At 41.2% G+C, this 61,149-nt stretch overlaps 1 protein-coding gene across 1 annotated transcript; it reads right to left on the minus strand.

The window, feature by feature from the left end:
- Positions 1-31,849: 31,849 nt before the first annotated feature.
- On the minus strand, positions 31,850-54,945 carry RNF125 (ring finger protein 125). Its single transcript, XM_063451438.1, has 6 exons — positions 54,283-54,945; positions 42,281-42,434; positions 40,372-40,466; positions 38,720-38,819; positions 37,409-37,513; positions 31,850-34,722 (listed from the first exon to the last, which is right to left on the minus strand). Exons 1-6 carry the CDS (start codon positions 54,429-54,431, stop codon positions 34,636-34,638), a joined length of 690 nt encoding a protein of 229 aa, XP_063307508.1. The 5' UTR covers positions 54,432-54,945; the 3' UTR covers positions 31,850-34,635.
- Positions 54,946-61,149: the final 6,204 nt, after the last annotated feature.

Genomic DNA, 61,149 nt, shown 5'->3' on the forward strand with positions numbered 1-61,149 from the left:
AAATGACACAGAGCACTGTGATTGGATGGGTTGCCATCCAATCACAGTGCTCTGTGTCATTTTACAAGCGTGGGAAAATTCCAAAGAACTTTCCCACGCTTGTAAAATGACACAGAGCACTGTGATTGGATGGCTTGAAATCCATCCAATCACAGTGCTCTGTGTCATTTTACAAGCGTGGGAAAGTTCTTTGGAATTTTCCCACGCTTGTAAAATGACACAGAGCACTGTGATTGGATGGATTTCAAGCCATCCAATCACAGTGCTCTTTGTCATTTTACAAGCGTGGGAAAGTTCTTTGGAATTTTCCCTTGCTTGTAAAATGACACAGAGCACTGTGATTGGATGGATTTCAAGCCATCCAATCACAGTGCTCTGTGTCATTTTACAAGCGTGGGAAAGTTCTTTGGAATTTTCCCACGCTTGTAAAATGACACAGAGCACTGTGATTGGATGGGTTGCCATCCAATCACAGTGCTCTGTGTCATTTTACAAGCGTGGGAAAATTCCAAAGAACTTTCCCACGCTTGTAAAATGACACAGAGCACTGTGATTGGATGGCTTGAAATCCATCCAATCACAGTGCTCTGTGTCATTTTACAAGCGTGGGAAAATTCCAAAGAACTTTCCCACGCTTGTAAAATGACAAAGAGCACTCTGATTGGTTTAAACCCACCAATCAGAGTGTTCTTAGCCTAATTGCAGGGCGGGGCAAGGCTTTATAAGCCTTCCCCACCCTGCGGAGCTCAGTCTGCGCGGAGCCCTCCATGGGTGAAGATGGATTATTTTTTTTGCGCTCGTTTTTTTTTTTTTTTATTGCGTCGGTTATTATGGATTTTTATTTGGCCTTTTTTGGGCTGAAGAAAGAAGATTTTAGAAGAAAGAAAACATCGAATGGTAAGTTTTTTTTATCTCTTTTTTTTTTTTTTTTTACAGGTTTTTAGTTAATGTTCCCCCCCTCATTATTTTTAGGGTGAGGGGGGTAGGTAGAGATATAATTTTTTTTGGGGGGGGGGGGAGGGTTAACTAGGGTCCCCCCCCCTTTGTATTTAGGGCCCCCACCCACCGCTCAGGGGTGGGGGCCGGGGGGGACAGTAGGTCCCCCCTTATTGATCATTTTAGGGCCCCCACCCACCGCTCAGGGGTGGGGGCCAGGGGGGGACAATAGGTCCCCCCCTTATTGATCATTTTATTCCCCCACCCGCCGCTCAGGGGTGGGGGCCAGGGGGGGACAATAGGTCCCCCCTTATTGATCATTTTAGGGCCCCCACCCGCCGCACAGGGGTGGGGGCCGGGGGGGGGGGACAGTAGGTCCCCCCCCTTATTGATCATTTTAGGGCCCCCACCCACCGCTCAGGGGTGGGGGCCAGGGGGGGACAATAGGTCCCCCCCTTATTGATCATTTTATTCCCCCACCCGCCGCTCAGGGGTGGGGGCCAGGGGGGGACAATAGGTCCCCCCTCATTGATAATTTTAGGGCCCCCACCCGCCGCACAGGGGTGGGGGCCGGGGGGGGGGACAGTAGGTCCCCCCCCTTATTGATCATTTTAGGGCCCCCACCCGCCGCACAGGGGTGGGGGCCGGGGGGGGGGGACAGTAGGTCCCCCCCCTTATTGATAATTTTAGGGCCCCCACCCGCCGCACAGGGGTGGGGGCCGGGGGGGGACAGTAGGTCCCCCCCCTTATTGATAATTTTAGGGCCCCCACCCGCCGCACAGGGGTGGGGGCCGGGGGGGGACAGTAGGTCCCCCCCCCTTATCGATAATTTTAGGGCCCCCACCCACCGCTCAGGGGTGGGGGCCGGGGGGGACAATAGGTCCCCCCCTTATTGATAATTTTAGGGCCCCCACCCGCCGCACAGCGGTGGGGGCCGGGGGGGGGGGAAGGAGAGTAGGTCTCCCCCCCCCCCCCTTCAACCACTATTGTGGACAGTAAGCTCCCTGTGGGTTCGGGCTTCAGCTGTCAGCTGAAGCTGAAGCTGTCAGCTGAAGCCACGCCCACAGCAGTGTTGACAGGCTATCAGCACACAAAGCGCGTTCACAGTGCTTTGTGTGCTGATAGCCCGTCTGATGCATTCACCCAGAATGCATCGGACGAGAGGCCTTTTTAGGGCCTCTGAACTCGGAAGTCCCTCTGGTGGCCGTCTGATTGACTGCAACAAGAGGTGTTCCAAGCTTCCAATGTAAACACTGCATTTTCTCAGAAAATACAGTGCTTACAAGAAAAAGGCTCCTGGTAGCTGTAGCACTCACCTGAACAACCTCATTAAGCTGAAGTTGTTCAGGTGACTATAGTGTCCCTTTAAAATCTCTGACCCCGACCTTGTCGCTTGTAGGCCCAGCGGTCCCTGTCCCTCAAGCGCCCCCTCTGTTCTCGAGGGAGATCCTGTCCTAAAAAAGTCTTAGAGACAGTAGAATTTATGATGTCAGAGGAAATGGAGGCATCTAAAAATGCAACTGATTTGTCAGAGCTCTTAAGAATGCCCCTAGTAGGTGAGTGACTTGGGGCTGGGTCGTTGTTATGCACACTCTTACTGTATTGCCTTTGTCTAGACCTGGAGGAACTTACATCAGAGTCTGACCAGTCTGTGTCTGCGGATGTAGAGCCTCTCTGGCTACTGGTATATCTCCGTGTTTTACGTTTTTTGCGAAAGATTTCACCCTGTTTAAAGTCGTTATAGTCCCTTTGGAATTTAGTATGTTTTTTTATTCGTAATTCTGTCTAAAGTGTTTGATATTTTTTTGTAATTTTGTTTCCATCGGTGAAAAGAGGTTATCCGTTTTGAACCTTTTTATTTGTACAATCTCATTTTGCAAATTAGTCTTAGTTTCCTCTAGATGTATAGTTTCTAGTTTGACCAAAAAGGTCATTAATCTGGCAGAACAATCCAACAGAATGGCGTTCCATTCATTTTGTTGTTCCTCAGTTTGAATTTTGTCTGGAAGAAGTATGTCTGGTCGAAGACCTCTAGGGACCAACTTCTGTTGGATATATTGATTTAAACTTGTTAGTTCCCAGAAGCTCCTGATGTGTTGTTGGTATAGTTTCTGTATTTCGAAAAAAGCATCATTAATGTCAGTATTGTTAGCACAATTCGTCAAAGGATTTATTGAAAAGACATTCTGAATTTCATCTAGATTTATGGCAGGATCTGACAGTTTATCCAGGAGGTCAGTCATTTAAAAATTGGCACTTCAGTGGTGGCTATTAGTGAGGGTAGGTATTAAAACCTGTATTTGAAAGTTTTACAAAGTGAAAGCCTGGTATGAAAGTATCAGGGCAGTGAAGGGGTTAACCCTAAGCGGAAATTGGTTGTAAATAAGAGAAGGCGGAACACTGCCTAAAAAATATACATATATATACAGAAAAATAATAAATATTTATTGGTGAACGAGATACAATGTGATTATTTCGCACATCAACTCTTAAACCATCTGTATAGATACATACAGGGGCATAAAGAGATACTATGCAGAAATAAAAGGTTTAAAAAGAGACAGACGGCACTTGAATCACAGCTGTTATAAAGTTAACCGTTGTTGCAATGTCTATACTGTTACGATTAATAGTATTTTGTTATAGTTCGTCAGGCTGCAAACATAGATAATGTCTGTAACTGTAGTTCAACGCTGAGTACTTTATAATAATTTGTCAGGCTGCAAACATAGATAATGTCTGTAACTGTAGTTCAACGCTGAGTTGAGTACTTTATAATAAGTGGTGATAGATACGAGTTTGATATTCAGATCGTATACTAACACCAAAAAAGAATGCTGTCTGAATGCTGTCTAGAGTTATGATAGACTGCAAGCTATAGTAAAGGTATATCCTATTCCTGAGAAGTCATCTACTCAGGTCGGTAAGTTGCATATAACCCCAATGTCAGTGTAGAAAGAAAAACAGATGAAAAAGGTATATACCTGTGCCTTCAAGGGCACCTACCAGGTAGGAAAACTAACTGCAGGTAATAGAAAGGTAGAAGGAGGAGAGAGGGAATATATATCCTCAAGAAATAACTGTGCCTTCAAGGGCACCTCCCTTTGAAAACAACTAGCTAGCTAGCGTCTAAATAACTTAAATATGAACAGAGTAATGTGTTGTCTAATACACATTAACTGGTGTCCGTGCGCTAAAAGCGCTGAAAAAGTTATAGCCACAATCAATATATGTAGCTACACCTCGGTATCCCTCCCGACGTACCCACAACCTATACGGTTATTGATAGTAATAAATATGTCCCAAGCTGTTTGCTGCAAGTGCAGAGGGTATAGTGCTGGGAAGGACCAGAAAAAACCCCGACGCGCGTTTCGCCGGTAAGGCGGCTTTTCAAGGGGAACGTGATCGTTACAAAGTGGGCTTTTAAATAGGGCGCCCAAACCTTTAGTGAAGTCACGAGAACGTCGACGTCATCAATTGTTTCTGACGAAAGACGGCGGTCCGAGAGGGCCATATTAATCCGTTCATATTATGTTGCCAAATTCACATGACTGGGCAGTTAACTTAAATGGGTACACGTTATTTAGGAAGGATAGGAAAAACATGACATGACATCCCTAACCCAATAATACGCTGACACTAGGCTAGGGTATATGGGTAAAATTGTCCACAGCTTTTATTAACCATTATAACCATTCATTTAATAAGTTATCATCAATAATAACATTCATAACAATATAATAATAATTTAACATATAAATATGGGTCATTGCCCCCATACTCCGCCCTCGCAACCGCATCCTTCTTTTAATATAACGGGCAATGACCCCCAACATACCAACACATAAATATATCTTTAACAATTTTCAACCTTATTCCAACATAACAATTTAAGTGCCAACCATAAATAACCACGGTAGGGGTATACCCGGATACCCCTACCCCACCAGGTTCTGAGCCACCTCCAGGACTCGAAACCTACCAACCACCAGTGACCACAATTTCCATGTCCATGACGTTCCTCATGGGAGCCTATTTCCTCCTCCTCGGCTCCCTAACCCGCCGCTGTGACAAAACGGGAAACCATTAGTGATCTGAAAAAACCCAAGGGAGGGTGGGTGGGACAAACTCGGCTAGGTAAGAAATTAAATGTGCTCTGACTAAAATGGCTGCCTATTTAAGTAGATCAGCCCTTATTACCCATAACCCCCCAGTCCTGGCCGGCTCCTCCTAAGCCCGCCTCCTAACCCCTGTCAAGGCCCTCCTCCGCTAAGCTGCGCTTTGGCTCCTTGGGGCTACAAGAAGGGTGGTGGGGTATGTTTGTATATCAACCATGAGTTAAAGTCAAATCTTAGGCATGTGGAGTGTGACGAGGAAAATGTGGAAGCTTTATGGGTAGATATCTGCTTGGGGCAAACAAAGGGAAATCAATTATTGGTTGGGATATGTTATAAACCACCTAATGTAAATATTAATGAGGAAGAACAGCTGTTAGAGCAAATTGGGAAAGCTGCAAATCGGGGTAACACGTTAATTATTGGAGATTTTAATTACCCGGACATAAATTGGGATAGAGGGACTAGTACTTCAGCAAGGGGAATCAGGTTTTTGAATGTGTTAAATGACACTTTTATGTCACAACTGGTACAAGCACCAACTAGAAAGGATGCTTGTCTGGATCTCGTTTTAACAAACAATGTTGATCTTTTAACCAACATTCAAGTAGGGGAGCATTTGGGAAATAGTGATCACAATATGGTACATTTTGAAATAAACTAAAAAAAACAAAAGCACGTGGGGTATACTAAAACGCATAATTTAAAAAAAGCCAATTTCAATAAGATTAGGGTAGCTTTACAACATATCTACTGGCATAAACTCCTTAGTGATAAAAACACTGAGGATAAATGGAAACTATTCAAACAAATATTAGAAATGTACATTTCTCAGTATGTACCATTGGGTAATAAATATAAAAGAAACAAATTAAAACCAATGTAGCTTAGTAGAGAAGTAAAACAAGAGATAAAAAATAAGAAAAGGGCATTTAAAGCATTTAAATCGGACAAATCAGAGGCATCCTATATAAGATATAAGGAAGCCAATAATGCTTGCAAAAAGGCAATTAAAGTGGCTAAACTAGAAAATGAAAAATTGATAACCAAAGAATGCAAAACCAACCCCCACATTTTTTTCAAGTACATTAATTCTAAAAAAAAAATAAAAAATGAAAGTGTACGTACACTGGAAACAGAGCTGGGTTTGTTAGCTAATGAAGACCGTGAAAAAGCAGAAATTTTAAATAACTATTTTTCTTCAGTATATATTAATGAGGATCCTAAGGCAAGTGATTTGCAAATGATTGCTGCAAAAAACCTGCAGATAACTTGTGATTGGATAACTCGAGACAAGGCGCTACAGCTATTAAAGAGAATTAATGTAAATAAACCTCCGGGGCCTGACGGTATTCACCCACGAGTACTTAAGGAGCCAATAATATATATAATATAAGGAAGCCAATAATGCTTGCAAAAAGGCAATTAAAGTGGCTAAACTAGAAAATGAAAAATTGATAACCAAAGAATGCAAAACCAACCCCCACATTTTTTTAAAGTACATTAATTCTAAAAAAAAAAAAAAAAAATGAAAGTGTAGGTACACTGGAAACAGAGCTGGGTTTGTTAGCTAATGAAGACCGGGAAAAAGCAGAAATTTTAAATAACTATTTTTCTTCAGTATATATTAATGAGGATCCTAAGGCACGTGATTTGCAAATGATTGCTGCAAAAAACTTGCAGATAACTTGTGATTGGATAACTCGAGACAAGGCGCTACAGCTATTAAAGAGAATTATTGTAAATAAACCTCCGGGGCCTGACGGTATTCACCCACGAGTACTTAAGGAGCTAAGTGGGGAAATAAGTGAAGCTCTGTATTTAATTTTTCCAGATTCTTTTGTTTCAGGTATTGTACCAGAGGATTGGAGGAAGGCAGATGTTGTTCCTATATTTAAAAAGGGTTCAAAATCCTTGCCTGGAAATTATAGACCTGTGAGCTCAAATTCTGTAACTGGGAAAATATTTGAAAGGCTATTAAGGGATAATATTCAGGAATTCATTGGGAATAACTTTGTTATTATCAATAATCAGCATGGTTTTATGAAACATAGGTCATGTCAAACTAACCTAATTGCATTCTACGAAGAAGTTAGTAGAAGTATAGATCAGGGTGTTGCAGTGGATGTGATATACTTGGATTTTGCCATGGCATTTGGTACGGTTCCTCACAATAGGTTAGTCTTCAAACTAAAAGAAATTGGTCTAGATGAATATTCTTGTTCTTGGGTAGAACATTGACATAAGGATAGAGTACAATGAGTTGTCATTAATGGTAAATTTTCAGGCTGGACAAAAGTAGTAAGTGGTGTTCCTCAGGGTTCTGTTTTGGGACCGCTTCTATTTAACATATTTATAAATTATCTTGAAATAGGCTTTGAAAACCATGTATCAGTGTTTGCAGATGACACAAAACTTTGTAAAGTAATAAAATGTGAGCAGGATATTGTTTTGCTGCAGAGGGATTTGGATAGATTGGGGGACTGGGCACTAAAATGGCAGATGAATGTTAACGTAGAGAAATGCAAAATTATGCACTTCGAGGTTAAGAATGCACAAGCAATTTACACCCTAAATGGTAGTGAACTAGGGATAACCACACACGAGAAGGATTTGGGAGATGTTATAGACAACTAATTTGGCAGCAATATGCAATGTCAATCTGCAGTTGCTAAGGCCAGTAAGGTTTTGGGATGAAAATATAATTTTACTTCTTTATAAATCGCTGGTAAGACCACACCTTGAATATGCTATGCAATTTTGGGCACCTGTTCTAAAGAAATATATCATGGCACTAGAAAAAGTGCAGAGACAAGCTACAAAATTGATTAAAGGAATGGAGCATTTTAGTTATGAAGAAAGGTTAAAGAAATGTAATCTGTTTAGTTTGGAAAAACGGCGCCTGAGAGGGGATATGATAACATTATACAAATATATTCGGGGCCAGTAAAAACCTTTATCTGGAAATCTATTCATAAACAGGGCTATACATAGGACACAAGGTCACACATTTAGGCTGGAAGAAAGGAGATTTCATCTGAGGCAAAGAAAATGTTTTTTTTACAGTAAGAGCAATAAGGATATGGAATTCTCTGCCTGAAGAGGTGGTTTTGTCAGAGTCATTACAGATTTTTAAACTGCAATTGGATAAATACTTGCAAAAACATAACATACAGGGATATAATTTCTAATTAGTGGGGTAATAGATGCTTGATCCAAGGAGACATCTGACTGCTATTTTGGGGTCAAGAAGGAACTTTTTACTAGTTGTTGCAAAATTGGAAGCGCTTCAGACTAGGTTTTTTGCCTTCTTTTGGATCAACAGCAAAAACATATGTGAGGAAGGCTGAACTTGATGGACGCAAGTCTCTTTTCAGCTATGTAACTATGTAACTATGTAATTAATCAAACGGTTCGTTAGTTGTACCAGTGGTGCTTGAGCTGGAACACTTGAAATACCTGAACTGGCTAGGTGTTCGTTGAGTATCACATTTGACTTAATGTTAGAAATAAGTCGAAAGAATGGTCCACGGCGTTAAGAGAAGAGATCACCACCAAAAGAGGAACAGGATACCAAAAAATAGTCAAGACACTGAATGTACCTAGAGACACAGTTGAAAGCATAGTTTGCAAGTTCAAAGTTGAAGGAACAGTGGTTACACTATCTGGACAGGACAGAAAAAGGAAGACACCAATGGCCGCAACCAGATTTATGAAAAGGTGTCACGATTCGGGGAACCCAACACGCTAACACACACACAGACACACACACAGAAAGTGTGCAGTACCGGTCCTTAGAGTGGCCGGGCTAAGCACACACAGAATAGTCAGGAGACAAGCCGAGTAAGGGGAACCAGAAAACAGAATAACGAGAAACAAGCCGAGGTCAAAGGGTAGGAGAAAGTCACAAAGTCAGTATAACAAGCCAGAGAGTACGTAACCAGAAATCGCACGTTCAGAATCAATACTATAAAGCAAAGACCACAACAGGGCAGGGAGGAACAGGAAAGGTAAGTATTAACCAGAAGGTTAATTCTGATTGGCTAATTCCAATCAGAATTAACAATCACACGTGGGAGATATCTAAACCTCCCACTGTGATTGAGGCACTGTGCCTTTAACGCCGGGTCAGGTGACTGACCCCGGCGTGTAACAAATTGGCCGGTCTCCCAGCGTGCAGCGTCATGCATGCTGCCGCCGGGGGACCCGGAAGAAGACGCGGGCGGCACCCGTGGCTGGGAGGATGCCGCCCGCCGAACACATGGCAGGAAGGGGACCGCGGGGGGCTGGAGGGTGAGTGCCACGAGCGGATTGCAGCCTCCCCTCGCAGCCGCCCGCGGGATCCTGACATTACCCCCCCCTCGAAGACCGCCCGGAGGGCGGGAAGCAGAAGGCTTCAAAGGAAACCGGGCATGAAAGGAGCGGACCAAAGAGGGAGCGTGCAAATCAGAGACCGAAACCCAAGACCGCTCCTCAGGGCCGTAACCCTTCCAATCCAGCAGATACTGTAACCGACCCCTAGAAACACGAGAGTCGAGAAGGGCAGCCACTTCGTACATGTCACTGGAGACCGCGCGAGGGGACGAGAGAACCAGTTACACAGCAAGGGTTTCAAAAGCGAGACGTGAAACGTGTTCGGAATACGCATGGAAGGAGGCAGGTCAAGGGAGTAGGAAACGGGGTTAACCCTACGCAACACCTTGTAGGGACCCATAAATCTGGGAGCAAATTTCATCGAGGGAACCTTGAGACGGAGGTTCCTGGAGGACAACCATACCCTATCACCCGGAATATAAGAAGGGGCCGCAACCCTACGGCGATCAGCAAACCTCTTCTGAGCAGCAGCTGAACGAGACAGCGCAACATGGACCTGATCCCACATCTTCCGCAAAGAGGCGAGGTGCTGGTCCAAGGTGGGCATTCCCTTGTCGGAGAACGCACCGGGAAGGACAGAAGGCCGAAACCCATAAGCAACCTCAAAAGGACTTAAGCCAGTAGACGAGTGAGACACCGTATTCCTGGCAAACACAGCCCACGAAAGGAGGTGAGACCAGTCGTCCTGGTGCGCATTAGTGAAGCAGCGCAAATACAATTCCACAGACTGGTTAGCACGTTCGGCTGCACCATTAGATTGCGGGTGATAGGAGGAAGTGAACGACAAGGAGACCCCCATCTCAGCACAAAAGCCCCTCCAAAACCGAGAGACATATTGAGGACCCCTGTCAGACACGATATCCTGAGGAACCCCATGCAAGCGGAACACTTCTTTGGCAAACACCTGAGCCAACTGAATCGCAGAAGGAAGCTTTCTAAGCGGAATGAAGTGCGCCATTTTAGAGAACCTATCCGTCACAGTCAAAATCACCGTCTGACCATCAGAAAGAGGAAGGTCTACAATGAAATCCATGGATAAGTGGGTCCATGGTTTCTTTGGTATAGACAGAGGCAAGAGTAGACCCTGGGGTCTCACATTAGGGGACTTACACTGCGTACAGACCCGACAAGCCTGTACAAAATCTACTACGTCCTGCTTAAGCGAAGGCCACCAGAACTGTTGAAGGAGGCCCTTATAGGTTTTGGCTACCCCCGGATGACCAGCAGTTTTGGCGGTGTGAAATAAAGTTAACAGCTTTTTTCTGTCCTTTGTTTTAACATATAGTTTACCAGCCGGCGTCTCAGGGGGTGCTTGGGTTTGGTATGTCTTAATACTATCAAGAAAAGGAGATGAAACAACCAAACGGGTAGCAGCTATTATCTGAGACGCAGGAACAATAGGTACAGGAGTCAGGTTAACAAATTCTAAAGGTTCATGCTGTCGGGAGATAGCGTCAGCTTTGGCATTACGGCAACCAGGTCTATAGGTAATAACGTATTGAAAACGTGAAAGAAATAGAGACCATCTAGCCTGCCGGGCAGATAACCTTCTAGCGTCAGCTATATAGGAGAGGTTTTTATGATCAGTAATAACCATGATTTTGTGTCTAGAACCCTCTAATAAGTACCTCCATTCCTTAAAAGCTAACACAATAGCTAATAGTTCCCTGTTCCCAACATCGTAATTCTTTTCTGAATCGGACAACCTTTTTGAAAAGAAACAACAGGGATGGAGGGGTTCGTCATGCGATAACCTCTGTGACAGTACTGCTCCCACACCTGATTCAGAAGCGTCTACTTCCATAACAAAGGGAAGAGAAGGATTAGGGTGGTGCAGTACTGGAGCAGAGGCAAATGCCTTCTTGAGAGTTTCGAAGGCCTTAAGGGCTTCGGGAGTCCAAACCCTAGGGTGTAGACCTTATTTAGTCAGCTTCGTTATAGGAGAGATAAGGGGTGAAAAGTTCTTTATAAATTTCCTATAATAGTTGGCAAATCCTATAAAACGCTGGATAGCCTTAAGTCCTTGGGGAAGTGGCCAGGACAGTATGGCTTCCAATTTAGCAGGATCCATACTGAAACCCTGTTCAGTAATTATATAACCAAGGAATTGCACCGAGGTTTGATCGAACAAACATTTTTCTAACTTACAGTAGAGTCCGTTCTGTAATAATTTCTTGAGCACCATCCTAACATGATTATGGTGTGACTTCAAATCAGGGGAATACACAAGTATGTCGTCAAGGTACACCACGGCACAGACATGCAAAAGATCCCTAAGGACATCGTTTATGAGGTCCTGAAACACAGCAGGGGCATTACACAGTCCAAAAGGCATGACCAGATATTCGTAATGCCCACTGCGCATATTAAACGCTGTTTTCCACTCGTCAATCTCCTTTATCCGGACGAGGTTATAAGCCCCCCTGAGGTCTAATTTGGTGAAGTACTTGGAACCTTTCACACGATCAAACAACTCAGTGATGAGGGGGATAGGGTAGGTGTTTTTAATCGTTATGTTGTTCAGACCCCTGTAGTCTATACATGGCCTCAAGTCGCCCTCCTTCTTTGCCACAAAAAAGAAACCAGCACCAGCAGGAGAAGAGGACCTTCTAATAAAACCTTTACTTAAGGATTCCCGTATGTACTCCTCCATGATCTGGTTTTCTTTCTCAGAAAGAGGGTAGACCTTACCCCTAGGAGGCATAGTACCCGGTAACAGGTTTATGGCACAGTCATACTCCCGATGTGGGGGTAGTTTATCTGCTTCCCTTTTTTCAAAAACCAATGCAAGGTCTGCATACACAGAAGGGACAGAAACAGAAAGTGGTTTAGCCGTGGGCACATTGAGTGAACAAACAGGACGTACATGAGCCATACAGTCTCGTTGACAAGATTCCCCCCAGGAGAGTATATCTAAACAACCCCAGTCAAGTACCGGGTTGTGCTTAACTAACCAGGGAAAACCCAGAACGATGGAAGCAGTAGGGGAGTCAATTATTTGAAAGGTTAACCTTTCCTTGTGCAAAGCACCCACAGACATAATGATTTCTTGGGTTTCATGGGTTACCAGAGGTTTCTCAAGCGGTCTACCATCTATGGCCTCAACGGCCAAGGGTGTGGCCTTTTGGATCAAAGTCAAGGCTGCGGTTTTGGCAAAGTTCTCATCCATAAGGTTGTCTGCTGCACCTGAATCAATCAAGGCTTTAGTTGTTATGGTGGTTTTATTGACCAAAAGAGAAACCGTAATAAATGGTCTGGAGATGGACACATGAGGGGACAAAGTCATAACACCCGAGGCCGACCCCTCTCTAGGCCTTAGGTGCTGTAGTTTCCCTGTACCTTAGGGCATGTATTACAGTGGTGCCCCCTCTTACCACAATAAAGGCATAACCCCTCCCTTCTACGGTACGCTCTTTCAGCCTCAGTTAACCCCGTAGCGCCTAATTGCATGGGTTCAGGGGATGGTGGCCTAGGAGCGGGTAGTGCTAGTAATGCAATACTGGGTAGAGCAGGTAACACCCGTGTATCCAGCCGTCTTTGACTATGCCTCTCTCTAATACGGTTATCAATAAGGATCACATAGTCTATGACATCATCCAAAAGAACAGGCAATTCCCTGGATGCTATTTCATCCAGTATGTAAGCGGCCAAACCCTCCTGAAAGGCTGTTACGAGGGCGTCATTGTTCCAAACCACTTCAGCTGCTAGAGTGCGGAATTCGATAGTGTAATCCGCTACAGATCTATTACCCTGTCGTACCCTAAGCAGAGCTTTGCCAGCAGAAGCAACCCTACCGGGTTGATCAAATGTGCGTTTGAAAGCGGTCAAAAAGTCTGCAAAGGACATTGGGGAAGCATTCTCCCACATGGGATTAGCCCATGCTAAAGCTCTCCCTGACAAGTGGTTTATCAAAAAGGCTATTTTAGATCTGTCAGTGGGATAGGAACGTGGATTCATCACAAAATGGATGTCAATTTGGTTGAGGAAACCACGACACAATGCTGGGTCACCGCTGTAGCGCTGTGGCGGCGTCATATGCACTACATGGGCAGGAACGGGTACCGGAGTGGGAATGGACTCGGGCACAGCAGCAGCAGCCTCCTGAACGGCAGGCTGCAAGTGTGCAGTGCGAGCCAGTATGGTTTGCAAAGCTTGAGCAAACTGATCCATACGGTGGTCCAAGCCATCCATTCTAGCCTCCTGATTAACTAGGAGCTGTGGTATGTCAGCAGGTTCCATTATGGCCCTGTTGTAATGTCACGATTCGGGGAACCCAACACGCTAACACACACACAGACACACACACAGAAAGTGTGCAGTACCGGTCCTTAGAGTGGCCGGGCTAAGCACACACAGAATAGTCAGGAGACAAGCCGAGTAAGGGGAACCATAAAACAGAATAACGAGAAACAAGCCGAGGTCAAAGGGTAGGAGAAAGTCACAAAGTCAGTATAACAAGCCAGAGAGTACGTAACCAGAAATCACACGTTCAGAATCAATACTATAAAGCAAAGACCACAACAGGGCAGGGAGGAACAGGAAAGGTAAGTATTTAAACCAGAAGGTTAATTCTGATTGGCTAATTTCCAATCAGAATTAACAATCACACGTGGGAGATATCTAAACCTCCCACTGTGATTGAGGCACTGTGCCTTTAACGCCGGGTCAGGTGACTGACCCCGGCGTGTAACAAATTGGCCGGTCTCCCAGCGTGCAGCGTCATGCATGCTGCCGCCGGGGGACCCGGAAGAAGACGTGGGCGGCACCCGTGGCTGGGAGGATGCCGCCCGCCGAACACATGGCAGGAAGGGGACCGCGGACGGCTGGAGGGTGAGTGCCGCGAGCGGATTGCAGCCTCCCCTCGCAGCCGCCCGCGGGATCCTGACAAAAGGCAGGTTGTGAAAAGAACTCAAGTGACTACAAGAGGTCTGCAGCAAGACTTGGTGGCAACAGGCACCGAGGTGTCAGTAAGCACAGTAAGGCACATACTGAACGCAAAATATTTCCATACCAGAACTCCAAGACGTACATCACTACTAACCCAAAGGCACAATAAAAGTTTTCTCTAATATGCTCAAAATCATATAAATGATGCTTTTCGGCCCAATGGATTAGTGGTATGTCTGTAGGAAGAAGAATGAAACATATGCTGAAAAGAACACTCTGCCTACAGTTAAGCATGGTGGTGGCTCTGTAATGCTCTGGGGCTGTTTTGCATCCTCTGGCACTGGAAATCTGCAGCATGCGAAAGGCAAGATGGAGTCATTGAAGTATCAGGAAATCCTAGGGAAAAATTGAATATTGTCTGCGAGGAAGCTGAAGCCTGGGTGTCATTGGACCTTCCAACAAAACAATGATCCCAAGCATACCAAATTCCGCCGCCTGGTTGCAGAAGATGTCCTGGAAAATTCTACAGTGTCCATCACAGTCACCTGACTTGAAACACATATAACATTTCTGATGGGATTTGAATAAGGAGGTTGCAGCACCCAAACCCAAGGATATTACTTAACTGGAGTCCTAATATTACTCTGAGCAATGGGCTAAGATTCCTCAGGAACGCTGCCAGAAGCTAGTGCATGGCTATGCATCAGGTCATAAAAGCAAAATGGTGCTCTACTAAGTACTAAAGATGCTTGTCCTGAAGGGGTTGACAAATTTCGAGACAGAAGTCATTATAAGTTACATTTTCAGTTAAATTTGGGGAAACCACTTGAAACATGTGGTGTGTTGAGCTATTTCAATTGCTTTTGCAATTGAAAGTCTGTAAATTTTGACTATGAATCTGATTTTCAATGGGGGTTGAATAATTTTGATTACAACTCTAATGTTAATCAACATATGGTAAACCAGCAATTATGCTGTAAAACCAATACGTTTTACTTACCTTTCAGTGCTTTCCACAATGGCATCCACAATGTCGGTTCTGCCTCCTTAGCTGAGATCATCAAAGCTGATAATCTCAGCCACAAGGAGAGCACTAGGAAACTAGCTAGCAGCATATATAACTTGATCTGACTTGGTTATAACAAAGGAAGTGGCTCTAGTGGCTGTCTACCCTGCAAAGTAATATTTTCCATTTAAACTGAATTTTACTTCCTTTTTCTCCCTCTCAGTGTCTCCTTGGCAGAGATCATCGAGATAGATGAACTCAGCCAATCAAATGCTTTCCCGTTATATTTCTTTTTTTCAAGTTTTGGTAAAGCTGGCAGTATAGTGTTTGTAATCCTTTTTTTGCCAGTGATAGAACATTAATAGTAAATCATTAAAAAAATATCCTAATACAAGACCCACAGTCATCTTGAATACATGAAGACCTGTTAATATCTGATACAGTAAGATATTACTGTCACCTATTCACCCAGGGGGCACCAGCCTGGGGGGGTGAAATCTTTGGGTGGCTGCACAGCTCTCCTCCTGCTGGTCACTGCATGTAGAGTGGACAAGAATACAGGTAGATGTATCTTTCCTGGTCTGATAGGAAGCTGAGAGCAATGAACAGCTTCCAGTCAGACCGGGTAGAGGATACATAACATTCTCCCCCCCTGTCTGCTTGGCCACACTACATGAAGGTACAAAGAGACACACATAGGGGCTGAGGGGAACAAAGAGACACAAAGAGGGGCTGGGTTGCCAAAGAGACAAAACCAGGGCTGGGGTGCCAAAGACACACACAGAGGGCTGGGAGGGACAAAGAGATACACAGAGGGTCTGGGGAGTTTAAAGAGACACACAGAAGGGTTTAGTGGGACAAAAGGACATGCAGATAGGTGGGGATAGGACAACGAGACACAATGAGGGCTGACGGGACAAAGAGACACACATAAAGGCTGAGGGCGACAAAGAGACACACAGAGGGGCTGGGGTGTAAAAGAGACGCACAGAGGGACTGGGGTGCCAATAAGAGACACACAGAGGGGCTTGGGGATAAACAGATACACAGAGAGTCTGGGGGCCAAAGCGACACACAGGGAGCTGGGGGAGACAAAGAGATACACAGAGGGGCTGGGGGGACAAATAGGCACATAGAAGGTCTAGGGGGACATAATAGTTTCAAGCTTTATGCTTCCAATTTCTTCTTCAAATCTGTTTTTAAAACTCAAAGATGGTGATTTTTTTTGGGGGGGGGGTGCTAGACTGGTGGGGAAGGGGGCATCATTGTATCATTGTGCAAGTAGCTGGTCTTGCCTAGGTTGAAAGATAGCCTAGCACCGGCTCTGAGTAAGGCACTCTATTACTTACCACTAGACATGCATAGAGTACTTACCACAGAGACAATCTGAAAATCATGATCCAGTAACCCTCTTCTGTCAAAGTCTGCTTCCAAATATATGGGGAACACATAGGTAGATTGTCTGTTAAAAAGCAAGCAGTGGAAAGTGAGTACATATTAAAGAGTTTTTCCAACTAAAACATAGTGTTTAATTATCATTTGGGGTCTGGCTGAGGGGAGGGGCTGTGCCACCATTGGTCATCAATCACCTGCTTGCTATGCGTCCTGATGACAAACACCAAATATGCACAGATTTAACATTAGCCATTCACAAACTCTTATTCTTGGCTGGCTAATGATGCTGCTGAAAATGATGTTGACAACTCTTTCAGGGTTATTCAAAGTGAATACAAAAGGAATTTCAAATTTAAGGTCAATATAGCTGCACTGGTATAATTCTCTCTGTCGGCTATGCTTTCAGTTTGGGTGTTCTGGCCCTAAATTTTAAATTCTCTAAAGTTCACTTTGAAATCTGACTTTAGTAAATAACCCTGTTAGTGTACACCATTTGAAAAGTAATCACTGCACATGCAGACTCCAAGCACCATGACTACTACAAATCACTGGAGTGATCATTGTGTTTGGAGCAACTGTTTAATGTTAAGAATATTGCTTTAGCCATTAAATTTTAAAGAAGGAAAAGAACAAAGAAAACAAGTTTAGCTTAATGCAGCGGTTTTGGCATAGAGATCATGTCCCTGCAGTCTTACTGCTCAATTTGCTGCGATTAAGAAGTTAAATCACTTTGTTTATACAGCCCCAGTCACACCTCCTTTAAGTAACTCACACAGCTATTTCAGTGGTTTAATAGATAACTGCCTAATTCATAGTCTTTGATTAGACCAATTATCTCACTAATATTCACCAGCAAGGGGAGTGGGGGTGGGAGGAAGGAGTTTAAAATAAGTTGCGCTGATTGGGAAGCGGGTGGGCTGCACAGAAGAAGGGGGAAGGGGATAGCCAGGTTTCCCTTGCAAGTTCAATATGTTTATTACCAGGATGCTGTGCATACTGACAGCTGATTTATTTATGTAGAGAATTGACACATTTGGCATTTCGGAACTGAGTTCTGTGCTGCCAGAGTCATGTGTGTAACTGGCCCCAGGCACACAAGTTAAAAAATCTTAGAATGTGCAGTTTTCAAGCTGAAAATCTGCACGTACTGACTCCTACCACCATGACTACTTCAAAAAGCAGACATGGTCATGATGGTTGGAGTAACCCTTTAATTTATGACATGCTTTCAGGAATGTATAGGTTTGATACATTTATACCAGAAAAAAGAATACTCACCTACTTGATGGGACGTCTTCAGATGTGCTCGATTGACTAGTGTCATTTGTTGATGCTGCCTCACTGCAATTTATTTTAATTAATGGGAAAAAAGAGTGTTAAGGAAAAGTATTTCGAAATCTTTCAAATGACTGGAAATTTAGATGAGATTAACTAGGTTTTAGTGTTGCTTTTATATCAGCAGTCACCAGCCCACAGTCAAGTCCACAAAGTGCCAGTAGATATCCGAATGTACAACCTGCCACTTAAAGGCTATCTGTCTAGGTCCCTGTGGGATCTTAATCCTTCTCTGTCTATAAACCCTATATGCTGATGCTCACATGCAATTGTCCCCTTGCCAGTGCTCCCCTAATGCCATCCTAGGCTTAATAAAGACTTATTATAGTGTTTATAAGTAACACTGTGATGAGTGAATACTAATATTTCATTCCACTTTGGGTTGTTGCAGAGTTATTACTACTAGGAATTATCCCCATTCCTCTGGCTGTGGCTTAGCATGACTGAGAATGCTGGGAGTTGCACATATTCCATTAATAAGCACACACCTGTTGCCTGCAGAATCCTTGTGCGAGATCCGACTATCCTCAACTTTAACAAGACCATACTCTTCTTGATACCGAGAACAGGTCCTATAGTGTCGTCTCATATAATGATACTTGACCTGAAAAAAGAAAATGGATAAAACTAAAGCAGTTTAGGTAGTAGCAGATGCAAATCAACAAACATATCCTAAATAAATATGTTGATTGAGGTTTTATTCCTAAGCAAAGGATTAAAAAACGGTGGGGTTTCCAATGAAACCTTTTTACCGATTGGTTTTCTACTGTTAGCAAGTACTGTTTACTGTTAGTACTGTTAGCAACTGTTTACCAACTGCAAAATTTTTTTATTTTTTTTTTACAAATTCTTTATTTTGGATGTGCAAGGATATACGTACAGACTTGGCAAAACATATCAACAAGATTGTGATAGGCATATCATACACTTGATATGACAAGGTAGTTGCACTTTTTTGTAAAAATAAGAGATAAATAAACAAGAGTAAAATGGGCAATAATCAACACATGATCGGGCAAGAAAAGTGGGCACGATTATGTACTTGGGCATTAGGGTCAGAGAGGTGTCGTTTAATATACACCTCAATGTTAGGCATAGCTTGTTAACATAAAGGCATGTATGATGTGTGTTATTGATAAGCACCACCCCATAACTCAGTAGAGCGTGTTCGAAAAGACATCTTTTCAAAACTTAAAAATAAAGCGTAATACGGCTTATCTGACATGGTATGCAAAACAGTGCCCAATGTAGAAAGAAAATAAATAGCAATAGAAATTAGAACACTAGTAACAAAACTAGTAGGACCACTAGAGTCTCGCAAGGTAAGCCCTGTTTTCCTCCAGACTCAGTGCCATGAAACCATTGCTGTAGACCCACAAACAGGCTCTGCTGCTATACTGGACTCTGTTCTCTACCGCCACCGCCTTTACTGGATGCAGAGGTAGTAGAGACCTGACATGAGTCTGGTTGATTACACTCTGCCAGCCCTAGACTCTGTTTGAGCCCGCATCCTGTGCCCTTAGCTCCAGCTCAACTCGGGGCCTGCAACAGAGATACTTGGGGGTGGTTTGCCCAGGTTTGGACTGCAGTGTAGGGAATGTCCCCTCAATGCTCGATGCCCAGGAAGGCGGCTGTGAGGACCGGACCTAATTGTCAGGAGGTTTGCGCAGCCGACGTCCCTCTGCTGCAGCAAACATACACCACTGCTGTTAGAGTTGCCCATTGGCTTTCAGCTCTGCCATGCCCCTTACTGATCATGAGGTGGCAAAGAGCGGGAATCCAAAGGCTGGATAAGCTTGTTAAGTCAGTGGCATCCTAACCTCCATTGGGGACCGGGATAATTCCCACCGGACCATAGGGTGGGGACACAGAACCTGAACAAGGCATCGACGTTCTATCCCGCTACTCTCCCGTGTAGGCCGTAGACACCAAAGTTTCATAGAGCCCTCAGGGGTCTCAAAACTCAGAATCTTGGAGTCTGCAGTAGCACCAACAACTGCCTGCACACATCGCAGTATTTCACGGCTTAAAAGATATAGGTGTGCCATAGATTTCAGCCAATAGGGCTAGGTTCTGTAGGAGCCTCTCCCACATGCAACTGGGTCAGCATGGCGGTCAGGCCCCATCCACACTAACTGCACAATTTCACCAGTAATGGCAGAGAGTTACCAGCAGCCACTACTTGAAGCCAGTTGCTAGCTAGCAGCTGACAGCTCCCTTTATTCTCCATTGGAACTGCTAGCAGTTACTAAGCAACAGGTGCCCAACCATGTCTCTACTGTTTTTAATGGCTGCCACTAACCCTCAAAACTTAAAGCTGGCTTCCTGCCTGGTGCAAAGAAGTTAACAAAAGCTAACTCCACACACATCCTATAGATTAAGTACCCAAAAATTTGGATTTATGTGTCACAGGCTCTTGTCTCACTCCTCTATCTGGACAGAGATCTCCATGATAAATTAAGGTTCTGTGCAGTTTATTTTATGAATTACCTGTCTCTCGCAGTATTTACAGCGGCCATGATGCTTATGCATTTCAGCTTCTCTATCAAGGGCTCTTGTAGGTTTGAATCTCTCCTTCCTTTTAATATGTCCACGGCAGAGAGGACAATGAATACCACTAGTTTTCATGGCTGTCAAAAAGCATTTTCTACAGAATCTAGTGAATAGAATGTTCGTGTGTTAGCTAAATACTTACAAAATTACTATTTTATTTTTTTACAGTGAAATAATTTATTGAATTTGCAATAATACAAAAATCAGCAAATATGAAGTGATGAACTTTAATGTAACAAAGTAAGATCATATCAGTAGTATGAAAAATCTCTAAAATCACGTTGTTCAAGGTCAAATGACTAGCAGACCGTAGACAATCTTTCCAGAGCATAAACAACTTGAAACCTTTAACACATATAAAGAATCAAACAATGTGTATTTGTTTTACATAACAGAAGAAGCAGTTTTTGGAACAGTAGAGTCCAAAACAAAGACAAAAAAACTGAAAAAAGAACTACAGAAAAAAAATTAACAAAAAATTATTGCATTTGTGTATGTTAAACAAAATTACAAATTCCCATAAATTCTTTATATTTTACAACATAATCTTTATTGGTGAAAATGTTATATCATAACTACTTTCTATTATGATGTTTCTCCTGCCCCCCCTACCTCCCCTTTTTATTTACTTATTTATTTTTTGGTATTATGTACATTTTATTCATTGTTTATAATGCATGATAAAAAATTATTCTTATTTTTCTAAATTGTAAAAAAAGAGTTTGACAAGAAAAATAACTAAACAGTATAAACAGAGAAATATTCAAAATGATTAATTTCATCCAATCCTGATCTTTTACTTGTGTATATGTAAAACAAAACATGCATTGTGCAATATATTTGCCAGTGCACACTGGGCTATGACACACTTCCTGGGCACAATGGGTTTTCTGGAAAATGGAAATATATAATATATAACATAAAGTAGTGACAATAAACACATGGCTATTCATTTTTTGCCATACCACACTTGCTATATTCAGTGGGATCCCTGGCACACAAAGCCAAAAAGACAAAGCAACATATTTTAGGGCAATTAGAACAAATACATAGCTTTGGATTGCTACACTTGCTGGCCACAATAGATTAAGAGTTGGGAACTTTGGCAAACAATCGTCATGTTTTCTTATAGCTTTGAGGTGTAAGAGACTGTACTGAGCTTTACTCAAAGAAAGAAAGACAACCCATAACATTACTGCCAGGAAAATTCCATGTGGTGTCTTTTTTTCTAATCAATCCATGTTGTGGAAGAAATTGACAGTGACACTTTGTGCAGATTTTAGACATCATGGAAAATCAACTATCTTTAAATAACAGCCAGTTTTTGCATGCTTTTTCTGCAATGTGTACGTTTTCTTTAAATCAGGCTGCAAGGTTGTACACTTAACTAAGGAGATTATGCACACGGACAGTGTGGATCATTCATAAATGCAGGAATATAAAACCACCATTTAATATAATGAGCATTGCAATAAGTGCAATGTCTGTCAGCAAGCAGAACACTCTAAGACCCATGGTGTAGACTGACATGGATCTGTGGTATTGTCATAGCATGTGAGCCTTGTTTAAATCCCATAGCCCATCTAAATATAAACAGCACCCCTTGATTTAAATACATAATTAATTCCTATATATCTTATATTATGCCAGAGGACAATGTTACCCAGGGAAGATTGATGCAACATTCAGTTTCCAGTCTACTATTGCCGTTAAAAGGACACTATAGGCACCCAGACCATTTTAGCTAATTGAAGTGGTCTGGGTGCAGTGTTCCTAATGTACTTAGTGCAGCAATGTTAAACATTGCAGTTCCAGAGAAACTGCAATGTTTACATTGCAGCATTAAGTCTGCATGCAGCCACTGGCGCTGCTTCCGGCATCACTCTGCATGAGGACATCCAGCGTCAGATTATTCCCAATAAGAAAGATTCAAAGCTTTCCTATGTGGAGGGCTAATGCGTGCACAGTAGTTGCTGCCCATGCCCATTGCCACGCACTTGTCATGGGACGTCATAGGAAGAGGAGCCATAACCCAGCATCATAGGACATCAGCACTAGGATAAGGTATGAAAATAAAGGGTTTTTAACCCTTTATTTAAAGGGGAGGGTGCGTGAGACAGGGGGAGGTAGTGGGCGCGATAGTGCCAGGAATACAACTTTGTATTCCCGACACTATAGTATCCCTTTAAAGCAGCTGACCAATCTGCAACATTTTTCTGCACTGAATTTTGTATGCTCCTTCTAAAATCTTTATCTCCCAATCATACTTGTGAGAGAGTAGATTTAAAAAAAGTGAATGATTTTTCAAAGTATGGAAAGCCATACATATAGAACCATTACACGTATGGTTATACACAATTCTGGTAACCCGGCCCAGTAAATCCTTTCTAAGGCCAAGGGTGGTCAAACTGTGAAAAATATTATATAATACTGTAAATATATAGTGCTAGTTCTTGGACTCACACATGCTCACATAGTAAGGTCCTTATAGGTGTCTGGAAAACTTCATGACACACAGGGCATAAGAAAAAATCATCCAGATCAATCACAAGTGAGGAAGATGCTTCAGCCATAGCCAAACTCCTGCGGTCTAATGGTTCTTAGTGATTCTCTCCTGAAAGAACAAGTGGGAATGTTCTGCAATGAATGATAACATAGTGACCAGTTAAACCAATCATTATCAGAGATCTCAGATTAATTAGAATGTTATACGCACTCAAGTTATCTGTCTATTGAAATACATGCCTCGCCAGCTAGCTGAGGTTGCCAACTTTACCTTAAAATGTTTTTAAAAGAAATATTTTCTATAATATTATCAGCATTCATAATTTATTGTGATCTTGCCTTATATTTGACCGGGCCATCCTCTCTAAGCGTATCTTGTTCTTAACTTGTTTTTATTTTAAACTTTTATCTCCAGTTTGCTTTATTCCAACTACACTTGCACCACGACTACAATGTGCTTGCGTAACAAGATTATGCGTGAGAAAAAGGCAAAAAGCAAAAGACCAACGTTACAATCCAATGCCCAATTTTTGAAGTCACTATAAATGTTTTTGAATCCTACCTATAATCAGGTAAATGGGAATAATCATTTTATATGAAGAAATATACAAATGAATAACATATACATACAAACCTGTACTGTTTTTTTCATGCCTGTTTTGTTCATTTTTTAAGTTTTTTACATATGGGCCTATAAGTTAGATAGTTGGTAGTGCCAAATCCAAACCTCTTTCTACACATTATCAATATATAATTTGTATCACAAAGTTTCCTCTCATAATATCAAATATAATAAGACAACATATGTATATAAAAGTTCAATATATCTGTCATAATTAAGTCTGATTGTTAGTTATATGTGTTTTTCTACATAGAACACCTGACAACAAGCTATGGAAATCAACATTTTCTGAACATTTTTAATATACATACTGTGTTTGTTAGTGATTGTCCAGTACACAGAGAATGGTATAGATATTTGGAGTAAAATATCCGTTCCAAAACAAATTCATCTCCATAGGACTGTGGCAAACAGCAGCCTCTCATACCTCCTGTGCCACTGCCAGAGATACTGTAGAGAGGGGATTTAAAGGACTATGACATCATGGTTAATGCTACAGATGATATAGTTAATGAACAAGTGTACAAACCACATGATCTAGATTGATTTTCTAATTAAATGGCAAATATCCTATATATTCATCCTGCATTATATTGAGCTTGGGAATTCTTTTATGTTTGCAAATGATAAAACAGATCACTTTGAACCAGTGGTGGCTCATCCATAGGGGCAGTGTGGACAGCTCCCCTGCAATTTTTGTTTTAATAAAAATATAACAATAAAAATTGAAAAATAAACTATACATTACTGGATTTTTCTCTGGATGGTAAAAAAAAAAAAAAAGAGCCAACATACACCTTTGAAATAAGTGTATTTTTGAAACGAAATGTGTCACATCTTTCTCTTGAATGATTAGTACTGCAGACTCACCTACTTTCCTTTACTGGAAGTTCTCTGTGCCTGTTGGGATGTTGGGAAACTAAAAAAAAGCATGTCCACATTTTTGGTTGCTTTTGACAAAAAGTTTAAAACATAAATAAATAATCCCACAATCTGCAAAGCATTTGCTGGATGCTAAAAAATGCTAAACAAAATGCTTTCTTTACATGGTTGGCTGTCTGGCAGTCACCTAGACCCACAATGCTCCATTTCGGGATTGCAGATTGGACTGTCTTCTTCAAAAGAAAAGTTATAAATTCAAATTTAGAGATCACTCCGGGTACCAACAGAAGACCTGAATAATTTAAAGGCTATGGTTCACTTGTTTTTTTGTATTTTTTTTCAGGTTTATTTAATTTTTCATATAATAATATTACATATATAATATAATTAATACTCTCCAAGTTCTCACTCAAGTATTACTCCATTATTCTGAGGGGCTAACTGGGTCTGCTTATACACCTGCTGTTTTTATTTCCTCTCCTTTTTATTATGCTTTAAGTAAAAATCTTCATATAGCTTCATAGAAATTTCTATAAGTAAAATGTATGTCCTTTCTCTATAGAACAATGGGCAATCTTGGTGTTCAGAATGGTAATACAAAGTGAGGCTTGCCTCCCAACAGTCAGCAGGACATCACTTTTAATGTGTCTTTGTGGACTGTAAGGGAGAACCACTATCCCTTGTAGTCCTGTCAGCTCCTATGCTTGTTAGTAGTGCTGCAGGAACAGTAATAGTGTAAAACTCAGTGCTATCCCAGCTCCTCCAGGGTCTGTGTGTGAGGCTGCACATGAAGTGGAAAGGATCATGTCTCATCTGCCCACTAACAGCCTCTTACACAGGAAGTGCCTTGCATAAACACAGGGACTGCACTGAGTGATGCACATTATATAACAGCTCCTGCAGCTCTACGATCAATCATATGAGGCTGCCTGTATTACAGAAGACATAGGAGGGTGAGTATTTTGTAAATTTCCCATAAATCTCCACATGCTCTAGGCAAATATTTTCCCTAACACTAAACCAAACCTTTACCTCAATCCTCAATTTAACTTTTCTTAAACTCTAAACACCCCATGTGCCCCAATACAACATTTAATTTAACACTAAGCCTAAACTCAAAAGTGATAAACACTGCCTATTCCTAAATAGTAAATAGAAATACTATAGCGTTATCATTACAAACCTGTATTCATAATGCTACAAAGTCCCTCTACCTACCTCTTTTTTCAGTAAAATAAAGTTGTACTTATCTTTTTCCAGCAGTGAGGCTCCCTTTGATGTTATTCACTTTTCTGTCTCCCGCAAGGTCACGAAGGAGACATGGTTACCCTAACTACTGCTAACATTATTGTAACCCTGCATACATTTACAAAACTCTTGGATCCAATGTTACCAGCTGAAATACACACATACAGACATATGCACTTATTAAGTATCACATTTTTTATTTTTTTTATTTTAAATTCTTTATTTTCAGTGCAATATTAATAGTACAGACATTTCTATCTGCCTCAACGGCAATGAGTTAACTTTGTATTCTGAGTTTGTCAATACAATAAATTGGCTTTGACATGCAATGCACATTTTTAATATAGTGGGCTGTTAGGTTATAGCGATTTGCCTACTTTGGTGCTAGGACGAGCTAGGCTGGGAATTATGCTGGGGTGGCTCAGCCATGTGGAGTCGTCTAGGTTGGTCTAGGTGTTTATAAGCCGTAAGTCTCGCAACATGGCATTATTGATCTTGGGGACCTGAGATATAGTGTCGCCTGCCTGTGGATGCATGGTTTCCCCTTTAGTGTCGGGTGGTCTGTCTCAGGGCTGCTGGGTTGCAGATGGGAATTCGGGCGCGTGGAAGCAGGGTATGCGCGGCTAGTGGTACACTAGCACAGTTGTCTAGCGGGCCCATTCCTGAGTGAAGTATCACATTGTTATGCCTTCAATGTCCAATTAATAAACTCATTTCACTCACTTTATCTTCTGTTTATTTTTGAGGGGAAATCAGGGGCATCTTAGAATTCTGTGCACAGGTAACGGACATGTTAATCTGACTCTGAGTGTAATAAATCATTGTGTGTAGACTACAACTGTAAATACGCAGCAAAAAATTCAGTCATGTATGAAATGACACAATTCTAACAGGATTATTCACTATACTCTAAATTTTCATGAATTAAAGTCAATTGGGATAACTGGGGCGAACAGGCAAAATTCACTTTAAATTCCCATCAAATCACACTTTATTGAACATGCTTGAGATTGAGCACAAAAAGTAAAAAAATGGGATTCATATATTACTAGTCCTTAGAATTTCTAAGAATATAGAGAAAACTCCAAGGACAATAAAAGAGAGGGTGAATAATCTAAGAACTAGCAGGGGAAGAGAATAACCAAGAGGTAGCAAGCAAAACCATATGCCAGGAAACCCAAGATAAGAGGAAAGTGATGGACAATAGATTACAATATACAATATATAGTGCTTTTAAAAGCAAGAACCACATGACCAATCTGGCATCAGGGTATAGCTGGGCACAATGTAGGACGTGATATAGCAGGTGGAGAAGAAGAAAACCCGCATTGAAAAGACAAGGATGAGGATGAAAAACCACTCAGATGCACGTGATATTAAACTTGGTAAGGATTACCAACTCTGTCACCAGCAAAATAACCACAGAATATGGCACTGCTTCTTCCATATTTGTTGGCTTGACTGTAAGCACTCCATATGCAGTATTTGTTCTCATCTTCTGGTATTTGCTTGATACTTGGACACAAAGATCTCAAAGCTGGATAAGATCAAAAGTTCAGAGGAGCAGAGGCACTTGGGAGAATCAGGTAAGTCAAACCACTGGAAACACTTTCACTATTTATAATACTTAAGAGAGTCATAGGACTCCTGCCAATATAATCGGGAAAGTGAGCTTGATTGCATTTTCACATTTGATGACAATGAAACGCAGCTTGTCTTGTGCACAGCTCTGGTCTTTTTTTTAAGCTGCAGTACCTTAACAGGGTTATTCCATTCAAAAAAACATTGCCCTAAAAAAAACATTTTCTTTAAACAGAATAACCCTTCCTGTCTCCCTCAAAACTGTGAAAACAAAAAAGAATAGAGCTAAAACTCACCTGCGTTTCAGTGCTGAGGCCAAGTTCTCCTGGCAGCCTGATCCTTCTTTGGGGACATCACTCCGCCTCATTTAATGGGGAGGGATATAAGGGATAACAGGATGAGGGGAGTAGTTGGGTTACAAGGACGGCGGGCAGAATCACTCTCCAAATATCCAGTCTGTCATATAGTTGACCCAGGGAAAATGTTAAGAGCTAGCTGCTAAAGTGAGAATTCAAAATGAATTTCAAATTTAAGGTATAGCCAAAATTAAAACCTCTTCAAGTCAACTATGCTTTCAGTTGGGCTACTCTGAAATTAAATTTGAAATTAACTTTCAATTCTCACTTTAGTAAATAGCCCTATTTGTCTGTTAGCATGTATTTTTGACGTTGGTTACTTTACAGACATTATTTAAAATTCCGTAATCTAATCTGAATGGTTAATGTGGTGACATCTTTAATTGAGGTAGCAGAGTTTAAATATTTCAGGTCAGGAATTCTCAACCTTATTAGACATTGACATTTACACTATACCCCCTATACACACACTACTATTTCCATTACTTTGAGTGACATACAGGAATTAGGATTTTCAAGGAACATTTAACAAAAAACATTATTTAGGATTGTTTATGATCTCGTACGGGAGGGGGTCCATGGGAAGGGTGGCACCTTGAGTTACCATGCTAGCCAACTTGTCCAAACTAGACAAGTTGGGAAAATTGGTGAATTTCTTGAATTCAGCTACTTTGGCATATGTCTTACAAGCTGCATTTTCAATTCACCTTAGTTCACTGGTTTATTCAACAACTCTGAAATATAGTGAACTGAACATGGAATTTAAATATTCTGATAAAATAGTAAATGAGTTGGAGATTTTTTTAAACCAACAATTTTTGACTATATTTTGGAATTTGGTTTTCTTTTCACTAAAATTCAATATTTAATGAATAAACATGTGTGTGTCCAAAGTGGGTTCTGGTGTTGCGGGCCAAATGAAATACTTTCAAAGAGATTAACTTGAGACACAATATTTAATATGAACTGTCGTTTAATGTTTTCACAGTTTAAATCAAATGAATAAAGAAATAGTCACAAAACAAAATGAGGCATAAATACGATAAGATAAAAAAAATCTTTTATTTCATCTTTCAGAACATATTTATCTTCAGAATTTTCAGTTGTAAGAAAGTGTAAAAACAAACAGAGTAAGAAACGAACAGATAAAATATTGAGAAAAGTTTTGAAATTCAGTTATGAAAAATATTGTGAAAAGGAACATTGGCAAAAATGTTTTATCAACAGACAGAAAAAAATACATGTACATATTTACATTTTGCAATAAACCAGTGAAATCATTTTGAAGCAAATTGTTCTTTTTGCTCAGCTCTGAGCAATCTTTGAGTCATTCATGAAATACTGTCAGAGTAATTTATTAACGTTAGAATTGTGAGGAATTAATAGTGAATTTCAAATGCAGAAACATAAACACTCACGCTACTAGGATACTTATTGCCACTACCAGAATAATTTATGAGTACAGTACTTTAATAGCCAACATGGACATATTGTTTCTTTTCTGTTTTCTTCCTGAATGTTATATCAGTGTAATATTTAATGAATAAGGTCCTGTTCAAATAACAAAAATATATTAAAATATTTTAAGGCAAAGTCCCTACTTCCTTGTTAGTAACAACAATTCTTGTCTTCCGCCAACTAATTAGGTCTAAAAAAAGAAATAAAAATTCTCTATATATTACTGCTTAACTTATACCTGAAGATGGGTAAGAACTGTAGGCGCCAGGGAACGCAAATAAACGTCAAACCACTTACACAGTAGTTTAATTACTTATTCTGGGACTATGCCAAGGGAGTCCTGGTAATCTAATTACAAAAGCGACCTGTAGTGGTTATGGTGTTTAAAGTGCCTCTTTAACTAAGACAGACAACCCAAGCATAGCTTAACTTTCTTTAAAGCACATTTAGAATTTTGCGTGAGAGGGAAGAGTGCAACACTTTGCTTAACAAAATCCATAGATCCTCTCAAAGTCACACATATGTAAATAATACAGTGATACCGGGAGGTCGAATGTTAGTGCTTAAAGGGAAACTGTCACATCCCAATGTTTTAATATAATGTTTATCTATCTCCTATACTTACACCGATGTAGTTACCTGGATCCTGGAACTGATTAGCTCCATCTTGGCTCCCTGTGAATCATTAGTATAAGATTTGCTATTTACATGTGTTGGGTAGCATAGAGAGAGCATGGTGAGAGGTGGAGAAACAGAAATATTGATTATGTTCTCTTCTTTAAATGCAATGTGTGCCCTGGCTGTGACAGTATTGAAATGGACTGTGATTTAAATTGCAATTGCTAAAGTGCTAACATTTAATGTTTAATAAGAGATCATAACATGGTAAAAAAAAATCTCTATAAACTATGGACGCTATAGGTGATTTTTAATCTTTTTTTTCCTTTTGTGTAATTTGCAGAGAAGTGACAATTCCCCTTTAAAATGATTATTAAAGTGCAGAGTTCATATGAAAGGGACACTGTAACTACTTCATATCATTAATGTGGTTGGTTACAGTGTCTGGAGTAACCCCGACGCCATCCTACCATTCAGAGTAAAAACATTTTTTAATGTTTTAATGTTAAACAACTCACTCTGTGCTGTATGGGCCAACGAGGAAGCATTAGCCCGAACAGCAATGATTGGCTGAGAGTGGCAACTGACCGCAACCAGCCTATCGCTGCACCAATTGCAGGTATGAAACGTTTTGGCTACAAGGCTACAAGGAAGTGTGCAATCTCTGCCTCAGCCACACATCCAGTGGGGGCCGGCCTGTCTGGGCAGGTATCCTAATTTAGTGTTAAACTGCTTTAAAACACTAACACTGAATGGAGGGACTGTCCCACTATAGTGAATAAACCTAAGAGAGTGTATTCAAGTAACACGTACTCATCCTTAAACACCACAAATGACCTCCCAGCAGATCAGACTCATCTATTCAGATCACTAAATATTTGGATTTATCTGTAAAATCACTGTAGAGAATTGACAAGGGAACTGTTTATTTTTCAGGAGATTATTGTCAGTATTTAAGCTTGGTTACTTTGGAATTAAATGTGTAATTCTCTTGTGAATTGTTCACAATAATTGGTTTACTGAATACATCCAATTATGTATAAGTGCAACTGTATTTTACCTAAAGGTGAAAGGGTTCACGTTCATGCAGTACCAGACTGTGTCTATGAGCCCATAAGAAGATAAACTGAAGGTTGGCATAAATATAGGGAACTGTTGGCATTTATTGTATCGATTGCCCACGTGGATTGAATAAGTCTGATGATGAGAGCCTTTTTAAGACCTTTGCTGGCACTAACTAAAGTATAAGCTAACTGGTTTATGCTTGGTCCTAGTTATAGGATTATGGCAAGCAAGCATCACCTCTACAGCCTTATGTAGTGGTTATGGTGCCAAGGTCCCATTGCCTGGGTCCCCACATGGCTCCAATGCTCCTGGTGGTCTGTTATTGCAATTCTAGCTTAGGCTTGGTGATTGTAAAAAAAATTCAATACAAGCAGCGTAATGCCACTCTATGGTCTCTTATTAGAAATGGATAATAAATAGGCTCTGGGTTACCCCTTCATGTGCCTAATCTCCTATTTTCAGCTTCACCAGACACTTTTAATTAAATGTTAATTCAGAGTTAAATGAAGTGTATACATCATAAATTTAATATAAATGACATAGTATGATAGGTATAAATAATAGGTAACTGTGACAAAACTAAGCGTTAATAAAACATATAAAGATAATTCATAAATAGTATTGAAAACAACCATGCTTGCACATTCTAAACAAAACTATTTAGACAGAGACCATAATTATATACTAAATTATGAAACACTTCACCTATATATTACTGAAATTAAGTGATTGAGATCCATCCGCTGTTAATATTTTATTTACCTATTCACTTGCAGTGATGCAATAAAACTGCATCAGATGTTACACTAATTAAGATTAAAATGTTGCATCACTTAGATTAAATTGATTAGAAATTATGTTAATTAAAAGTAGCACCTGCAAAACCTAATACAATAAATCCATGAGATGGGTGTAGGGATGAGTAAATGCTTTATTATAAAAACACCATCCAACTAGCTTTAGCTAATGTTTATCATCCATTAGTTTAAAACAAATATTGTTGACGTGTGTGTTTTCACAAAAAATGGCAGTGAAATTCCAACACAGTCAATATGTCTATTTCAAAAGAATTTTGAATTAAAAAAAAAAAAATCTTTTTATAAAATACCCATTTTAAAAGGACACTATATTCACCAAAACCACAACAGCTTAATGTAGTGATTCTGGGATCTCTAGCATGTCCCTGCAGCTAGAGACAAGGCAGTGTTTACATTGCTGCCTAGTAACACTTCCAGTGGCAGTCACTCAGACGGCTGCCAGAGGTGCTTCCTAGTCCAGTGCTGCACAGTGTACGTTCAATGTCTGCATGGAGACTCTGAACGCTCCCCATAGATATGCATTGATTTAATTACTGGTGCTTACTGGTGCAGTGTGTTGCTTTGCCGCGCATGCGCAATAGCCTCCCAATGCTTTCCTATGTGAAGGCATAGGCTGAGATCATCAAGACTGATGATTTCAACCATGGAAAGCTACAGCAATGGAGAAAAGGTACGTTTAAATAGCATTTTACTTCACATAGAGGGGGTTCAGCCACCTAAACAGCAACTCCAGCACTATAGTGTTAGGAATACATGTTTGTTTTCCTAACACTATAAGTGTTCCTTTAGGGTCAGAGTAGCCAAACTGAAAGCAAGGCTGACAGAGAATTTTCCAGATCGGCTATTTTGACCTTCAATTTGGAATTCACTTTGATTTCTCACTTTAGTAAAGAAATCTGTGAGTGGCCATAGCTTCCTGATCCTGATAATTAACTTCAAAACTGTAGAATGTACAGAGGATATGTTAAGAACCATTAACGAGGAAGCAACTGTTAACTGAAAATGTGTGAAAAACATATACATTGGTCAGTTAGACAGGACAAACTACAAGGTTAGGCAACCTTTGGCACTCGAGATGTTGTGGGCCACATCTCCGCTGATGATCTCCTAGCATTATGTCTGTAGGAGTATTTTGGTAGATGTAGTCCACAACATCTGCAGTGCCGAAAGTTGCCTAACCCTGAACTTCAACATTCCAAACCCCTTAATAAAACTAAACTATCCCCTTTTAACCATGACACTACAAATTCAGGATTATTCACTAAATACCAAATTATAGTGACTTAAAAAACTGAACTGCAACATTTAGGCAAAAATCCCTGATTTGATTTGAACTCAACTATTGTCACAGCATGCGCATTTTAAGCTAAAGTATTAGAATTCAGTTTTGCTACAATTTAGCTTTCATTTTGCTACAATGTACAACTTGCAGTGTTCAATCACTATGGAATTCTAAACTGTTAATGTTTAGACATGGCGTTAGGTTGGGTGGATGTGCATAGCAAAGGTAAAATTCCAACCTCAACCAAATCACCACTTAACATATTTTTTATAAGACAAAATGTATAAAAAAATGTAAGCAATGCTTATATCTACTTCTGAAACCATATAAATGTGTGTATTTCATGAATGAACATGGATTCCATAAAATATTTGAAATATCTCCTTGTTCTTTTGTAAGCCACAATGCTTACACCTCTATTCTACTAATTAAATAAGCCATATTGCTGCTACAGCTACTCAACAGAATTGTAATGCATTATAAAATCCATCTATGTGGTCTTTAAAATATTTCAATGTCCCCTTTAAAAAAAAAAAATAGCATCAAGTTGAGCTAGACTTGAAAGGCTTGCTAGGGAAACGTTTACAGCCAGATGAAAGACAATACAACAGTGAAATATTTGTACATAAATCCTGTTAGACTACTCTAATGCCTTAACAGCTCAGAAAAATAATTTCATGGCAGGGTTAAAGGCCAAACCAGGCCAACTTGATCGCCAGTGACCTTTGACTTTTCCAACCAAGTCATGTTACTGATTCAATACAGAAGTTCCTGTGTCAATGATCATACTATAGGGCATTAATAAAAGAATGAACATTAACTTCATACACTGCCTTTGGCGGGAGTTAGAAAAATTACAATATTTCGTACCATCTTCCTTTCCCTTTCTTAAATCACGTTTCTTCCATTTCAATTTTGCCCCTGGAAAGCTGGCCTCTGTTACGGCTCCTAAGGGCTTGCTCATATTTCTACTGACCTGACTCATCTGCAAGAAACAACAGGCAGAGATTTCTACATAATCACCACCATTGTAAAGCAGATTCGTGACAGACCTTTCGTCAAAAAAGAACAAACAGTGCAACTGCTTTTTTCTAGATTTTCCCAGTATTTAGTGATGCTAATGGGGTGTTTAACAGTATTTTAAGCTGTTATTAAGAAAATTCTGTTCATTAAATATATACCAGCAATGCATAATTCTTAAGACTGGATACTAGAAAGATCATAATTTCAGTAAATGTTCACAATGCAAACCAATCATTGGCTCACAAATAGAGATTAGATGCTTGCAGAACAATATTTCACATTTCCTTTGTGTTGTAAATATGCATTTTAAACCACATACAAACACAAACGTTTATATATGCCTGCATATGTAAACATACGTGCATATTTATATATGTATGTGTTTAAATTAATGTGGTAATTATTTTCTCCAGCAATCCCAGAGTAAAAGGCCTTATTAATGTGCAGGGTTCCGTTAAAAACTAAAACAAAAAAACAACATGTCATGTTTAGTCCAAAGTAATGAATCACCAAATCCAAAATGGCATACACATTAGCACCCAATGAAAGTCTTCTTTTGTTGGTCTTGGGATCACTTTAGGTTCTTTGTGAAGGCCTCATCCAGTGTATCAGAGAGATATCAATGACTCTTTCAACAACAATGTCCTCCACTACATCTATATCCTAAAATACAAACAATATCGTGTTAGCAATCAGTTTACAGTAAAATCAAGGGTACATGATGAATCTGTGAACCCTTCCTAAAGAGAGTTAAATACAATACCTTTTTATCTGAGCGTATAGCTAAAAGGCAAGCAATGATTTTCACTGATATATTAGTTTTGGAGTTCAGACTCCTACAGAATATTTAATTTGTGTTCTACATTACTTAAATTATTATGGTAAAGGGTACTCCAACCCTATTTCCTTTAAGATCTAATTTTAACTATATATGCCCTATTGGGCACTTTACATCAAGTCCCCCTTTAAAAAAACAAAAACAAAAAAAAACATAAATAAAAGGTTTGAATTTACCAGGAATAGAGCTCTGAACCAAGTCCTCCATAGTCGTGTCCCTGTCTACTCTGATGTTACACCGTCTTCTTTACATTCATTGTCCAATGAAACGCTTCTCCCAGAAGCATTGTTGGACCACTGAATACTACATTTTGCATGCATCCATCAGATGAGTTGAGTGACAGCCTGTCCTATTTCCAATCGCTGAAGAGGGAAGGAAGGGGAATGTACAAAGAGTGGTGGACAAGGTTGGAGAGAAGTTGAGCTTTTACTTGTAGGTGCGCTCACAGCACGCCTGCAAGTGAAGAATCTAATTACATTCGCTGCTAGCGTGCTGACAACGGATATAATTTTTGTACAAAATTGACCATGGGCAGTCCAGAACATGTGCTTAAATTCAGGGCATACAGATTGCTACTACCATGACCATATGCTGAAACGCTGCACATACAGATTGCTACTACCATGACCACTTTAACCCCTTAAGGACCAAACTTCTGGAATAAAAGGGAATCGTGACATGTCACACGTCTTGTGTCCTTAAGGGGTTAAAAAGCAAAACTGGTCCTGGTGGTTGGAGTAACCCTTTAATATTGGGTGTGGACATATCTAACAAACATGATCCTGACCTATTTTCATTCTAATTGTGTCCATTCCACTATGTAAACCTTCTGTGCAATCGTTCTATCGGTACACTGTGATTACTATTAAAATGATTGGCAATGCATTATTTAACCATGCATGTATATATGCTGTATTTAATTATTTTTTTTTTTTAAATCTTTATTATTTGTGACTGTTACAGAAAAATATCATTGCCAGTATATTCTCAAAGGAGCAAGCAACTAACTATCTATCTATGGACATTTAATTATGACAAGGCAGCCATAAGTTGGTGCATTTATTTGAATGCTCACATAAGGTGGCAGGTTATGCCTACATGCTGTATATCTGCTCACGCTTGATCTGCCACTGCTGGAGGGTGGGTAAAAATCACTGCCTTCACAACCTAAAGATAATGGCTTTTTGTAGCAAAATTGCATTTAAATATTGGGACAAAATACAAAGGGAAATACATAGTCCCAGGCTAAAATGGTAAGCTCAGGACTAAGAGAAATGTTATCCAATCACGTTGTATATTACCCCAACTACATTCCCACTGATGCACGCTATGCCAATTAATCAAGTGTATGCGGTGTGCTTGATAGTGATCAGACTTCCTAATTAATTTATTATATAATTTACAGAGTAGAGAGGGCATTTATGTTAAAAAATTACTTTAGTTGTTGTATGAATTATGTAACCATGTATAAATGCTATTAGCTATAGTTTGTGCTGACATACATGAGGAATGTGCAAATGAGACGGCTTGCACACCAGACGCCGACAGCCTGCTAACCCAAAGGATTATCCGAAACTCAGTGATGCCTAAGCCCTAGGATGCGTTCCAAGGACTCCTGGGCCTGTTTAATGTACTCTCTCTAACGTACTCTCTAAAAACGCTTCAAAATGTATTTTTATTTCTAGCAAGAGCCCTGACATCACCTAACATATTTAACTGCCCTCACAGGTTTTACTATTAGCACCGTGGGGCATAAGGGTCTCAGTGGCATATACATAGCAGACGCTCGCTACTAGATTTCAGCGTATTTAAACCCTTTTTAAGGAACACTAGATTAGCTTGCAATTCAACACAGCTATTAAATAATATAACGCACTAGCTTGTTATAACAATGAATACACTGTTTTTGTACCAATTGTTTTGATACAAATGATGCCTCAATAGTACTCTAATAATTTCACACTATAGTTATGGGCAGACTGTTACTCATTTTAACTAGCAATGGTTAACTATTGTTATACTAACCCCTTAAAAAAGTGCATGTATTATCTGAATGTCCCAAATATGTTTTATGGCATAGTATGCTCTCTGCTTGTCAATTGCTTTTGGGGCATGACAAGCGTATATGTAATGATGATATGCACAGCAAAAAAAAATAATATTAAAAAAATAAATATATATACATACATATGGGATATAGATTTCTTCATATACAGAGTGTCAATTTGCTTAAAGATAAAAAACAAATAGAAAACATCTGGGTGGTATACCATGGCAAAAACAAACACTGACTAATAAATGTTGAAGACACACTCACAATTTATAGAGCCACTGAGAGCTCTAACAACAACGTAGACTGTATAATCCCCATCTCAGGATGTTGTCCACCACAGCCAATACACGCCTGTGATGGATAACATCCTGAGACAGGGATTATAATGCAAGTGGTCTTCTACTATAACATAACTATTCATAAAAATAAGATACACACACATTATGAAGTGTACTCACTATGTAGTTTTCATAGTATGTAGCGTGCCTGTTATGGAGATGCTTCAGAAAGCTCCTCCTGTAGCTTATATCTCCTCCTGGCATCAGGTGACAAATCGGACACGCCTGAAATATTGCAAATAATAATCTAGTTATTGAATTAGTAGATCTCACAGCAAAACATGAATTAGAATTGTATGTCTGTATACATGAAGTAGGAGACCCCAGATACATAGTGTACATAACTGACCTCAATTATGTTTAAAAATGTCCTCAAACCACCAAAAGCAAGTTTTAACTGAAATAATTCCTCCCAACATTGGGAGATATGAATGTGGGATTAGGTGAGCCAGAGACACTTAAAGAGATGGGGTGGACCTACCTGAGAATGAACCATGCATGACAGACTGACCAGCAACTTGGAGTTGGAGAAGACCAACTCAGGACAGCCCACAATGCACTGCTGCAGCTCTTTTGTATGGGCTGGATGCTCTGACTCACATTTGCCCGGAAAGAGAGAGTATAATTATCTGTTCATATATTAGGGACTTGTCTCTGGTGTCTCAAGACAAACAAGAGACAAACCAGGCAAATTAAGACTGTTCCTCAGAAACTGTGACAGTTCGGAAGTGTGCTTAAATTAATTAGGTAAAATAGGCTTTTTATGTGTTATTTAATGATGCAACTATATAATAATTACATATTGTATAGTAAAAAAACACTAAAGAGTGAGATAGATAGATAAATTAGATGGATAGATAGACAGATAGATAGATAGATTGATAGATAGACATATAGATAGATAGATAGATAGATAGAAGTGTTTAACCACAAAAATGACATTGAGATGATTGCTGTTCCTTAAAAGTTTAGGAATGTTTATTTCAATGTTATATTATTATTTGTTGCCTTTGATTTTATAATATGGGTTATTGAGTACCCTTTTATTCAGAGCAATAAACAGTCATCGTGACGTAGGATTCTGTCACGGGACAAGGATGACAATTTTCTTTTTCAGCTAACAACTATACTCATTTTTGGGTTACACTGAAGGGACAAAGGATCCATTATGACAGTGTATCAGTTAACAAATATGCCCAGAGGCATTGTGAATGAAAGTATAGAGGTTATTAGAGATATTACTAATCATGCAACCTCAAAGGATTTAGCATGCATGCAGTTGAATGTTAACACTGTCCATGCAAACAGAAGTGTTCAACACTGGGAATAATTATAGAAATAGCTTTCAAAAACTCCCACTGATAACCTATCACCAAACACAGTTATTTGTGGATTATCAGTAAAAGGCGTGATGCAGCAGAAGGTACTTGCCACTGGTGTGGTTTCTCGGCCGTGGTTAGTAAAGCAGTGTTCTACAAGGCCATCTACATCTAGCTCCACGTGACAAAACGGACATGGATACACATCATCTCTAAAATAGACAGACAGATTTACTATTTGGCTTAATGGTTTGAGAGAACAATAATTTCTTTGAAAATACAAAATTCTATCCTTTCAATAACATCTTCAAAGACTACCTGTCATCTGAACAATAGGGTATAATACAGATTGCAAGGTAATATTCAGGCAGGTATAACATCTTGAATAGTACAAGGTATTAAAATAATCAGCAAAATGTACAGACTGCAAAATATGTTTACTTAAATTTTGCTTCTACATCTATTATTGATGCCACAACAGAACAATTTGTGGGATGCATCATACAGGATTTTCGGGTGGGTGGATGGATGCCCCATGTCTGCTGTGGCAGCTCTATTTATAATTCAAATTAAATAATTTTGAATCTACATATTTCCTAACATTTTCGCTATAACAATCTATAGATTACATGTCATTCTCCTAATGTGACGTACTGCCATTTATGAATGACAGGCTTTAAAACATGAAAAAATGAGTGGTTTTGTAAACTCTGGATTTACAGGAAAGTACAAAACAAATATTATGTCAAATCAGATTTTGATATTTTCCATTATTTTTGAACATCTGATATTATTATTGAAGTGCTGGAAATGAGTAGTGTTCTATATTATAAAAGTAAAATAGAATAGTAATTAATCTTTTAAGTTAAAGGGAATCTCCAGTGCCAGGAAAACAATCCGTTTTCCTGGCACTGGAGGGTCCCTCTCCCTCCCACCCCCCAATACCCGGTTACTGAATGGGTAAAAACCCCTTCAGTGACTTACCTGAGGCAGCGGCGATGTCCCTCGCCGCTGTCTCCGCGACGCTCCTCCTATCCATTGCGTCGGCCGGTGGGCGAGACTGATCTTGCCCACCGGCCGAGGGGACCTAATGCGCATGCGCGGCGCATTACGTCTTCCCATAGGAAAGGATTGAAAAATCATTTCAATGCTTTCCTATGGGGTTTTGAGCGACGCTGGAGGTCCTCACACAGCGTGAGGACGTCCAGCGACGCTCTAGCACAGGTTTCCTGTGCTAGAAACCAGGAAGTGACCTCTAGTGGCTGTCTAATAGACAGCCACTAGATAATAGACAGCCACTAGAGGTGGAGTTAACCCTGCAAGGTAATTATTGCAGTTTATAAAAAACTGCAATAATTACACTTGCAGGGTTAAGAGTAGTGGGAGTTGGCACCCAGACCACTCCAATGAGCAGAAGTGGTCTGGGTGCCTAGAGTGTCCCTTTAAGTGAGAGGCAACTTCAGTGTCCATCCAGCTGCTAATTCAAATAATTTCCCATCTTATATCACACCGCAGATCTATTTGGGCAGTGGAATAATAATTCTTCTAGATTTTACAAGAAGGAGAAATTGAGAAGCCAACTTCACAATGGACACAAGACTAATTGCACATTGTATTAATTGTGGATGAGCTGTGCTACACTTTGCAAGCTGCCTAGATGCATATCCCAAACTAATCACGAATTTGATATTTCTTTGCAAGTTAATGTATGAAAATCATTATACACATTTTAAAATAGAACAAGCAGAGAGACTGTACTCATACTTGTATTGCTTTTTCTCGATATCCTCGAGGGGGCCGTATTTCATTATGTATGGCTCACATATATTTAAATGTGCTCTCATGTCACTCAAGCAAACCTATAAAATAAAGTAAAACAATGTAAATTTTCCAACATACATAATACTATTCCCTTTTTAAATAATTCAATATTTAATTCATACAAGCATATGTTAATACCATAATATTCTGATATCTAGCTAAAATGTAGCATCAAGCTTTGCCTTGCTCAGATTACAAGGATTTTGGTAATTTTGACTGAAATAACTTACAGTTAAAAACGTACCATTTTACAAAACTGAGATTTTGGAAATAAAAAGTACAATGTTAAAGGAGCACCCCAAGCACCATAACCACTACAATGTTCTGCACTGGTTATGGTGCTAGGAGTGCATTGATGTCTTCCCCCCTATGTAATGGTTTGAATTCTCATCTGGGGTCTCCTCCCTGCCTCTCTGCATCTTTAAGCTTTCTGCCTGAGAGATTTGATTCCAGCTCTCCATTCTGGAAAGATGAGTAGAAGGGACCGATGGTAGATGGACCCTAGGTAAGAAGTCAAAACATTAGCATACAGTTTGTCTACTTACACTACTTAGGTGCTTAGGTGTCAGACCACTCCTGGCACCATAACCACAACACTGTGCTTTTATATAAAAAAAAAATTAAAAATATCGTGACATTGTCATTTGTGAATTGAACACAGCTTCCCTCAACTCTGAGAGTCAGCAATTCAAGGGGATTTGCAAAAACAGCAATGTTTTTATAAGTGGTACATGTCTAATATTTTAAAGGATCACTATAGGGTCAGGAACACAAACATGTATTCCTGACCCTATAGTGTTAAAGCCACCATCTAGCCCCCCTGGGCCCTTCATGCCTCCATAAATATAGAAAAATATTACTGTATTCAAGCCTGAAGCTGTAAATCTGCATGCTGTTAGACTCAGAAAAACAAGCAGTCTGCTGACATGTGGTAGCCTGATCCAATCACAGTGCTTCCCCATAGAATTGGCTGAGATTGACAAAGAGGCAGATCAGAGGCAGAGCCAGCATGATTCAAACACAGCCCTGGCCAATCAGCATCTCCTCATAGAGATGAATCGAATCAATGAATCTCTATGAGGAAAGTTCAGTGTCTGCATGCAAACGGAGGAGATACTGAATCACAGGATGCGGTGCACAGTGCTGCCCTGTGCTCTGCTGACAGCAGATCTGAGTGGATGGAGGCATATTATGCCTCCATGAACTCCGAAGACCCTCTGGTTCACTCTGAGTGACTGCAACTGGAGGTGTTCCTAGCTTTCAATGTAAACACTGTATTTTCTCAGAAAATACAGTGTTTACATGAGAAAGGCTCAGGGAGCTATAGTTCTCACCTAAACAACATTATTTGGCTGAAGTTGTTCAGGTGGCTATAGTGTCCCTTTAATTTTTTTCAATAAACAAGTGCCACGACAAGACTTATTTTCAGATTTATATAACAGTGCTTTTATTATTTATTCACTAAACAGCATGTTGTGTCAATTAAAAATAAATTGTAACATTTCGGGAAATAGCAAAGCTAAGAATTTAGAACTGGCTTTTTTGTTCCAATTTTACTTTTGTTACCTAGATTTTGCAATGTTGTTTTAAATGTGCTATTTTGTAGTTTTTAGAGGATAAAGCTATGTGTTTAAATGGCAATCTCTTGCCCTGACTTAGCCATATATACGTAGAAAACTATATTCTAGTATCCCAAGATAACAAAGTATCATTTTATCATAGACTGATGGCTTGCGAATGACATTTTTTGCGATGTTCACCTTAAAAAACAAGGAATCTCTATTCTCACTTCTTATTGAATATCTAGTCAACAAACCATTTATATGTTTACATAATTTTTTAATCTCCTTACCATTTTGTCACACTCCTCACAGTTTTGAAATACAGTTTTCATCTTCTTAATTATATCAACTGCAGGTGTTCCTTCTGAAACAAGCTGAGTCCGGCAGTATGGGCATGAATATGTGCTTGCCCGCAAGCTGGCTTTAATACAAACATAGCAAAATCTATAAAAACAAAAGTATAAAAAAAGAATAATTAATTGTGATATAATTTAACATATGCAAATATGTCACTATAAAACATAGTCACTAACTGAGCTAAACCTCCAATTAGCACAGCGATGAGCGTGCTACTGCTGAATTTTATAGTGAATTTACTCTTGTATCCTCAGAAAAAAATCACCCAGGATCACCCAGGTTTTACAGGGCTCAAAATCAGGACTGTCCTGTCAGACGCAAGACAGTTGATTTGTATGGCTGCTATGAATTAGTATGACAAATTACTGATCCTCCACAGCACATACCATAGATTAATATCAGTAATTATCCCATTGCTATTGGAGACCAGGGATTTGCTCAGTGATCCCAGTCAGTTTTTTGTTCAGTTTGAAGGATCATTGAAATATCTCCTATGTTTCAAAAGAAGAACATTGTGGCGAAACCAACCTCGCCACTGGGCCCTGGAGAAGCCTGTTTGCCCGCCTCCTACCTGCTGACTATGGCCCCTGGGTTATTTGGGGCATATTGTATTTTATTGTGCGACTGCTGGCCCTTTAAGCACAGTGAATGGTATTTTATTGTACTGCTGCTGGCCCTTTAAGAACTGTCTGGGGACATATTGAGACTTTGGGTAACAATACCCTTTAAGACTATGGCCCCTGAAAACGTATGGACTTTTATTCAGTGATTATGGCCCTGTGTGAGCGGTGATACCCCAGATAGCTATACCATGGAGCCTATTCATATAATGAAAGACTATGGGAAAGACTTTAGCTCCATGGCAATTGTACTGTGTGAATAGGATCTGCGCGCTATTCTGTAGTTTTGTGCGCTCAGATCCCAGCTATCTGGGGATATGTGAAATGTCTGTGTGTTATGGATAAAAAGTAACTTTCTGTATTTTAAAGTGTTTTATGTCTTTCTGTAACCATGTGGTTAATGGAGTCTGCATCTAACCCTAGATAATTGGATTACTTTCCTCTTTGTCTCCAGGATAGAGGCCTATGTAAAACCTGTCTAAACTGGTTTGCCATGCGGCTAGTAAGGGACAAAAGATACTTTTAGTAACTTTTGAACCCCTGGTCGGATTCATGCCATTTTTTAATATGTTGTTCCCCTGAATGGATTGATTGTGGATTTGTATTTTTATGTGAATGTGATGTATGGTTTTAGAGTTATGAAAGTTGTGTAAAAAGTATATTTTAAACTGTATGCATAATGGGATTATGTGTCACACTAAGGGGAGGGGATGTGTGGGTTGCACCCGTGATACTATTGGTAATTTTATGCCTCCCCCTGGGTGTGGCCTGTATGTGTGAGATGGAAATAAAAGCCAGGCTGGATGAGCCAGTCCAGAGTTCCTGTTTAACCCTCAAAGTGAAGTGTCGTCTCATTATTGGGGGAGGATTTATTGCATGCTGTTCCAGTTTGACTGCTAGGAGTGCAAACCTATTCGTATGGTTCCTATTCAACTGTCTACAGCATTCAGAGGCTTGAGAGGATTCATTACAAACATCTATTATCATTATTAAGGAGCACTATATGGTCAGGAACACAAACATGTATTCCTGACCCTATAGGGTTAAAACCACCATCTAGCCTCCCTGGGCCCCTCATGCCTCCCTAAATATAGTAAATCTTACTTGTATTCAAGTCTGGAGCTGCTTACTTTGTCCCTGTTTCCTTTTGACCTGCCCACTGCCTGCTGACATCAGCAGAAGTGGTAGCCTGATCCAATCACAATGCTTCCCCATAGGATTGGCTGAGACTGACAAAGAGGCAGATCAGGGGCAGGACTAGCACAAGTCAAACACAGCCCTGGCCAATCAGCATCTCCTCACAGAGATGAATTGAATCAATGAATCTCTATGAGGAAAGTTCAGTGTCTGCATGCAGAGAGAGGAGACACTGAATGTTTGGATGTATTTTAGGCAGCCATGACCCAGGAAGGATCTCTAACAGCTATCTAATGAGTGGCCAGTGAAGGTATCACTAGGCTGTAATGTAAACACTGCATTTTCTCTGAAAATATAGTGTTTACAGCAAACAGCCTGAAAATAATGATTGTTCTGGTGACTATAGTGTCCTTTTAGTATGCCATTCATGCATATGCTGTTTTATATCTCTCCAATGAATGATATATGGTAATTCTGCCCTGGAATATCCCTTTAATTAATCATAAAGCTTGTACACAATGTGAAGTAGATCGTTCCATGCACTGTCCTGGGGTCATATTTGCCAGAACAATATTAATGATTTCTCTGGCAGCCTTTTCTTTGCAGGCTGGTTTCCAAAATAATCTTTCATTCAGGTAATCGAGTAACAGGTTATCTATTAAACTGTAAATATACTTTTGTATTCAGCCCTTCAAAGGGGAAGGGAAACAGGGGAGCTGTTAATCCAGGAAGCCACTAAATTGACAGGAAAGGGGTAAAACTTGCTGTATATAAACTAGTCTGGTACTTTGCCCTTCTATCTGACAAGTTAACAAACAGAAGCTGCAACTCTTGCAAGAAAATACGTGATAGGTAAACTGAGCTTGAAAAATACAAAATAGTTCTATATGTGCTTATCTACAGTGGTGTTATTAAAATGATACACACAGAAACACTGACGTATGAAAAGAATTGAAGAGATGGAGAGTTAGAAAGATGAGTGAGGGGTAGAAATTTTATTTTAGAATTATAGCTTTGTCTTTTTATTTTAAGTATGTCTTCAGACAGGAGGTAGGTTTTCCTTGGAATTCTAAAAAATTTTTTTTTAGTAAATTACCCAGTATTTCCTGCAAACTGAGTGCACATTTGGACATAATGTAATAACAAATAATCCTCTGCGCACTGCTTTCGTTATCTCACTTGCTGCCAAGAAATTCTGTCCACAAACATACGCATGTAACTTGTCCAGAGAATATAAACGCCTCCCTACTCTGCATCAGGCAATCAGACCAGATGACTAGATTTAGTCACTATTTCATAAAAACTCTGTCTGCTGAGCTTGCACCCAGCATTAATGATTAACCTGGCAAAATATTTGTACATCTTTGTACAAACGTTAAAACGCTATCTGCAGTAACATATTTATGGGAAGTAGTAAACAAATATTTATCATTGAATTTAGCAGCTGCGGTTTGACCTATTTTCGCTTGCACTCATCAGGTGACAGCAGAGTGAGAATTTAAAAACTAGAATAACCACTTCAAAGTCCACAGCACATGGCAGCCCAGAGTGTGCTGCACATACGGTAAGTTAACCATTTATTCACGGTTACAATAATAATGTATGGTGTATAACAGTGCTTCTAAACCTTCTTGGGGCACTTTGGGCAGCGAAGTGAATGGCTATGGGAGTTACAAGGGTCACCCTTTTGAATGGTAAAACCTTTCTTGGGTAACTGCATTAAGAACGTTACTTATATAAGCTTTGCAATTGTATACAGTGTAGAGGGTCCTACAAGTATAAAAGTGAAACAATATCAGAATTTAAAGGGACAGTATAGGCACCCAGAGAACGTACTCTCAAAGAATCCTTGAGGATATCAGCCAAACCAATACTTTCCCATTTAAAAACCACTGGGAGACTAGAGCACATGTGCAGCAAAACGCTGCACCAATCAAATGAATTCTGAAATTTCAGACAAATGTAAACATTTTTGAGGAAGACCATTTACACACTACAATGCAAGCATTGGTGTTTCTGTAGTATAGAAATGTTTTACACTGCACGGTTAAGCAGTAAGGGACGTGGCACTAAAATCACTTATTCGAGATTAAGTGGTCTGGGTACCTACAGTTTCAGAAAATAAATATTGTTACTAACAACACCGATGACAGAAAGTCCAATCTAGTGTTGTGTATTTATTTTCTACTCTTTAATTCTAGATTTTGAACTTTGCCAAATAAAAGAAGCTAAAAAAAACCAAAAAAAACTTCTCTCTAAACAAACACTTAATTCCAAAGTCTACAATAGTTATTATGAAAAACACATTGCACAAGAAAAGATTATTTTAATCTTTAGTCTGTGAGGTCAGAGAGAAAGAGAGTGTGTGTGTGCCCATAATGACTGTGTGTTGGGAACGTATATATTATTATTATTTTATTATTTATATAGCGCCATCTGATTCCGTAGCGCTGTACAAAGGGTGGACTAACAGACTATCAATTGTAACCAGACCACTCGACGTACTGAAACAGAGAGGTGGAGGGCCTGTTCAATGAGCTATGAGTGATATTTACAGGAGGAAAATGTATATAATAAATGTATGTCCAGCAGTATAGAATCATACTTATCAAGTGTCCCTATTTAAGAGGGGCAGTCCCTATTTTGACCCCAAATCCCTCTGTCCTTATTTTATATCCTAATGTACCTCTTCTCAAGAAGCTCCATATTTGGTGTGTGGTAGCAGAGCTCCAGATAAATACTACTCAGAGTAATGTGTATTTCAACTACATTAAATGTGTTTAGAAATCAGTCTGTGTAATAAGATACATTCTTCCTGCTCTAAATTACATTTTACATTTAGCTGTTTGTTATTACTAAACAGTCCAGCCCCCAGACCACACCTCTATTTAGACCTCTATATGTAAAGGAGATGAAAGTTATTTTCATCTAAAGGTAGATGTTGGAGAGTGTTGTGGATCTACTAACTAACGCACAGTTCTGGGTTTATCAGGATCATAAAATAGTGTTGGTAATGAGAAGTCAGAAAGTTATAATTTAGCCTTATTTACCACTGAATGCTAATAAACAGGCCGGACTGGCCATGCCCAAATGCCTGGTGGGCCGCGATGGCCATGGGCCGAGGTTGACAGGGGAGATCAAATGATCTCCCCGGCCGGCCCCTTTAGGGCGTATGCTGCCTGAACTCCGGTGTTCTATCATTGTGCTATACCCTGTCAGATTTCTATACCCTCGTCACTTCCGGGGAGGGGAATCAGCTTGCACTCCTGCTACTCCTCCACAGCCAGGTCCTGGAAGGTAAGTAAAACTAGTTTTACACTTTCATTATAGTTAGTGCATTCACTAAGCTTAGGACATGGGACATTTAGGGTTAAGTGAGGGTTCAAATTAGGGTTAGGTAAGTGATTCTAACCTCTCTCACACTCTATTCTTACCCTAACCCTTGGGGTAAGGGTTAAAATAAAGTGTGAGAAATCACTATTCCCCTATTGTGAAATATCACTAAAAGTGAACAAGTCCCTAATCCTAACCCCAATTTGAACCCTAACATTAACCCTAAATGTCCCATGTCCTAAGGATCCAGCTGATTCCCCTCCCCGGAAGTGACGAGGGTATAGAAATCTGACGGGTATAGCACAATGATAGAACACCGGCCCATAGAGGGAGCTCTCTGCGGTGGGGAGATCAAAGATCTCTTTCACCAGCCTGCACACTGATGCACAGAGCAGGCCCTGTGCACATGATCTACACCTGTCAAGGGGTGTAGACCAGATACTACTTCCACTGGACCACCAGGGAAAATAATTACTCCCCAGCATCCTCTCCTGCCAAGGATCAAGGTAAGGAAGAGGAGTGGGGGAGTATGTAAGTTGTTTTTGACCCATGTTCCCCTTTCTCATCCAGCAGTTCCAGCCTCTTTTACACCTTGCAGCCCCGCTCCCCTCTCACCCAGAAGCCCCATGTCCCCTCTCACACCCTGCATCCCATCTTCATCTCTAACCCTGCGGCGCCTAACTTCTCCTCTCACCATGCAGCCCCTGTCCTCCTCTCACCCTGCAGCCCCAGCCCCCTCTTACCCTGCAGCCCCTTTCCCCTCTTTAACCCTGCAGCCCCTGTCCCACTCTTATCCTGCAGCAAAATGTCTCCTCTCACACGCTGCAGCCCCTGTCTCCCCCAGCATCCCCTGTCTATCCCTCTAATACCCTGCATCCCGTTTCCACCTCTCACCCAGCAGCCCGTGCCCTCCACCTGCAGCCACTGTCCCCACCTCTAATGTAGCAGCCACTTCCCCCTCCCCCTTATCCAGCAGCCCAATGTCCCCCCTCTCACCCAGCAGCCCCTAATGCCTTTCACACCCAGCAGCCTTATATCCCCCTCTCACCCTGCAGCCCCTTTCTTCCTCCCACCCAGAAGCCCCATTACACCATCTCTCTCCCTGCAGCCCCATGTCCCCTTCCCACACCCTGCAGCCCCATGTCTCCTCAATACCATGCAACCCTGTATCCCTTCTCACACCCTGCAGCCCCATGTCCCCTTCTCACACCATCAGGGCCGGCGCGTCCATAAGGCGGCACAGGCGGCCGCACCGGCTCTGGGGGCGCAATATTCCAGTGACTGGCAGGATGGAAGTGCTCCCTCCTGCCTGGTCACCTCCTGGATCCCCGGAGCGGTGTGCGGTACAAGTTGATTAGGAGGTGGCGAGGGAGCTCTCTGATCTCTCTGACCGGCTCCCTCGCGCGCCTTTTGCTGATGCCGCGGGAGCCGGAATATGACGTCATATTCCGGCTCCCGCGGCATCAGAAAACAGCCTGCGAGGGAGCCGGTCAGAGAGATCAGAGAGCTCCCTCGCCGCCTCCTAATCAACTTGTGCCGCACGCCTCCCAGCAGCCCCACTGGACCACCAATGAGAGACCCACGCCAGCTCTCCAGGTAGGGAGGCTGGGTGGGACACTTACATTTAATGTAGATTATTAATTACTGTGTGTGTATGTGAGTGTGTATGTGTGTCTGTGTGTGTGAGTGAGTGTGTGTCTGTCAGTGTGTGTGTGCATGTGAGTATGTGTGTCTGTCAGTGTGTGTGTAAGTGTGTCTATGAGTTTGTGTGTGTGAGTGTGTCTGTCGGTGTGTGTGAGTGTGTATGTCAGTGTGTGTGTGCGCATGTGAGTATGTGTGTCTGTCAGTGTGTGTGTGTTCGAGTGTCTGTGAGTTTGTGTGTGTGTGTGTGTGTGTATGTATTTTTCTGTATGCCTGTCTGTATGTATGTATCTGTATGACGGTATGCCTCTGTATGTATGTGTCCGTATGCCTGTATGTCTTGTACGTATGTTTCTTTATGTCTCTGTATGCATGTATGTAACTGTATGCCTTTATGTCTCTGTATGTACGTATGTGTGTGTCTGTGTGTCTCTGTATGCCTGTATGTCTTTGTATGCATGTTTATGTCTGTATGACGGTATGCCTCTGTATGTATGTATGTGTCTGCATGACGGTATGCCTCTGTATGTATTTATGTGTCTGTATGCCTGTCTATATGTATGTGTCTGTATGATGTTATGTCTCTGTATGCATGCATGTATCTGTATGTGTGTATGTCTTTGTATGCCTGTATGTATGTATGTGTCTGCATGCCTGTATGTCTGTATGTATGTGCCTGAATGTCTTTGTATGTGTGTTTCTGTATGCCTGTCTGTATGTATGTGTCTGTATGGCGGTATGCCTCTGTATGCATGTATGTCTTTATATGCCTGCATGTCTCTGTATGCATGTATATCTCTGCTTGTATGTCTCTGACTGTATGTGTCTGTATGTCTCTGTATGATTATTGCTGTCTTTGTATGACAGTGTACCTGTATGACTGTGTGACTGAAAAATTATGCCTGTGTGCCTGTGGCTTGGGAGGAAAGACACACAGGTGAAGATGCATTTTTTTTTTTTAATGAGGTTTGGGGGCGCCAAAATGCATCTTTGCCTGTGTAACTAAAAATCCTAGCACCGGCCCTGCACACCATGGAGCGCAATCCACCTTGCACCCCATGTCCCCTTCTCACACCATGCAGCCCCATTTCCCCCTTCCACACTCTTGATCTCTTATTCTGCCCTCACATCCACTATTGTCCCCCTCACACCGCCTATCAACACTACGCTATACGTGGACTGCCCTGAGGGGTATTAAACAAATGTGCCCACTTTGGAGAGGCATGAATGTTATTGGTGATGACACAACGTGCACGCTCTTGGGCCACCCCCTCCGAGGGCTGCTCTGCCTTTAAATACCCGGGCTGAATTTTTGTCCTAGTCCGGCCCTGCTAACAAATAATCTATTTAATCTATGAAATTATCAATTTTTTACTTAATACAATGTTAAACAAAAATCTACACACCAGTCAAGCCATGAGACTTGCTTTTCCCACAGAAATCTATTAAATATCTATTTCTATTATTTATGAATTTTAGTCTTAGAAAACAGTGTGTGCTCTCATATTCTCGCTGTGAAATAACCCCCTTATTCCCCATGGGAGTTTTTTTATATATTGTTTTCCTGGCATCATCATGAGTCATGCAGTTCTCCCACTATCATTGTTTCATGTCAGGAAATAAACTGTGCTATTGTTCACATGACATCATTTCCCTTCTGCACAGTACAACCAACGAGTTTAGAAAACTTCAAGGGAACTGGACTTAAGCTTTATGAACTGAGAGGAATATTGTGGGTTATGTATAAAAAGTGGCTGTTTTTTGCACTATGAGCGAGATTTACACACTTGGCCAGCATCTGGATCCGTGTTGGTGTATTGCGCCACTACGCCCTCATTCCCCCTTTTTCTTCTCTTTCCTTGTTTTATTCCTTTTACGGATTTTCATACATTAAAAGAAAAAAAATATTTTCGGAGTTTAGTGTATACTCTGTGTCAAAAACATGACTGTGGGCAATGTACTTATTAACATTTTCCCATAGATGTATACAATTGCTTTGTGTAAGGTTGATGTATACGATTGTCTCTATGTTCGTTGTACACCACATTTGTATTGGTTCCCTCTTTAAAAAAAAAATATATATATATATATATAATTTCTGTTCTGAAAAAGGGGAGGGGTTTGTGATGCAAAATGTCTGCTAGTTCCAGTGTGACTTCTGGGTGCGTGGGTTTCCATGGTGACTGCCCAACTTTTAGAACACTACTTTTTATACAAAACCCCAATTGGTTCTCTTTCTCCCCTACTGTGCTAACAGGTGTAAATAACAAGGATTGACAGGGAGACAAGATGGAGGCACTGTGTCCCAGGATAAAGGAAAAGTCAGTGGTGTAGATATCTACATTTAAATTCCAGACCTCCCAGACATTTTTGTTAAATATAGGGGTATAATACTGATAATATGTTTTAATTTGGGCTACTAAGTGGTTTAAATATATTTTATTGATAATTGTTTTTGTTTTGTTTTTTGATCGGAGTCCTATTAAATTTTCTATCCTTCAAGTAAAGAGTTTTTTATGCAACAATATGAAACGTGTGAATATATTTATTCATGAAAGGGTAAAAAATACAGTGGCACTTTTTCTTTAAGAGGTTTAGCCCATTTGACTCGCAGCTCTGGTTTCAAATGAAAATTGGAACAGATTCAACAATTCCTACAGGCTGGAGATTCTACTGCAAGGAGAAATGTAAAATAAAACCTACACATATGGTTACTCAACAGCTGTCTGAACATGCTTCAACTTCCTGCAACACACAAAAGCAACAACACATGAACTGGTAATAATGGAAGCTGTAGGTCACCAATCTGTTAGCTGCTGTCTGAATTTATAAAATTAAACAAATTCACTGTTAGTAGTATGACAAATAGTGTTATTTTTTTCACACCAAAACCATAAATATCCAAAGTTTAATATCAGACACTTAAAGGGAAATCTCACTTAAAATGTGCTTATCCAGAATTACGTAAGGCCCAAATGTCTGTAAACCATTTTAGATTGGTGTAATAACTTACCTGGATCCTTCATGTGCCTGCGAGGTATCTGGACTGACCGCACTCATAGGCCTTAAGTACTCAGCTGACACTCTAACAATGAGCATGGCCCTCCACAGACCTGCTTAGCACAGAGATGCAGCGACAGGCGATAGCGCCCAGTGAGATCCACGTGAGTTTCCAAAGCGTTCTAAAAACTTTGAGTAATTACTCCGGGAAGGGGCCAGGGCACATAGGTACCATAACCACTACAGTTGGGCTATAGTGGTTATGGTTCTTAGAGTGTTCCTTTAACATGTTTCAAAATGTTTCACCATTACAGCACTGTTCATAATGGTGTAATTTTTAATATCACTGCTAAAGTTAGGGAGCTACTATTGTGTATGAGCACATCTCCATGCAAATCCTAAACACTAAACCAAACACTATTATTTAACAGTTCCTACATAACGCTCGTATACATATTGTAGATATATTGGTATTACAGGGGAAATATAATAGACACACTGAAACAAAAGGAGAAGAGAACCCTGCCCATGAGCTTACAATCTAGAGTCAACAGGTTTTTTTTCTTCAAATTGCTTATTCAATGTTTAAAGTGAATAATCTGTATAATGTATCATTTTCATTGGATCTGACTATTCAAATATAATTTTCAAGATCTAATTATTGCACACTGTTTTTCAATTGTGCACAATACACTTTCTGAAACTAAACTATTACTTCACAGAACTCAATTAACTTAAAATTTCACTTATTCTTCTGAGCCTATTTAGTTCATGCGGTCACTAAGGCAGCCACATCCAAATGCTAAAGGCCACCAGTGTATGTTTTCAGTTAATACGTCTTATTAGGCAGGCCACATGCAAACACAAAGGAGAGTGGTGGTGACTGTATGTGACTAGGCACTGGCCACATTATAGCCTCGATAACTGATACTTTTATGCTTTTTGAGGGCCAATAATGTGCAGAAATCACTGTGAATCCCTTCAACACTCAAGAAGTTAATAGTACTTCTAGATTGTCAAAAAAAATGCTGACAAAGCAGGACTATAGACCTGTTTAAACAAAAGTCTGTAACAGATTGTGTGCCTTTACCAAACCTCTTTGTAATGATCACCCAAGTTTGTGAAAATATATATTAGGGGGTTTGTGTTGTGCCTCTTTAAAATGTATTCAGAATCAGTAATTCTACAATAGCACTTTTGTGTATGCTACATTTCAATAATTTTAAGGTCACGGCATAATACAAACAGTTTGCAAGTAAGATGAGCAAGTGGGTTGAAAACCCCATCTGAGGACAAAGTGCTGTGAGTGTGCACTCAGGAGAATAGCTGCTAAGAACAAAGAACATGGCAGCCTGGTTTAACCCTATAAGTGCAGATCCTGTCTTATGCTGTGCACTGCCACATGCTACTCGAGAAAGAACAATGAAGCCAGCTGTACCACCAGCCAGTGGACACATTTCGTTAATGTATCAGCCTGACAACTCAAAAGCTGAAGTTGAGCAGCAACAAAGAGAGATTGTGGCCAGCTGAGGAAATGTGGGGCCGACCAAACTATCGCACAGCCACCATTTTCCATTATAGTTATATTTATTAACGATCGGTTGGGTGGCCACATTGTAAACAGGCCATACAAGTTCATCTAACTCGGGACAGATATAGTTAACCAACTTCTCTTGTGTGAAAAAAGCAATGAAAAAAAAAAGTATGACAGAACAAAGAAAATGTCACAGTGCTGAGGACTAAGCTTGTAATTCCATAACAAATCTGCTTAATAGAACTAATGTTGCTAGAAGGGAAAAGCAGTCCAGACATGTATTATCCCAGGAGTCTGAACTTTGTACGTCTGGAAGCAGTGTGGATAGGGAACAAGTTGTTATCTTGGACTGCAACTCCCATTACTATTATTTGAAGCTGTCAGTTTGTTTGTTTTTCTAACTTAGGCATAATATCGACCTTGATGTAAAAGATAACAACTGAAACCTGATAATATTGGAAAAGTATTATTAATAGCACCATTTATACAAACAAATAATAATAGTGGAAATAAAAACAGCAATACTATGACAACGTTTATTCTTTATTCGGTTAGAATATAAATGATAGAGATTACAGTAAATTAACCCATTCTATCACCGTGCAGGAATCACTTCATGTGCTATCTTATAATGGTGAAAGGCTGACAGGCTGCTGAATGTTACACTTACATATGGCCGCAACGTGTCCTCACTGGTTGATCCAACACCTGCAGGCAGACTGCACAAGTGAAGTTGGGATCAGGATCTTCTGCAGGAATGACCTGGGAGTTGGCATCCCTGTTCTCTTCATTGTTGAAGACAGACAGCTTGATACCCATGTTAGATCTGAAGAAAGATCCTTCCTGAGGATGAAACGAACACAAAGAGGCAGCTGCGGGTCTGCTATCACTGATGGAGAAAGTAATCTTTTTAAAGTGTTGCCCAGAGTTCTAAAGTGAAGAGGTTGCTGGAAACAGCTCGGGTTACAGTTCCATGCGCTTGTGATGCTCTGGCCAATAGACGACGACGTGTCCTATTGTTAGGAAGCAGCATGTGCTTAGTGCCAGGACTACAGCTAAAGTAAACAGCAGGGCTGGTAATAGGAGACAGGAGTGAGGCAGTCTGATGGGCCCCCTCCTTCTGTCCAAAGATGGGCTTGTTGCTAACTGATACTAAAGAGAACAAGGAGGAGCTAATTGTTCCAATCCTTCCAGCAACAAGAGTTTTGTAGTGTGATCTGAGCATATATTACAAAGGAGGGTGGAAACTTTTGTCCTGGAGGCAAGTACAAATGAATGCTGCATTTTGCGACCAAACCAACCTACTGTCCCTCCCCTTCTTATTTTTGAGATTGTGGACTACCAGCCCAAGTGTTGCATATTAACCCAGACAACTCTGGACTGGCAGTTTTGGCCCTTGACAATTGCAATCTGCCAGTTCTTGCATGCAGTGCTATGCCAACAGACAACCCAGTGCACCTCCTGCTGTATTTAAAGGGCCACTATAGTGCCAAAAACATACTCGTTTTCCTGGCACTATAGTGCCCTGAGGGTGCCCCCACCCTCAGGGCTCCCCTCCCGCCAGCCAGGCTCTAGGGGGTGGAAGGGGTTAAATTTACCTCTTTTTCCAGCGCCGGGCAGGGAACTCTCCTCCTCCTTTTTGCCGTAATCGGGTGAATGCGCATGTGCGGCACGAGCCGCGCGCGCATTCAGCCAGTCCATAGGAAAGCATTCTCAATCTTTTGTGGTCTTTGCACCGTTAGGTGTCTGCTGTAAGCGGTATGCTGATGCAGCAGGGAGAGTGTTAGTCCGTTCACCCAGTGGGGACCGGGATAACCCCCACTGGTCCGGGGGGAGGTAGGAGACCAGCAAATTCGCTTGGTGAGTCCGGTGTCAGGGAGAGCAGCCGCCTCTACCCAGCTCCAACTCTAGTAGGCCGCACGTGGCGTTCCGGTTTCACTCGAGTCAACAGTGCACCCACGACGTGGGTAGTGCATCCCGGTAAGTCTTGTGGCTATGTAGCCGCCGATTATATCCCAAAATTTGCCCTCCAGGCGAGAATTCGTACTGCCCACGTATGCAGTTATGAGGTCAGGCTCCACCCCTCGGCTCCTCTGTGAAACCCTAATATCCAGCTCAAAATTATTCTTTCCCCCCTAAAGAACACCACACAGCAGCTACTAGCAGCTACTAGAAGGCAAAGGGGACCCGAGCACAACTGTCGGCGGACATACTGAACCCCGTCCTACCGGCGAGGCTGACTGCTGGGCAGCTGGGACTGCGGCCTGCCGTGAGGCTCTGGCGGGAGATGCGGCCGGTCTCCCGCGCTTAGTCCGGCGGGACCCCCCATGCACCTACCGAGGGCCCCGTTCTCCCCCCCTGTGGGCCGGGGGGGTTACCCCGGACCCCACCGGGGATGCAGCGAACACTCAAGCCACTTGAGCGTCGGAAACACAAACCCGAGACCGCATGGCAAAAATCAAGATGGCCGCCTCGCCTTCAACAAGCCTAAGAACACAGGCGGTCACAGCAGAGCAACGGCGGGCTGTCTAGCCCGGAGGGAACTAAGTTTTAAGCGCACTGCTCGCAACCTTGCTAAGCCATCGGACCCACTACAGCAAGCAACCGTAGCAGATCCTCAGCCTCCTCCGAGGTCCGAAGCATGTCAGGTACTTACCTCCTGCCGCTCCACCAATCACATCAGCAACCCAGCGCCCCACTCTCCTTATGGGCTGGGGGCCGCAGGGAGGGACATCCAGACACCTGTCCATATACCCCTGGGAGAAACAGAGACCCTGAGGGCACAAGATTCAGCCTCATGGAGAAAGCAGGACTATGGACACAAGGCACAAGCCCTCACCAGAGCTCGAGTAGTGGAGTAACCCAGTTTTTCCTAAACAAAGTTCCTCATGATTTAAGATTATATGCCTCACGATCTCTCTCACACTGTTGTCTACCCGGTGGTACAAATATACTAATACACAATCACATTGTCAGCTAGAGTACCCTGTTGATTGCTCTATTCTAATCTTTCTTCCCTGACAAGTCTTTGCTTTATAATTTTGTTTTGTGCTACTATAAAAAAAAAGTGCAGTACATCTCACTGTATGCCTGTCTGTTATACCCTGCACTTCTAAAATCTTGCAACTAAACTACTACAAATGCAGACTAACCATAAAAAAGTGCAAGTACTAACATACCCCTAATTATCGAAAATGTTATGTAAAAGCATGTGGACTACCTTTGGGGTACCCCATGCGTGTTGTTAACTCTTTTGCACTGCAAAAATAAAGAATATAAAAAAAAAAAAAAAAAATTGCACTGTTGGAATGCTCGTTCATCTCATTGCTGAGAAATCTTTAATTAAGTATATCTTTTAGTCTGTACATTTGCTGTAACTGTAATTTTTTTTTGGTTAACATCTTGTATCAAAAAAATCCAATTTTTTCTGAATCTAACTATATATATATATATATGCACACACACAAAACTTTGTATTCCTTACACCAAGCATGTCAAACTCAAAGCGTGGCACGGGCCACATAAACAAGGTTTAAGTTTATGTGGGCCGCGCACACACACACACATACTCACTTACAGAGAGACAGACAGACACACACTCACTGACAGACACACACACTTGCTGACAGAGACACACAGACAGACACACACACTTACTGACAGACACACATACAGACACACTGACACACATACAGACACACTGACACACACACATACTCACTGACAGACACATGCACTGACAGACACATACTCGCTGACACACACACACATACTCACTGACAGACACACATACTTGCTGACAGACAAACACAAACACACTCACTGACTGACTGACACACACACACTCACTGACTGACACACACATACTGACAGACACACACACTGACAGACACACACACATAATGACAGACACACACATTGCCTTCTTTTGGATCAACAGCAAAAGCATATGTGAGGAAGGCTGAACTTGATGGACGCAAGTCTCTTTTCAGCTATGTAACTATGTAACATACTTGCTAACAGACACACATATACTTGCTAACAGACACACACTCACTGACAGACACACACACACTCACTGACATACAGACACATACTTGCTGACAGACACACACACACACTCACTGACTGACACACACACTGACAGACACACACACATACTCACTGACAGACACACAAATACTTGCCGACAGACACACACATACTTTCTGACAGACACACACATACTTGCTGACAGACACACACACACACACACACTGACAGACACACACACATGCTCACTGACAGACACACACACTGACAGACACATACTGGCAGACAGACTTACATACTTGCTGACAGACACACACACACACACTGACACAGACAGACACACACATACTTTTATTTATTGCTCCCTACCTTATGGAGCCGATGTGGGGCCTCTCCGTGGGGTCCTTCCTGCTCCTCACTGCTCTCGCGCACGGTTTAGTAATGCCAGGTGCCGGACTATGACGTCATATTCCGGCGCCCGGCTTTACTTCAGACGGCGCGAGGGAGCAGTGAGGAGCAGGTACACTGAGCTCCCTCGCTGGCCCTCCTCCCTGGCCAGATAAGTGTTAGCAGAGTAGGCACCTGCAATGTGGGGAAAGCAGGTGCCTACTCTGCTATAACATTGAGCATGCACTCGCGGCTCGCCGGGCCACAAGGATGGTCCTTGTGGGCGGCATGCGGCCCGTGGGCCGCAGGTTTGACATGCTTGCCTTACACTATAGAATGCCTTTTAAAAAATACAGAAGGATAAAAATACTACACACTTACCAACATACAGCCATTAAAAGTGGCCAGAAAGGCAAGCCCCAAAGAACGTAATTCGTCAAGGTATCGTCCCCTGTAGTCTACCCACTAACTTCCTTTGGGTCTGGATCCCTGGCAAAAAGTGGTAGAATTTTCTCCGGGGCTAGGTATAACGCTCTCAAACTGATATGTGGTTGAAGGCCAAATGCTTTGTGCCTGACCGATTTTGTCTAACTGACTTTGTCAACGAGAACTTTGACAAGCTCTCCTAGACAAAATCAGTTAGATGAAACCGGTCAGTTAGACAAAGTGTCCCTTTAATCTCACTTTCCATAGTTTTTTCCAGCAAACCTCAAGATTGACACACCACACTTCAAAAAGTCATGAGATAATTGTAAAGATTGATCACCTATATCTGCTTTGATTAAACACGCATAATAGTTGCTCTTAAAGTTGCTCTGTAATACCATACTTTCTTAAATTGATTGCTATATGATAGAAAAAAAATGTTATATATCATTCATCTTACATATCAAAAATATAAAATTAATTAGTATCTCAAAATATAGTTAGCAATGTGCATGGACTAGTTTTGCAAACATACGAAACCTACTGAAAATGGCAAGTTGGTTTAGATGGGGAGGAAAAGGTTAAGGAGCAACAGGTGGGATATGAAGAGAACAAACAAGAATTGTGTAGATCTAGATTGGAAAGGCAGCTGCTGCACTGAACATGTTATAGAAAAGAGCGAAGGGGACTGAATAAATGCACTGTTGATGTGAAAAGAATGATGGGTACATAACCAGTCTGTAAGTCAATACATGGTTATGGTGAATTACATTGGACAGGAGGAGAGATGAGATGAAACAGCAGGAATAGGGAAAGGGGTTTTACAAAATACAGGGGCATGCTGAGCAGGAAATAAATGATACAATGGTGGATATGAAAGTGAGTAAGGCAGATGAAACATAAAACAGATGAGGTGTAAGGACCATGGAGGGTGGTGCAGGAGGGTGACTTTCCCTGGGGTCCAGTGGTGGCTCAGCCTAATGGGAGTCAGAGTTCCCACTCTGACTCCCTCTCCTTCCTCCTGCGCAGCTGATAGCTGGGAGGAGTGACCGGGGCAGTCACTTCCTCCCAGCAGTGATCTCATTACAGGGAGCCCGGTCACGTTGTTAAAGTGCCGCATCGCTGACCGGCCCCCTGGAAATCCATACCCATCAGGTGGCCCTAACAGCATTGGCCACCCGATGGGCCCCTTGAAGGCGCGGCCCCGGCGGTTTGCTGCGCAGGCCGGGGCCGCAAAACATGGCGGCTGGTAGCAGGTCGCAGGGGTCCGCAGGGTGACCGGGCTCCCTGTACTGACGTGCCCGGTCGCAGCTGCTACCTCTGTATGTACGCCACTGGCTGCTGGGGACTCTCATATAGAATTAAAACTTTAATGCAAATGAGTGTCAGATTAATAACTGATTAATTCGAAATGAAAGGATGACACCAGGTAACTCCAGACACTATACCCACTTCAAGAAGATGAAGCAGTTGCAGTGCCTACAGTACTCCTTTAGTGCCAGAGGAGTGATCAAGCATTTATTATCTTTCCAGCACTTAAAACCTAAATCGTACCAACAGAGACAGATTTCCACAATCCATTACCTAGCAAGACTGCAAATCTGTTTTGAAATTGCCCTTATTGTAATATTTTTTTTAATTGGCTTTATCCTAATCCCTAACACAGACACATACTTGGACCCCTGCCATGCACAAAGATTGGCTTTTTAATCTGACTGTGCCCAAGAATGGAATATTTAAAAAATAGTACTAACATGAATATAGGTTATATGCATTTAATTGTCTATTACCACCTGGTGTCTGTGAATAGATCTCTCTAGTAAATATCCAGATATGTACTTAAATTAGTAAACTTTAGAAGGGATGTTTATACTACATGTAGCTGTAATATCAAAGTGAATTCTATATTCCAGGAATTAGCATAGTTTATATTGTGTAGGTATTTTCATATATTGTAAATCCCAGTCCATTGTTCTGCCCATCACAGTTTGTAATTTTATTAAAGACACGGAGGCTCATATTATGCATAACTCTTTCTTTCTTTCCTCAGCAGCAAAGATAGAGGAATATAAATATTGTCAAAATGAAAGAAAAAACTGTACAGGCATAACAGGCAGCCAATCACATAACAGAGGAAGTAGCTATATAAGTCCTGTGTCTCCCACAATCCTCCTCTTTCTTTGCTGCTTCCTCAGACAGATAAGTGTTATTTACTTGCTCTTGATTTTCAATTTGATGTTTTACATGTATTTGTATTCATCTTGTATTTATTTTATTCCGTTTGCCTTATTGTGCACTCTCTATTGTTTTGACCTGTACCGTCAGTGCCTCGGGCTCCCTGGGGGTTCTGCCCCTCTAACCGGAGGTTTTTTCCCCTTTCCCCTCCCTCCCCTGTTCTCCCGCGTTTCCCGCGCGGGACCCAGCTCTGCCTCGCTGCCGCGACCGTCTCTTACCCTCGGCCGCGGCTGAGTGCTCTCCTCTCCCTGCTCACAGGCTGCCCGCGCGGCTCAGGTGCACGCGCCCCTTCCCCCTCCCTCACGTGCGGCGGCCATTTTGGCCAGACTCCGTTCTGCTTGCAGTGCTGCCGTGTGGTCGGTCGCCTCGTTTTATCCTCTGGGTCCCCTGGCACTCTGACGGTCTGGTCCTTCTTTGTTTTCTCCCTGTTGCTTCTGTGGGTTACTCAACCCTTTTC

The sequence above is a fragment of the Pelobates fuscus genome, chromosome 4, assembly GCF_036172605.1.
Source record: "Pelobates fuscus isolate aPelFus1 chromosome 4, aPelFus1.pri, whole genome shotgun sequence".
Taxonomy (NCBI): Eukaryota; Metazoa; Chordata; class Amphibia; order Anura; family Pelobatidae; genus Pelobates; species Pelobates fuscus.

Excerpts from the sequence above, each read along its gene's own strand:
- RNF125 (XM_063451438.1), bottom strand. The coding sequence starts at position 54,431 with ATGGGTATCAAGCTGTCTGTCTTCAACAATGAAGAGAACAGGGATGCC. Across the intron at positions 40,467-42,280 it reads GTGAGGAGTGTGACAAAATG|GTTTGCTTGAGTGACATGAG; the intron begins GTAAGGAGATTA and ends TTTATTTTATAG. Across the intron at positions 37,514-38,719 it reads GCCGAGAAACCACACCAGTG|GCGTGTCCGATTTGTCACCT; the intron begins GCAAGTACCTTC and ends GCAATATTTCAG.